This window comes from Musca autumnalis, unplaced genomic scaffold, assembly GCF_047663935.1.
Source record: "Musca autumnalis isolate F117 unplaced genomic scaffold, ASM4766393v1 scaffold_1, whole genome shotgun sequence".
Classification (NCBI taxonomy): Eukaryota; Metazoa; Arthropoda; class Insecta; order Diptera; family Muscidae; genus Musca; species Musca autumnalis.
In genome coordinates, this window is record NW_027411644.1 from 258,005,850 (window position 1) to 258,066,797 (window position 60,948).

General features: G+C 37.8%; 2 protein-coding genes across 2 annotated transcripts; both read left to right on the forward strand.

Annotated features, from left to right (window-relative positions):
• The first annotated feature begins 26,877 nt into the window (after positions 1-26,877).
• On the forward strand, positions 26,878-37,939 carry LOC141389428 (cytochrome P450 CYP12A2). The gene is made up of 5 exons (XM_073960889.1): positions 26,878-27,126; positions 27,202-27,575; positions 36,506-36,622; positions 36,688-37,138; positions 37,203-37,939. The coding sequence occupies exons 1-5, from the start codon at positions 27,055-27,057 to the stop codon at positions 37,803-37,805; spliced, it is 1,617 nt and encodes a 538-aa protein (XP_073816990.1). The 5' UTR covers positions 26,878-27,054; the 3' UTR covers positions 37,806-37,939.
• A 14,562-nt stretch (positions 37,940-52,501) lies between these two features.
• Positions 52,502-59,140, forward strand: LOC141389443 (cytochrome P450 CYP12A2-like). The gene is made up of 5 exons (XM_073960933.1): positions 52,502-52,704; positions 52,775-53,184; positions 57,640-57,756; positions 57,817-58,267; positions 58,323-59,140. The coding sequence occupies exons 1-5, from the start codon at positions 52,606-52,608 to the stop codon at positions 58,923-58,925; spliced, it is 1,680 nt and encodes a 559-aa protein (XP_073817034.1). The 5' UTR covers positions 52,502-52,605; the 3' UTR covers positions 58,926-59,140.
• Positions 59,141-60,948: the final 1,808 nt, after the last annotated feature.

The window sequence follows — 60,948 nt, forward strand, 5'->3', positions numbered from 1 at the left end:
TTTTAGGCAAACAATTTTGTATTTTTTTTCAAAATCAGCGAACCTAATGTGACGCACGCTACGTGATGCACGCTACATTTTTTCCAGTATATAGTAAATAAAAACCAGTGTATTTATTTTAACGAAACAATGTATATTTCTTGTAAATAAAGTTATTTAAGTCATATTTTATGTTCATAAATAAGTTTATCAATGCGTATATGTTTATAAATAAATTTTATGTCTTAAGGAATCTGAAGTTAGTGCGATTTCGAGCGCATTTTCGTTATATGACGAAAAATAATGTTTGATTTTAATTCCGGGAATCGTCTTAACGTTAGCCCATCTCTCCGAAAGAATTCCAGCTGATTTTTTTATAAAACTACTGCTTACATATAAAATGAAAATACCATTTATATTCATTTTTGCCAATTTAAAAAAATCATGGACATTATTAAGAACAATATTCTGAACTTTTACCATTTTCCAAATTTTTTTCTTTACGACAGCTCCGATTCCGTCTACTGCACCCTTTCCGTGAGCAGTTGCAAAAAATTCCACTCAAATTCTTCTTTGAAAAAGGGTATACTACTTAAAATGAACTTGTTTTTAAATCGACTTGCACATCCATCAGAAAATAAATATAACTTTGAAATATCATTTCATTTTTAAAGTTTCTTAACAATTAACTGAACTCAAATCGTGACGAAAACAGAATAAAACAAAAATAGAATACAATAGAAAGTGAAAACAGAATTAAAAGGCATTTTTTTTATTTTTTGGGAGAACTCTAATCGTGACGAACGCTACAGAAATTAATGCACTGTATTTTTTTTATTATTGCAGATTTTTTTTCTATTTCCTTAAAAGCAGGATATTAATTTAATTTAAATTTATAGATGAATTAAAAAAAAAAGAAATTTCTGAACACAGTATAAAAAAAACATAATTTTTCGTGACGAACGCTACACCACTTGGATCTGTCTTTTCATACCTAATTTCACTTTTTCCAAAATAGTAAAAGATTATATATTCTGTCAAAATCTAAGAGGATTGAGTGAATAACAGTATGGCTTTCGAGTTTACCACTTATGTTAACACTAAAGTAATAATATGAACATGTAAAAAATTTACAATTTTTGTATAAAATTAAAAAACCTGAGGTAGGTCCCAATTTACATTGGGCGAGTTTACTTGCGGCAATTGTCATTTTGTAGAAGAGAGAGGTGAGGCATATGGTAACCCTTTGCCTCTCAGCACCCTCTCTCACCTGACAATTGCCGCAAGTAAACTCGCCTAATGTAAATTGGGACAAAGGTAGAGTTTTGTAATAATTTTTGTGTTAATAATGATAGAAAAAAGTTTTTAATATATTTCTAAAATTAGATATCCAGTCTAATCTTCTGTGAGAAAATAAATTAATTTGGATAAAATAAAAAAAAAATTTGGCTGGTAGACTGTTTCTGGGATTAGCCCATATGCGAATTTTATAACCAACCATTTTGTTTTTCGACAACAAACTAAAATGTTGATTGTTAGATATATACAAAAGGTGGTTGTTGTGCGAAGCGAAATTTGTTTCCGACATATCGATCGGAATTCGTAAGGAAATCGGAAGAAAACATTAGCATATTCGAAGGAAAATTTACTTCCGACATTTTCTCCGAAATCGGAACGAAATCTGAACGAATTCCCCTACGAAAAATCGTATAGAAATCGAAACGAAATCTGAACGATTTTGCTTCCGAAATTGTTCCGATATGTCGGACATCCGACATTTGGTTTGCTGGGAAGCAACATTTTAGTTTGTTGTCGAAAAACAAAATGTTTGGTTATAAAATTTGCATATACAATTTTTAAATATTTTAAATATAAATGCAACATATAATAACACTGTGCAACATTTTTAAAGTAATCTTGTGCAAACACTTTGAACTGAGGATTTTTTGAAAGTACACACCCAGACGACAAAAACACCTAGTTGCGTTTTGATGTGTCAGATCCAGCTTAGATTTTATGGCCCCATCTAAACATGGTTTAATAATGACTTTTTGAAGCAACTCGGCGCTGTATCTCTGAAACTAATGCGAATCTTCATCTGACTTCTGAAGGAAATTTGTAGATAAGGACAAGAACAAAATATTTGTAGAAATAATGAACTCGCAAATCTACATTTGTTGCCTCAAATTTTATAAAATATCAAAAAATGTCCATAATTTCTATTTCGCTCTATATCTCGAAAACCGTTAATTTTTTCTTAATGTTTTCATTTAGAAAAATATTTGCTGGAATGTAATACACAACTCTTCGGAACATGTCATTGTTGTAAAATGCCTCTATGCCGTTGTTTTCAGTATATTTTTCAACGACGTTTTAATAAATATGTCAATAATGTGGTGAAATCTGAAATGCGAGAATAAACTCTTGGTGTGAACTGTGCTTGAAATACGTGCTGCAAAAGATATGATGCAAAATACCGCGGAAATATCATGAAATAAGCATTTTAGAGTTTCTGATTGTTCTGAAGAATTGCTGAGAACTTTATTTGGAAAATTTTTGCAAGGGTTTACTACGTACAACGCACAATAGTTTAGCTGATACTCACCTGAATCTCAGCAATTATATAAAAATGTCTATATTTTAAAGATTTTGATGCCCTAGATGGAGTTTTTCTTATGTGATATGCTTCAGAGATAAGTTCTACTAGTTTAGGGCTACAATATTGCCAAAGACAGAAAGGACAAATTCCTATTCGTTTTTGAGATAAAGGTCCGATAAATGCAAAAAACTGAAGTTTTAGCCGGGTTTTGATGAGGCTATAAAATCCGAACTGGATCTGACAGGACAAAACCCTACTAGGGTTTTTCTGGTCTTAATATGTACTTTCAAAAAATGCCTACTAGAAGTTGTTTGCATTTTCAGTGTTACATAGTGTAATTCAAGCTAGTGCTGATAGACTCAACATAATGATAACAATAGTGAAAATCATTAGATACGTTTGAAATTACAATCTTCCAATAAAAAACATAACAAAGAAAAATTGATCAATAAAAAAAGAGGCGCCAGAGAAAAATGTTTTCCTTCGATATTAATACGACATTATTCCAAAATCGTTCAGAAATCTTTACGAAGATTCGGAAGGTACCTCAGATTTTCGTTAAGATATCGTTAGGATTTCGGATCCGACATCGAACGTAGCGTCCGAATTTTGTTCCGATGTCGGTACGATTGGTTTGCTGGGTATAGACAAAACTATTTAACTTAGCTTGTTTTTTTAATTTAAAGCAACAATAATAAAACTAATACACATCTCAACAAAACTGCCAAAGTGAAAGTATATACAGTCAACCAAAAAAGTCTACATACATGCTATAAATCTCGGGTTTTAAGGGTAAGGAACAGAGTACGTAAAAATACTTTAAATAAAATTTCCAATCGTTTCGTTTCGTATTTTCCATAGGAACAATACGAAACATAACCCTCGTTGGCCGAGCTCGCTGTTTAGTTTCGTTTTGTTTACATTCGTGAGTACGAAAGCGAAAGTACTCAACTCCACAACAACAGATAGAAAACTAAATAGTACTTAACACATGTGAATAAATCAAAAACGTTTGGTGGTTGATAAAATTCACTGTGGTATGCTGATGCTAACTTATACTATGTTTACATTTACGAAATCCACTCGATTTCAACTGTCAATTCCATTGCTCAAACGTCAAATGAAATCCAATCGATTTCAGATGAGTTTTCATTTGACGTATACGCAAAGGAATTGACAGCTGAAATCGAGTGGATTTCGTAAATGTAAACATAGTATTATAGGGTTGTTAAGCAATCACATGTGTGTGTGTGTCTGAGTGTGTCATTGACCATAACGCACGGCAAACGTTTCCCAAAAATACTTGTCGTTTCGGTGGTGAATGAAAAAACTTGGCAAAGCATAGCCGAAGTTACACTTCACCAATCGTACGGTTTCCATCTTTTTACGTTGAAAAGTTTGTGTTTTTGTTTTGGTTGTGAGAATGAAACGATTCAGAGAAGCTGAAAAGTTTGTGGCGTTGTGTGATTGGTACGGGAATCGTTTTGTTTCTTTCCGTTCATTGGTAAGGAAGCATTTTTATGAAATCCAAGTACATAGTTCTATCTCATATCCCTACTAAACAATATTACATACAACAGAAATGTATTCCATAAAGCGAATAACGGTAAATTCTATAAAAAATTAAAAAAGTAATAGGGAAAAAGTGTACATACACCCAATGAAATATTAAGATTACCGTAAAATTTATGGAATAAGCAATACAAATGTTACATTTTATTGCTTTATCGAATGTCTCTGGTTGTCTATGATATATTTTAGACAAAATATGAACATAATTGTGGATTAATTGCGGTTATTTAATGTCAGACTTCGCGTATAGCTCGTTAAGGCGGACACTTGCAGATTTCTTTGAGTTTTTCAGTCTAGTAGTTTATGAAACCCCAGAAAATACAGTAGGACTAACAATTTTGTGATCCAAGAGCGCTATGAAGTTTTTCTTGTGGACAATATATGCTCCTGAGCTTCGCTAAATATACGAATTCCTGAGGTTTCTCATAAATTTTATAGTTTTCACAACATTACAAGGGGCAAATTACATGCAGAAGCCTTCGAATTACCTTGTAATAAGGTCTGGTATAATCCTCGAGCATCCATTGAATAAGCAATCATAATACGAGAGCATACTAGTTAACAGTGTAAATTTCATACAAATTGCATGCATTTTTTCGTGGTGCTTTTATTTCGATACTTTGGAAACTTTAGGCGCGGGTTTGTATAATAATGTTGTACATTTCTGATTGAGTTAAGGTCCAAAAATGTATTACAAGGTAATTCCAAGGTTCTTGCTTGTAATTTGACCCTTGGAATGCTGTGAAAACTATAAAATTTATGAAAAAACGCAGGAATTCGCATATTTAGCGAAGCTCAGGAGCATATATTATCCATAAGAACAACTTCAAAGCGCTCTAGGATCTCAAAATAATTAGTCCCACTGTATTTCCTGGGGTTTCATAAACTACCAGACTGAAAAACTCAAAGATATCTGCAAGGGTCCGCCTTAACGAGCTATACGCGAAGTCTGACCTTAAATAACGTCAATTAAAGCACAAATATGTTCCTATTTTGTCTAAAATATATCATAGACAACAGAGACATTCGATAAAGCAATAAAATGTAACATTTGTATTGCTTATTCCATAAATTTTACGGTAATCTTAATATTTCATTGGGTGTATGTACACTTTTTCCCTATTAATTTTTTAATTTTTTATAGAATTAACCGTTATTCGTATTATGGAATATATTTTTGTTGTATGTAATATTGTTTATTAGGGATATGAAATAGAACTATGTACTTGGATTTTCATAAAAATGGCTGACTGTACAAATTTTCTATGAAAAAAAATCTCCAACTAACGTTCCGACTTAGATAGCAAGATCTATAAAAAACACTTTTTCGTTAATAATTACGTGACAGAAGTATAGTGGTATATGTGGCACTGATTATATAATTTTCCTATTTTTTATTTATACAATAATTTCAGGTTTCCCCCACCTACATATTCATATTTTATTATAAAATTTTATATACATAGCTCTCAAAAAATATTGACCATTTTTTATTTTCAAAATTACTCAATGGTTCCACAGCTATAAATCAAATACATACATATTATGTATGTATACGTAGATATAACCATTTGTTGAAGTAATGTTGTTGTAAATTGTTGCAATTTTTTGTGTGCTAAATTAAAGATTTATAAAAAAAATATTCTGCAGTTATCATGAACTTGAATTTTTCAAAGTTTTTCACACCATAACCGGTCAACGTTCTTAATTTGATGAAATACCGTTGCAAGCACTTTCCGACTTAAAGAAATGCGTTTCTTGATGGTAATTCCAAATTCATTTTAGTTTAGTTTTCGGCAGACATTTGAAGTCTTCAGAAGTAAAAATATCAACTCAAGTAATAACGTGTTAAATTATTCGTTAAAGAGTATGGAGTATTTATTTAGAGGTAGTGTTCGTTTCTAGATGAGAACTACGTGCGTAGACAGAAAGTCTTAACTGTCTTGTGTAAAAACAATTAAAAATTGAAGCAAAAAAATTTTAAAATACAGCATGTGAAAAAAATCTTAAACAAATATGAATGAAATTTCAATGACATTTCATACTAAATTATGTGGAGGCGACAACTCGAATTAATATTTTATTGAAATATGTACTTTCAGACCCGGGCCCGGGTTGCTGGCCGGTTTATTTGGGTTCTTCGCATCAACTGTAGTAATTTGGAAATAAGAAGTAAATTGTCGACTGGAAATTAAAATAATCTTGTTTGGCGTTTGTGTGATTGTGGTCATATCTACTAAATATGAGGACGTTTAACAATTTCTGAGATTTCGTGTTTTCTTATAACCCGTTGTAAAGGAGGTCCCCGTTCTCTCAATTTCCCTTATTAACATATAAATAATATTAGTCGACAGGAAATATACACTCAGTCTGCGACATAATGAAAAAAAGCAAACCCAGTATGGACTGTTTTTCCAAAAAATACTGTTGATATATGGCGAATAACAAAATTCCTTTACAATTCCATTTGAAAAAAAAATTAAAACAATTTTTTGCGAGCACATCTACGACTTTTAGTATAGAGGTAAAGGAAAATAATCCGGTTTCAAATCTGTTCGCGTTCACGAAATTGGCCAATGCGCGCAAAAGTTATAGCGGTTGTTATTCTCATATAAAGAAAAAATATTCAAAAATATATTTTTTGTTGTTATGAGAAAATGTATGCATAAATCGTTAACAGCATTCCATATCTATTCGTAGATGTTTAAATAGTTATTAAATTTATTATTATTTTCGCGGAAAATCAACAAATAATAAAAACAAATTTGAAGTACATCCAAATTATCCTGTCCCAGAATCCGTACAAACCCTCAAAAAATAAATTAAAGAATATATGCGGAATCTAGACAATGCGTAGAAAAATATGATACCGAATTTATAGAGATGGGTTACATAAATTGCATATTATAGCAACAACAAATGAGAAAAACTTATTGTTGGAAAATATTGCTGCAAATATTTTTTTTTTGATTGATTCTAAAAATTAGAGATAGGAGTTCTCCAACTATTTTGCTAAAATCCCATAGAATAATGAATGTATACTGTTAAAACTTCATCAAAAAATATGGTTTACCATCGCGAGAGTTTAACTGATTACTGTGATAACTTATAAGGGTAGGAAATTAAGAGTAATATTGAAATTACAATCATTCAATTAATATTAAAATTAAAAAGCCTGTTATTCGCGAATTAGTTAAAGTCGGTTGATGCGCATCCGTTTTTGGATACAGCGAATCAATCTCTTTCAAAGTTCATGCATATTTCGATGTTTCACTCAGGTGCCATTGTGTGCCGCCAGTTGCATGATACACTGCAAAAAACCATAAAGTTGGTAAAAGTCGCGCAATGTGCATACGATTTTGATGCGCACCGGGTTTCATCAGCGCCTGTCAAAATTACGTCAAAATATACCAATTTTAATTGGATTCTTCAAGAACCGCGGATGTGCCTCCACATTCAATTTTTTGTGAAAGACCCATATTACTCGCGTATCTCTTTTCTTTTATGACACGCGTTTTCGCAAATATTATAATCGCCAGTAAAGGATTCCATTTATGTAAAAAATTTTAAAGAAAATCGCGGTTTAGTACGCGGATTTGTCAAAATATATTTTTGCTGATTTTCCGATTTTCAAGGTATCTATATCCGCGGTTTTAGTAGATGGATTCGATCGCGGAAGGCTTCATTAGAACCGTCGCGTAAAAAACTAAATTCACGCGGGTTCCAAAGGAAATGGAATGACAGTTGTAAATATTACACGCAAAAAATTGTTGGTTTTGTAAGAAAATTCACGCATCAAATTTTGGCCTTTCGACTCTAATTACTAGGATGCTGTAAGGAGCACACTCATGAGATATGCATCAAACGACGTAAAATCACGAGTTCTATAATCGTGTTAAAAGTTTGGAATATTATCTTCTTGCGCGTCCGGATTATTAAAAAAATTCAAAAAACCCCGAAATTCCGGCTTCAAAATGTCAGCATCAATTTTAGGTGGATGCAGTGGATATATTGAAAAGTAATATACTACAATCTTGTTGCCCATGGAGTATTCTGTGATTCTTTCTTTGGGGATAGGTCTATAAAATGTAAGGTTAAGCCAGAAATCGTATGGGAACATAAAAAAAACTTGTTGGCTTCAACCCATTTTTACTCATTTTTCTACATTGATGCCAACACAGCTTCCACGAAAATTAATTTTAATGGTCGACATTATGGGATCCCTCCTAAAACACTTCAGTTTAAAGAATTGTAGTCATACTTTATAGAATATGTTAACAGTTCGCGAATTCTGATAGGTTGAAACTCGGATTCATCGATTGCAAAACATTTTTGTTATTTACCATATGTGATGTAGTTGATAGTCGAATTCAGAGCTCCGATTTGCTCGTTTTTACTAGCGAGTGAAAAGTACCTGCGAGTGGGAGTACTCGAAAGCTACGAGTTTTAAAAGAAGTTTACTCTCCACTCGTTTGTTTTGTTTGGGAGCACTCGCGAGTAGTCAGGGTTTAAAAATAAGAGTGGGAGTGAAAATACTAGAAATAAAGTACGAGTTTACTCGAAGAGCAACATCAAAACCTGTTCGCTACCACACACACACGAACACACAAACAGTCGAAAAATATTTTTTTTTTCAACTCGATTTTGCTCTTCAAGTATACTCGTACTCTAGCCTTTTCCCTCCGACTCGTTTTTTCTTGCAAAACTCGTACTTTTCAAGTACTCGTACTCGCAAACACTTTCCACTCGCGAGTAAAATCGAGCAAGTCTGAAATATGCTTCGCGAGTGACGAGTAAAAATAGAGTATACTCGATTTATTTTTTCAACTCGCGCGAGTACTTCCACTCGAATTTCACTCGCGAATAGAATTCGAAGGAGAATTTCGGAGCTCTGGTCAAATTTGATTTATGTCTACCCAAGTATATTTGCGCGAACCCCGTTTTAGACAATTTGGAGTGGATTTAGCCATGTCTGTCTGGCTGGCTGGAGCGCACGAAAACTTTCGAACGGATCAACCGATTTGGTCCAAAATTTGGTTCTCGTATTATTTTGTCCAAACTTAGTTTAAGTGTGAATATGAAGATAAATAAAAACTTATCAAAATATGATACAGGGATACGAGGTTGTAAAATAGTCATAACCCTAGTATACACACTTTGATACTACCAAAAAAGTGCCTCATCCAAATAATGGTTTTAGACCCCAAGCCTGTTTGGACGAAATTAGTTTTTGACAATTTAGAGTCGATTTAGTTCTGTTCGTTCATCTGTCTGTCTGGCTGGCTGGTCCGCCCGATAACTCTCGTACTATTTTGTCCAAACTTTGTTTGAGTTCGAAAATGGGACATATGTATAAGTTGATTCCTTCGGGTACCTCCCCCACAAAAGTTTAAAGTTGTTCGATAAAATGGTTAGCACGATAACTCCCGAAGGTGGAACCCGACTTGGTCCAAACGTTGCGCATCGTAATATTTCTTGCGGATATAGATCATCTTCGAATATGGGCTACGCCGGTCCACTTCTTCGGGTACCTTCCACACAACATTTCAACATTTTTAGCACAAGTTAGTTTAGGCACTCTTCTCGGATCGTCAAGTTGTGCTCGTGGCTCTTTTTACAACGGTACAAATGCTGTTCCAAAAGCTCAAAATAACCCTGCCATTATCTCAGGAAGTATGGAGTTGCCCCCGGAAAAAATTGCACCGTCGTAAAGAGGTCGGAAGGACAACTAGCTGAACTTAAACTTCACCTTTTCCAATTTGTGTAGGAGGTACCCGAAGCAGTGGGCCTATATCGAACCATATTCGAAACCGGTCTATATCTAGAAGGATTAATACGATGTGCAAAGTTTCGACCAAATCGATTGCTCCCTTCGAGAGATATAGCTGCTCCCACCGTTTTACAGACAAAATTTGAACTTTTGTGGTGAAAGTAACCGAATGAGTGGACAGATATGCCCAATTTTCGAACTCAAACTAAGTTTGGACAATATATTACGAGAGTTTTCGGGCGCACCAGCCAGCCAGACAGACAGGTGGACGAACAGGACTAAATCGACAGAAACTAATTTCATCCAAACAGGCTTGGGGTCTAAAACCATTATTTCGATGAGGCATAGTTTTCGTCGTATCAAAGTGCGTATACTAGGGTTATGACTATTTTACAACCTCGTATCCCTGTATCATGTTTTGATGAGTTTTTACCTAAGAATAGATAATATCTTAATTATAAGGTGATCACGGTGCGCCTTAACTAACTTTAAATGAAAGGTGCTTACACCTTGGAAGTTTTTGCGGATTTTGACACTACAATGTTCATAGATGAAAAAAATCAAACAAATAAAAATGTATCAGTCGGCTTTGCCGACAGAGATATACCCCCAGCCTGTGTGGATTGAAATACTTTCTTCCCAAAAAAGCTTATGCATGTTGGGGGGTTTTCAAAATTTTGGGCGTATGAACCGACAAAAATATGGATTGGATTAAAGCTCAAAAATCTGCGGGGGAAATCGATAGATAGAGCTTTTGTACCATACTAGCCTACGAAAAACGTAAAATATAATGGGTCACTAGCAGTATTCGGTTCAAGACCCTACATATGGTGCCATAGGGCTTTTTTTACACCTTTCGGTGTAAAGTATGAACTTGCCCAGAAAAACTTTTACTGTCGTAATTGAGGCAGCGAATGTCAGTTGCTTCAACAAAAATCAAAGTGATTCAAGAGCAGGTCTTAAAGTGAATTTATCCAAAATTTTGTGTTTGAGGTACCCGAAGGAGTCGACAAATATAGTCCATATTCGAACCTGATCTATATCTGGTGGATATATGTATTAGGATGTGTAATGGACCAAATCGGTCACTCCCATCAAGAGTTATCGTGCGCACAAATTTTCCGAACAGTTTTGAAATTTGTGGGGGAGATACCTGAAGGAGTGGACCGATATGCCTTATCTTCAAACTTAAACTAAGTTTGCACAAATTATTACGTAGGCCACATTTTGGACCGGATCGGTAGATCCGTTCGAGAGTAATACTGCGCTCCAAACACTACACACGGTGTCATAGAAGTTTTTTGCACCTTTCAGGCTATTTTCTCAGGAAGTATGGACTTGTCCCTGATGAAACTCGTACCGTCGTATGGGGAGCAGTTAATACAAGTTACTACAACAAAAGTCAAAGCGATTCGAGAGCAGGTCCTAAACTGAACTTTTCCGAAATTTTGTGTGGGAGGTACGAGGAAGTACACCGATTGAGTCCATATTGGAACCTCATCTAAGTATAGTGGAAATTTCACGATGTGCAAAGTATGGACCAAATTGGTTACTCCCTTCAAAAATTATCGTGCGCACAAATTTTCCGAACATTTTCGAACTTTCGTGAGGGAGGTACCGGAAGGAATGGACCAATATGGCGCATCTTCGAACTTAAACTAAGTTTGAACAAAATATTACGAAGGCCACATTTTGGACCAAATCCGTTCATCCGTTCGAGAGTTATCGTGCACACTAGCCAGCCAGCCAGCCAGACGGACGGACATTGCTAAATCGGAGAACATTTTTGTCTTTGAAGCCATTCTTCTAAAAGGAAGCTTTGTATGACAATTTTGCCAAAACTCACATGAAGTACGCCCTTAACCCTAAAATGTGTTTATAATTTTGCATATTTCTGGAGTTTTGGTGTTTTCTAGGACCCATACTAAAAATTGATGGCGAACAAATTTATAGAATATTTTGATCTGATACGATCACATTTTATTGGAGAAGGGGCCAAAATGTCCCCTTTAATGACCCTCTGAGGATTAAAAAATATGAAAAATGAAACCAGCGACCCGAAAAACATAAGAACCAAAGGTTAGGTCTAAATCCATTCATTTTTAGAGTTTTGGCCAGGTTTTTCGTAAAATTGGCCACTGTGCGACGGTATAATCCGCAAGATAATTCTCGTAGGGAGTTTCTGATTGGTACAGACCTTGCATATCGTATTATTTCATCCAGTCATGTATCAGGTTGGAATATGGCCTATATCGGCACACTCCTTAAGAGCTCCTAACGGATCTTTTTGAAAAAAATTTTAAGTAGGTTGTCCTTGCGGTCCATACTTCCTGAGATAATGACCCAAAAGCTCCAAAACCTTGCAGGCATATACTATTATGCAAGATAACCCTAAAACTTTTTCAACAATTTCTTCGAAACTTAGTTTAACGTACTTTAATATTTCGAGTCCTTTATGAAGATGTTTAGAAACTAAAAATGTTTGGTATATGTCAATGATTTGGTACAGCCCCACATTACGACATTTTTTAAAGCAAACTCGTGATACAAAATCAATATATTTCATATACGGCATTATTATTGTGTTTGGTCGGGTTTTGTTGTTGTTTTTGTCAGTGGCTGAGGGTATATTTCCAGCTGCACAGATGACTGAAACTTTCTTACTTTTTTTGAAATAATAATTTTAGTTCTTTTCTAATTGGAATTTTGATCCGTCAAAAGCTTATGCACAGAGGTAGTGGTGTGTCGTAGCCACCGACGTAGTCAGGGGCCCCCGGGCCCCCCCCCCCGGAATGATTTTGGCTTGCATATGATATTGGCTTATGCTACACACTTTTTTCATTTTTTCTGTTTTATACTGTTTTAAATTTGTCGAGAAATATGAAAAATATTGGAGGAAGTATTACTGAGTATAATTTAACTACATCTGTATACTTTTTACCCAAAATATATGATTAATTTTCAGCACAGTTGATTTCAAGTTTAAAGTCGTTTTGATGGGTCTAATCGTAATTTGACTTCAGAACAATGTAATATTTATTGAACGTTCGTGGCATAAAACGTCTAATACTTTAGCTTATGAACAACATCATGGAACAACATCTAGAAAAACATTTCTTGTGATTTTTTCATTTTCCAATTTTTGATAACATGAATTCAACAATAAATGAACTCGTTTTTGTAGTGAGCTATTCTGATTCTCTCTCTTTATTATACGTAAAATTTGCAAAAAAAAAAAAAAAAATATATAAACCATTTTTCATGATACAACTTATGTTCCACCACAGTGATGCCCGTTAAGATTATGTTCAACGGGTCTCTTTGTTTAACTTCGAATAAGTTTCAGAGATACAGCGTACGTTAGAAAATAAGCCCTATTTTGAACTCTTATTAAATGTCTATTGAACGAAAAACGAATTTTCTGCTGAATATTTTTTTTAATAAAGGAAAAAGAGTTGATTTAAACCAACTGCCTCTAGAATAGAAAAATAGGACGCTATGGAATAAATAAGTACTTTCAATGGATGCATAATATTTCTAGGAATTTGCCTATGTCTTCTTCGACTTTGGGATGACAAAGGAAAAAAACTGATCTGATACCGATTCTTGTTCCTCATAATCTCAACAAGTAAAAAAGTAGCAGTCGGGTTTGCCAAGCCGCGTAAGGCTGTACCGCTCGAGCCAGGGAGTACCTTCTGTAAAAATTTTCCAAGGATCCTCGAACAGACTGCACTTAAACAAAGATGTTGAACTTTAGTAGGGGAGTTACCCTAAGGAGCGCCCCGATATGGCGAGCTTCAAATAATTTTTCACAAAATATTACTAAATCCAAAGCTTGGACCAAATCTGTTGCTCTGTTCAAGAAATATCGTGCCTACAATTTTAGCGAAAAATTTTGAACTTTTGTAGTGGAGGTGCCGAATGTATTGGGCCATCTGCGAACTTTATCCACGACTCGATGAAATATTACAAAGTTGGACCAACGCAGAACCCAGCTCGAAAGTTGTCGTGCACAACAGCCCCTCCACATTGTGGCAGTAGCTGTTTTTTAAAGCTTCTACGCAGTTTTCTCGGGAAACGTGGGCTTGCCCCTGAATAAAATATAATATCGTAACAGGGGCCTCGAACACAACCTGTTTTAAAAGCTTTGAGAACAGGTCCTAAACTGCACTTTTAGAAAAAAAAATTAAAATGTTGTGTAGATTGGGAAAATTGTGTTCATTGATTTTTGTGAAAAGAAGAATTCTTTACACGGCTTAAGAGTTTTTGTATATGTACATGTATAGATTTTGGAGTGGGCGCCAGAATTTAATTTTAGAAGAATTCAAGACTGGTTGTCAAAGTTTTGCTTGCTTCTAAACAATTTAGAAAATATCCACGATAGGAAAGCAGAATTTCTCTAAGAGAAGACATACGATTGGACGCCAAAATTGGTATACGGACAGATGCATTTAGGGAAATAACTACAATTGGTTTCTTTATGAAAACAACAACGATTGGAATATTAATACAAACAGAACCGTGATTAGGAGTCAGAAGTTGCCCATTAACATACAACGATTGGTCAATTAACCAACCCACGTCTTGATGCTAGAATTTGTATTTTAATAGGCCGTCGCACACTGGTCGAAACCACTGATCTAGCGGGGCGAAAGTCAAAAAATCGAACTATAAAATTGCGAAATATTTTCCATTGTATCGATTACAGACACTTTGCAGACAACGATTTTGTTTTATTCATTTTTGTTGTTGTAAATATTCACTCAGTTATTCACTATCAAATACAAGGGTTTTTGTTGCATCAGATTTTAAAAAATTGTAGCAAAAAAATTAACTTCATATTTGTTTAAATGTTAAATAAATTCGTAATGAAACTGGACAGGATTTATTTTTAATTAATAGCAGAGGGTGTGATTTAAATTATAAAAATTAGTTTTGGGTCTGGAGGTACTTCGTTGTACAGCAATAAATTTTCAAAAAATAAATTTTTTAGTGTTTTTATGGGTTGTACGCGCTTGTTCTATAGAATGCATCTTGTAAACTTGGCCGAACTTGGGTTCGATTATTTTTTGGGGAATGAAATTGGACTCTTTGGATACGGAATAACCACATTAGGGCTGCAAATATCTGCAAATCTATTGATGACTGCACTTTTAAAATAAGGGATTTTGCATGAAATTCATAAAAATGTAGCTGTGCATGTATGGGAGCTAAATCAAAATATGGACCTATCTTGAGAAATGTTTGCACAGAGCAGTTCTACCCCCGGAGACACTATAATACCATATTATAGCTAAATATATTATTAAATATTGGATAAAAAGTGGTGATTAAAAATGTGGTCATGATATTCAAAATACCTTAAATTGGGAGGTACGGTTACATGGGGGCTATATCAAAACATGCGCCTATGTCCATAATTTTTGGTGGAAATATTTTCTGACCACTAGAAACCCTAAGTACCAAATTACTGCTAATTTGCTACGATATTGTGTCTTAAATCCTCAAAATACCGAAAATCGGAAGGTACCGTGATATGGGGCCTATACCAAAACATTAGCCGATATTGTTCATATTTGGCCCATTATTACCGACGGGTACAAGCTGAGTTTGTGCAAAATTTCAGTGACGTATCTCAATTCGTTTGCAACTTATTAATTTCGCGCCCCTAGATCAGTGCTTTCGACCACCGTGCGTAGTGTGGAAAATATAATAACACTGTGCGTAATTTTTGGGTCATGGAAAATTGACCATATTCTGACACCGCAGCGTGATTGAAGACCAACAAAGAGGACATGCGTTTCGGCGTTTTTCCCATCACTTTCACAACTCCTGAATTCTATCTGTCCATACAAAATACAAGTGGATGACGCCATGATGTCCCAACGTTCCCTCTGCATGGATCAATTCTCTAATAAATTACTCATATAATAAATAACTCAAAAAATTAGAGTAAATAATTGAAGCTGTAATTTTAAACCTTTGTTCAAAGGAAAGGATCTAAAGACCTGGATACATAAGAAGCCTTTATTTATTTATTCTTTTATTTTTATTATGTCAGACGACGAGGCCTTAAACATTCCATGGACACATGTATTTAACGCAATTTTGGCCGTGGCGTCATAGTACATTATTTCAGGAAGATTGGATTTTCTAAGAAATTTTATAGTTATAGTATCCACAGCGCTACAACCGCTTTGGCTAAATTCTCTGTGCTCAAATAAATATGTATTTGTAAACAAAGAAAACATTATTCTTAAGATATTTTCTTATATTTTCTAAGATTTTCCGATTGTATTCGGTTTCTTTTGCCATTTAACTACATTGGTCTTACCGAAGTGATATCACTGAATTGAATGATACTTATATACTCTAGTTGTGATTATAAGCCTACTTCTGAAGTATTTTGACGAGGATCTCCAATTTATATGTTGAAAAACGCGAAAATTGGTCAAGAAGTCTTATGACATTTCAATGAAAAAATAGCAATGAAAATTATGTTACCAGTAATATAAGTCTAAAACAAGGTTTACATAGTAGGTAAATAAAAAGTTTTCGCTAACATGAACTTTCAAAATTTTGAAATCCTGGCTACGTCCCTGGTCGTAGCACATCGTCCGCCCCATTCCGACTGTAGCTTATAATCAATTGCATTATAATAACTTTTTATACCCTCCACCATAGGATGGGGGTATATTAAGTTTGTCACTACGTTTGTAACTACTCGAAATAATCATTGTAGACCCCACAAAGTATATATATTCTTGATCAGCGTGCAATTCTACATCGATATAGCCATGTCCGTCCGTCTGTCCGTCTGTCCGTCTGTGGAAATCACTCTAGCGTCCGAACGGATTGACGTAGGTTGATGAAACTTTGGGAAAATATATTATATGTACGTAGGACTTTTGGTATTGAAAGCGGGCTATATAGGTCCACGCTTTCGTATAGCCCCCATACAAAATGACGCGTGACGCGTCGTCGTTTTAAGGAATTTTTAAGATATTTGTCCCATTTTACCACCGAATTGGTTGTAATTTGGTACTTTGTGTCTCCAGAGGCCAAAAAACATTCCTACCAAAGTTGGGTTATATAGGTCCACGTTTTGGTATAGCCCCCATATAAGGCCCCATATAAAGTACGCGTCATTTTAATATATTTTGAATGTATTAGACCCATTTGACCACAGAATTGGTTGTAATTTGGTATTTTGTGTCTCCAGAGGCCAAAAAACATTCCTACCAAAGTTGGGTTATATAGGTCCACGTTTTGGTATAGCCCCCATATAAGGCCCCATATAAAGTATGCGTCATTTAATATATTTTGAATGTATCCGACCCATTTGACCAAAGAATCGGTTGTAACTTTGTATTTGTGTTTCCAGAGGCTAAGAAACATTTCTACCATAAAATGTTTATATAGGTCCACGTGTTGATATAGTCCCTTTAATACGATATCTCCCGATTTTCGATATTTTGAAGGTTTTAGCCTCAATATCACACCGAGATGGCTGAAATTTGGTATTTAGTCTTCTTTAGGCTTAAAAAACTTTCCCCCAGAAATAGGTCCATGCCATCATATAGCCCCCATAGAACATTACCTTCGGAATTTCGGTTTTTTGAAGGATGTGGTCACATTAATCCACCGAAATGGCTAGAATTTTTGGTGGAGGGTATAAAAAGTTCGGCCCGGCCGAACTTACGCTTTTCTTACTTGTTGTTTTTTATTCTTATAATATTTTTTTCTTTCTTCTAATTTAGGTTTATTTTCTAATGTTTTGGTGTTCTTAATATTCTGTATATTAACGACCATAGCAAGACCCATACCATACACATCTTACAACTCCTATGAGCCACCAATTGATGGATATATTGCCAGCTTTCGGCCGGTCTATGAAGATAAACTTCTGGATGCAGATTATTATGGGGAATTCTTTTATGATGAAGACTCTTTTGATTATTGTTAATTTATATATTTATTTTATTTAAAATCTTCAGTCAGAATAGTTTATAACAAAGTCATGCTGTATGATATAAAATCTATTTAAGCAATAATTTATTTAATGTAGTTTTAGGTTTATTTTTGTAGAAATAAATTGTTTATAAATATATTGTAATATTTCTTCCGCCTTTTCCAAAGGTATGTCTTTACGAGTTGAGAACTATTGTCAAAGCAGGACGAGTTAGCTTTATAGGGATATAAAATACATCGATAAATGTATGATGGTAAGCACACATTATCTGGAGAAGTTGAATATCAGAAAGTGGTCCCCAGAAATTAATCTATAGGAATTACTAGCAAAGCTTCTGGCCTAACAATGAAAACGCGAATATTTACCATCTAAAATAGTTTTATTGTTTTCTGAAGTAGCTTGATTTATACACTTTTTCATGCACTCAAACTAATTATTGAAGCACTTTTTCCACTCCGATTGAGACACCTCCAAAACATGTTATTTGAACGCTTCAACAGCATCTTCTGGTGACGAAAATTGACTTACCCTTTTTTCTTGATGTGCGAGACTCAAATGAAGTCATTGGGTCCAAGTCGGGGCTGTACGGCGGATGACCCATCAAGTCCACGTTTTAAAAGGCCAGTTTGCGGCCAGTTGATGCAATATCAAATGTTAGTTGGAGGAAAAATGCCTTAGGTTGACTATATCTCACGATATATAACATGGCGATCTTGCATTATACATTCACGCACGGCTTATTTTTTTATGGCACAACGCCCATTTTTGCCACTCTCGACGTAAAGAATGCATTCAACAGCCTAAGGTGGACAGACGTGCTACATGCCATGAAGACCATATTCCAAGTCCCTGCGTACATCCTGAAGAAAGTGAATAGTTATCTAAGGAAAGGGTACTGATGTATAATACAAGCCAAGGTACAAAGCAGAAACATATCACATCAGGTGCCGCACAGGGTTCCATGCTAGGTCCTGACCTCTGGAACATTAGCTACAATGAAATTCTGGAAATAGATATGCCCGTTAACACGTTCTTAGTGGGATACGCAGATGACGTAGCACCTGTAATTCAGGCCAGAAATACGGAAGATGCTCAGCGTAAACTGACACAAGTAATGCTCCGAACCAGAGCTTGGCTAGAGGCACATGGGTTGGAACTAGCTATACACAAAACCGAGCTGGTATTATTGTCCAGAAAGCATATCCCAGCAGAAATCGATATGCGGTTAAACAATTTCGTTATCCGCACGCAGAAATTTATTACCTATCTTGGGATACAACTCGATACAAAACTGACGTTCACGCCGCAGATAAATCGGGCATGTGAAAAAGCTTCTACAATCACAGGGCAGCTGAGTAGATTGGTGGCCAACATCGGAGGGCCACTCCCACACAAAAGGAAACTATTAATGGAAACCTGCAATAGCATTTTGCTTTATGGGTGTGAAGTCTGGGCTCCGAGCATTTCTACTAAATGCAGTGCGAAACAATGTTAGCAGTACGAAGAACGGCGGCAATGCGAGTTGCATCTGCTTACCGCACAGTTCGGAACCAGCTGTACAAATCATAGCAGGTATGATACCTATAGATTTAATGGCGGAAGAACGGATGAAATTATATGAAATGAAGCGTTCCCAACAAGAAACAGGAGCAGAAATTTCACAAATAAAAGATGAAACGTTTATAAAATGGCAAACAATGTGGAATAGAGAGACTTGCAGCAGATGGACGGCGATGCTCACCGGACATGGGTATTTCCGAAAGTACGAAGAAGAAAATACCGTAGATGGCGCGGAGGACACATTCCTCGCATGCAGCCGTTGGTCAAATGTCCGGGCAACAACAGAGCAAGAAACTGGCGCACTAACAGCCGAAAATGTTGTGCAAAAAATGCTGATTAGCAACGAAAACTGGATCGTCGTTGCAAGATACTGTGAGTTACTGCTGAAAACCAAAAAAATAGATCTGGACAACGCTAATACTACAAACTGAAGTGGGAAACACAGCTGAGCTTGGACGCAAGCAAATTGAAGAAGAAGGTCCTTACGTCCTGGGAGCCACCTCGAAGTAATGTGAACGCGGTGCCGAGGTGGATGCAACTCTCAGAGGTGAAAAGGTGGGATTTTAGTCGGTATGAAGACCGAGTCCGACATACCACGTGAATGCATAAAGCATTTCCCCATCTCTGCCGCAAAAAAAAATTATTATTATTATTATAATCATTATTATTATTTTATTTATTATTATTATTTTATTAATTATTATTATTATTTGGAAAGAATTGAGAAACGACATAAACCGAGATCCATTCGGAATGGGATACAAACTGTGATGAAGAAACTAGGTGCTCAATCCCCAATAGAAGAAATGGATGATGAAACAATGGGAAATATCGTGAACACACTGTTCCCTTCACACCCAATCAGAGTAGAAGACCCAATTGATGAGCGTATAATCACTCCACCAATCTTTACTACAGAAGATCTGAAAACGGCAGCTAGTAAATTGAAAAACAATAAAGCTCCTGGACCTGACGGAGTCCCAGCGGAAGTGCTCAAGGAGATAGCTGATGCACGTCCAAACATACTACTGGACATGTATAACCACTGTTAACTAGAAGGAATATTTCCAAAACGTGGAAAGAGCAACAACTCGTACTAATTAGTAAAGGCAAAGGAGATCCAACAGCCCCATCTTCATACAGACCATTATGTATGCTGAACACGGCTGGAAAACTTTATGAGAGGTTACTAAAACAGCGAATAGAAGATGCTATAAACCTGAAAGGCGGGCTCTCAGCCAGGCAACATGGTTTCAGACCTGAAAAATCCACCATTGGGGCAATAAAGGAAGTGGTTGAAGTGTTCGCCGCCGCCCAGCAGCGAAACAACTATAGTAGGCCTGTGGTTTTATTAGCCACCCTTGATGTTAAAAATGCATTTAACAGTCTTAGATGGAGAGACGTTATATACGCCATGGAGGCAAATTTTGATGTCCCAGTATACCTCATGAAAATAATCAGGAGCTATTTAAGCGAAAGAGTACTAATGTACAAAAGCAGCGCAGGTACACGAAATGTACAAATAACATCTGGCGCCGCACAGGGTTCTATCCTAGGCCCTGATCTTCGGAACATCAGCTATGATGCGATTCTCAAAATAGACATGCCTGAGAACACATTCCTAGTAGGGTACGCAGATGATATAGCCGCAGTTATCCAGGCCAGACGCACATATGAAGCTAGACGCAAACTCAGCCAAGTAATGATCCGAACCAGAGCGTGGCTGGAATCACACGGGCTGGAGCTGGCCATGCACAAAACCGAGCTGGTACTTCCGTCAAGGAGGCATATTCCAGCAGTTGTCGACATGAATGTAAATGACATAGTCATTCGCACACAGGAAGCTGTCACATACTTGGGAATACGACTGGACACTAAAATGTCATTCTCTGCGCAGATGAAATATGCAACTGAAAAAGCTACACATATCACAGCCCACCTCAGCAAATTGATGGCAAATGTCGGAGGACCTCTACCCAATAAAAGAAAACTACTGATGGAGGCGTGCAACAGCATTTTCCTACATGGATGCGAAATATGGGCCCGGAGTCTGTTAACTGCACAAAAAGCCAAGAAATTACTAGCAGTACAAAGAACAGCGGCATTGCGAGTTGCTTCTGCATATCGCACGGTATCAGCGGGCATGATACCCATCGACCCGGTAGCAGAAGAACGGTCGAAACTGTTTGAGGCAAAACTCTCACATAATGCATATGCGAACGCAGAACAAGTGCGAGAAGAGACATATGCAGAATGGCAAAGGCGCTGGGATGAAGAAACCTATGGACGATGGACTGCGAAGCTTATTCCGAACATAAGAAGATGGGTGAATAGAAGACACGGATATGTAAACTATTACATCACACAGATGCTCTCCGGTCATGGATATTTCCGAAAATATTTGTTTAAATGAAGAAAGTGCAGTTCCCCATTTTGCCTATACGAGGAAAAAGAAAGAATAGACGATCCGGAGCACACGTTCTTTTCGTGCAATCGATGGCTCGAACTCCGAGCAGAAATTGGCGATATATCTGTCGAAAATATAGTGGAGAAAATGGTAACAGATCGAGAACAGTGGAATGCTATCGCAAGATACTGCGAAGAGCTGTTGAGAAAGAAAAAGGTAGACCTTGATAACGCTTAGAGTAAGCAAACAGCGGTGCTTGGACGCAAGCAAACAAGGAGAAGAAGGCCACAAGGGCCTGGGAGCCACCTCGAAGTAATACGAAAGTGGTGCCGAGGTGGACGCACCTCCCAGAGGTGATCAGGTGGATTATTAGTCGGTATAAAGATCGAGCCCGACATGCCACGATGAGTGACGACTCGCCGTGAATGCGCAAAAGCATTTTCCCATCTGATCCGCAAAAAAAAAATTATTATTATTATCTTATCTGAGTTGTGACATTCTCAGCGAAAGCTGGAATTTACGCACCGGGTCTATGACCAAAGGTTGCGCTCAGTTGGGATATTGCATATCCATTATTCTTCCTCATCCAATAGTTTCTCTTATTATAGAAGTTGCTTTAATTAAAATACTTTTCTGCATTTCTGTGAGAGTTTTGTGGCTTAGATTCAGCTGTTCCAGGCTTTTTGTGGTTTCCTTGGGTATTGTTCCTAACGAGCTTATTACAATCGGTAGTACTTCTATTTTCTGCAAGGATAGTGAGTTTTTTAGGTATTGTGCTAGCGGTTGGTATTTCGATTTTTTGGTGTTGATTGTTTCCGTTATATTGATATCTAATGGGACAGCGAAGTCTATGATTTTTCCAGTATGTGCTTTTTTGTCTATTATGACCATGTCCGGTCTATTTGGTATAGTTATATCTGGTGGATTGTTTACCAGGATTGATCTATCCCAATATATTGTGTAGTATTCTGTCTCTATTACGGGTTTTGGGTGGAATTTATAGTAATATGATGTGTTTTCGTTAATTTTCAGTAATTTGATTACGTTTATATATATTATTTTTCCTATGTTGTTGTGTCTTGTTGTGTAGTGGTTGTTGGTCAGGGAGGTACAACTATTTAGCAAGTGTGCTATAGTTTCTGAGGCTCCTCCACATCTTCTGCATCTGTCATCGGCGATCGTGTTATCATGCATGATATATTTCCTGTAATTTCTTGTTTGTATTACACCGTCCTGTATTGCCATTATGAAGCCTTCGGTTTCGGCATATATGTTGCTGTACTTGAGCCAGTTAGTTGTGTTTTCTATGTCGACATATGTTTGATTTATTTGATTGGGATATTTCCCATTCAATGGTTTGGATTTCCATTTTTGCAGTAGCAGTTGTGTGGTTTCCGGGATTCTTTGACTATTATTTTTCAGGTTTAGTGGCGTTAGGTTATCGTCTGAATTTACAATCGCGTTGTAGAGTGTGGAGGTTGTTGCTTTTGCTTTGAAGTAGTCCGTTAGTGTTTTTATTTGTTTATCATGTAGGATCTGGATGTTGAGTAGTCCTCTACCTCCAAGTTTTCTTGGAATATATAGTCTCTCCATACATGACTTGGGGTGATGTTGGTTGTACTTGGTTAGTATTCTCCTGACCATTCTATCCAGGTCAGTAAGGTCTGTGGGAGACCATGATATTATGCCAAATGTATATGTTAGGAGGGGTATTGAGTATGTGTTTATTGCTTTGATTAGATTTTTTCCGTTAAGTTTGGTTTTACCAATATTTTGGACGCGATATATGAATTCTTGTTTTATCTTTGCTTTATGCACAGTATGGTCTATGGTTATGTTTTGTCGGATACCCAGATATTTGTATTGCTCCTCTCTTAAGAGTGGGGTTATTTGCTCTCCTGCGGACGTACAGAACAATTCTCCTTGATTGTATTTGCCCTTCGTTATGTTCTGTGTTTTACATTTGTCAATTCCAAATGCCATTTTTATATCATTGGAAAATACTTCGACGATTTTGAGTAATTGACTTAGATTGGGCTTGGTCCCTGCGTATATTTTTAGATCGTCCATATAAAAGCAATGTGAGATCCTGAGGTTGTCGGATGTTTTAAGTTTATATCCGTATTGGCTATTTTTTAGGAGTGTGGAGAGCGGGTTAAGAGATAAACAGAAAAGTAGTGGGCTTAGGGAATCGCCCTGGTATATACCCCTTAGTATTTTGATTGGGTTTGATGTGACACTGTCCTTTCCATTTCCTATGTGGAGAGTAGTTTTCCAGTGCGTCATTAGTTGACTTGTACACTTTATTAGCACAGGGTTAATTTTGTATAGTGTTAGTACTTCAATTATCCAGGAGTGGGGTACAGAGTCGAAGGCCTTTTGGTAATCTATGAAGGCAGCGTACATGTTTTTTTTATTCTTAATAGCTTGTCTTGTGATAGTGCTGTCAATGATAAGTTGGTCTTTGCATCCTTTTGTTCCTTTCCTACATCCCTTTTGTTCTTCGGCCATTATATCTTGTGACTCGCAGTGTTCGGAGATTTGTTGGCTTATACATGCCGTGAGTATTTTATATGCCGTATTTAGGCATGTTATTGGTCGGTATTGGGCCGGGGATTCTGGGCTGTCCGTTTTGGGCTTTAGGTATGTGATGCCAGCGCTCATACTAGGTGGTATGGTTTCTGGTTGTGTTATCATATTGTTAAATATGTTAATAATTATTGGGTGTAGTGTGGTGAGATATTTGTAGTAGAAATTTTGTATTTTATCTGGTCCTGGTTGTTTCCAGTTATGGAGTTTCCGTGTTATTTTCTTGAACATGGGCTCTGTTATTAAGTGGTTGGTCATACCGGGGTTTGTTGAGATATCCTCAAGTAGGGTGCTTATCCATGTTGATTGTGTATTGTGTTTGACCTCATGGCTCCATATTGCTTTCCAGAAGTATTCTATTTCATCAATATCAATGCTGTTTTGCGTGGTTGGATTACATGTTGAGGGTGCAGTTATGGAGTTATAGAATCGTTTTTGGTTTGTGTGAAACTGTTTATTTTGCGTAGATCTTTGGTAGCTTTTCATGTATGTTCGTAGTCGGTTTGTATATTTCAGAAGCCTTTGTTTAATGGTGTCGCGGATCTGTTCTATTGAATTATTTATTGGGTCGAATTGCGTGTGGGTAATATATTTACGTTTTATGTTGTTTAGCTTATTCTTGCATCTTTTTCCAGTTTTTCCATTGATGTGGCTTGTGATTACGCCTAATTCTTATTGTTATTATTATTGTTATTATTATTATTATTATTATTATTATTATTACTATTATTATCATTATTATTATTATTATTATTATCATTATTATTATTATTATTATTATTATTATTATTATTATTATTATTATTATTATTATTATTATTATCATTATCATTATTATTATTATTATTATTATTATTATTATTATTATTATTATTATTATTATTATTATTATTATTATTATTATTATTATTATTATTATTATTATTATTATTATTGTTATTATAATTATTATTATTATAATTATTATTATTATAATTATTATTATTATTTATTTATTTTATTTATTTATTTACTTATTTATTGTTATTATTTTTATTTTTTTGAAAAAGCTCGCAAAATATTATTATTATAATTATTATATTAGTATTGTTATTATAATTATAATTATTATTATTATTATTATTACAATTATTATTATTATTATTTTATTAATTATTATTATTAATATAATTATTATTATAATTATTATTTGTTTACTTTATTTATTTATTTACTTATTTATTATGATTATTTATTTATTTTTTAAAAAAAGCTCGCAAAATGACTTTTTCAGATCGATAAACAAATACTGATATGTATGTATGTATTTATTTAGTTGTCTAAACCATGAACGTTCGTGGGACTTGATTTGGTTACGAAGTTTTTCGGCAAATCACACACACGCGACCCGAACGCAAAGTAAGAGAGCAAATGTTTTGATTTTTTTACTTCAGTCTTGTACTGAATTTCATGCAAGCAGGTTGATGCCGCTTTATTTGTTTTTTTTTGGGTACACTGAAAAGATTTTGCAGTTGTACAGCAAATATGTGGAGGGAAGAATTTGAAAATGATTTTTTGTTTTGTATTAATATTTTTAATGACGCAGAATGCCTCGTCTGCAATGCAACAATAAAAAATGTATATCCATCTTACCTTAGGCGTCATTATAATACGCATACAAAATATCATTTAATGACGGGAAATGTTCGAAAAAAAATAATATGCCAGCTTAAAGATAATTTAACAAATAAAAATAATAGGTGTCTTAATATTATAAAAGACAAAGGCAATTATGATAATGCCACAATCAATTTTTATTTTTGTTATCTAAATTTATCCGAATTTCGTTAATTTTATTTTATTATATTTAAGTTAAGACCCTAATGTAAAAATATAAAAAAGAACGAAATCGCTATCATTAATTAACTCTTAGCAATCGCAGTTTTAATAACAGAAACTGAAGTGGATACTTTTGACTGTGATTCACTGTATATTATTTTTAATTTTAGTCATACAAAGCGAACGCGCCAGCAATATATTTTTTCTATTTGAAAATTTTGCCTTTTTAGGCGAAGATCATTTTTAGTATTAATTTTTTTTTTAATTTATTAATCGAGCTTTTTTATGATCTATAATGCAAATGAAAAAGGAAAGCCGACGATTCGAACCCACACACCCACCACTATGTTTGGCTCTGAACGCTAACACGCCGTGACAACTTTTTTCCTGTGTTTTTAATTTCATACTCAATATGAAAATCATCACCCTGTTCTGTCAGTGTAATTTTACCCACACATAAACAATTTAAGTGCTCGCTCTTCTTGGTCGGCTATGGTCTAAACGTATGTTTTCATTTAAAATTATTAATCACAAGCACACACGCTTGTTTCCTAGATAAATTTTGTTCGCTCTCTTAACATGCATATATTCTAAGCGAAAAGAAAGCTTTTGCTCGCTCAATAGAACGCTGCCGCCAAAAGGTAATTAGCGTGCCAAAAAACAAAATTCTCAACATTTCATCAGTCTCAAATAGTTTGCGGCATAGAGAATAACTAACGAAACTTTCGGCAAAACAAACAAAATCAAACAAATTTCTACAAAACATAAATTAAATATTCAATGCGAAAATGTTAAACACAAAAACCCAAATAATAACTTTGAACAGATTGCGAATATCTATTCCAGCTCTTCAGCAGCAAGTAAGTAAGATTTAAATCATAGCAAAAAAATAATTATTTTTACTTATGTACGTATTTTTTTTTTCAAACCAACAGTGGCGTAGTCAAACATCGTCATCATCAACAGCGACCGCTGCAGCAACAGAATGGGAACAAGCAAAGCCATTCACAGAAATGCCCACAATACATCCCCTCAAACTTTTGCTTAAATTTTTGCCTGGTGGAAAGTATGCCAACCTTGATTCTAACCAGATGATGATAGAATTTAAACGAGAATTTGGTCCCATTGTATTTTTAAAAGGCATCTTTGGAAAACCTGATTTTGTTATTACCAGTAATCCACACGATTTCGAAAAGGCATTTCATAATCAGGGCATTTGGCCCATGAGACCTGGTATGGAGTATTTAAGTTATCATCGTCAAGTTCATCGCAAAGATATCTTTAATGGCGTCGAGGGTCTATTGGGATCGTAAGTACACATTTTTACGTATATTATAGATTGAGAAAAAATATGGTTTTAAATCAAACAAATAATATTATAATCGGTATAGGATTTGACTAAACTATCCAAAAGGTTATTGTTTATAATACTTACTTTCCAAGTGAATGGTGCTGTTGGTCAAAACAAAATTTTTGTTTTTAAATGTTCATATCAATCAGATAAACTTTTTGAAATCAGTCTACATATGTAGATAAGTTTTATATTGATAACTTTTCAGAATGCTTATGGAATTTGATTATACTAACTTTTATTTTCAATGTCATACACAAATTGTTTAGAATTTTTGTATCAATTAATGTTTGCTAATAGGAAGAACAAATATAATTAACTATTTAACTACTAGCAGAACCGATTATGCGTTACTGGCCCGTCGTTTTGTTTTTTAATGGCAACTTTCTATGCATTTGAAAATTTTGCCTATTAGATCGAAAATCATTTAAATATTATTCTTAATTAATTTATCTTTGGAGTCGAGTTTAATGACCGAAGATATTTTGCAAGTGAAGAAGGAAAGCCGAAGATTCGAACCCACACAATCACCACTATGTGACCGGTTTCGCTGTTGGTAGCAGCCATCTATGTAGTCGAACTTATCATTTTTCAAATGCAAGTTGATTTTAAAATGAAGTTACGAGTTTGGCTCTGAACGCTAACATGCCATGATAACACTTTTTTCATATATTTTTTTAATATAATCTTCGCCCTAATAGGCAAAATGTTCAAATAAATAAAAATCAGCTTGAACCGGGCTGCGGTTTGAACCGACGCACAGTGGTTCAGAATCGTTTTTTCCTGGTCAAAATTCTGCAAAGACTTAACACCCCATATCACAGTGTGGTGTAGGGTATAACTAGGGCACACGTGAGGCACCACACCCCCTCCATTCATCAAAATATATTGTTACGGAATTAGATTTAACTAATCTCCGTGTAGACGTTGTTTTAAACTTTAAACTTTACGTTACAATTCAAATTTTTAAATTAACGGAAATTAAACTAAATTAACTTAAACCTATCAGTTACATTCATAACATTGCCTCCCGCTTAAGCCTGTTCGTCCCGAATAGGCACAGTTCCCTCTCGGTGGTATGGGCATTGGTAACACTGCCTCCCGCTTAAGGCTGTTCCTCATGACCTGGCACAGTTCTCGTTCCGTAGTTGTTGCAACCAATTTAGATGTACCCTCTACGCCGTCAGCTTTGGACTTTTGCTCTTCAGGACGACGTTGCTCTCTCTTCAGGAATCGCGCCGTTATACCTTCTTTCTTCGTGGTCACCATCCTAAGTGCCACCTGTTCTTCATCATCCTTCCTTGCTGGACGGCCGCTTTTCCATGGACCTTTCCTAGACGTACATCTTCGCTTTTTCGCCCTCGTTGCTGGATTTTTCCGCTTCCCTATGGACCAATTGTCGGCGGCTTCCACCTTCAGCGTACGGACATCGACAGCGATCTCGCTGGATTCTGCTTACGGGCGATGTTTGCTTTTCTCGTTGTAGCCCACACTTATCGGTATTTCCACATTGGACCAAGTCATCACACGGTGCTTTATGTCCAGGTTGATATCGAAGGCAATCATGAAGTCTACATCAAGTAGAACTTCGTCCACAATATCGGCCACTATAAAATCGAAATTTACAGATTTTCTACCCATGCTCAGCCTTTGGTACCCCTTCCCATGAACCGTGGTAGTCTCGCCTGTGGCCGTCCGCAATTTGACTCCATTTAACGACAATACCTTCCCTTTTACCAAATCCGGTCTAATAATGGACTCTGCTGCACCGGTGTCCAATGTCAAGTTACGCAAAACACCATTGATGAAGCCTTTAACCGTTAGGTTGTGATTCTCCTGCTGGACTATGGCTATAGAGATTGTGGGACCATCGTTTTCATCCTCTGCCAGCGGCGCCTCGTGATTGACGGAATTCATTTTATTTGATTCACCTGATGTCTCTCTTTCCAGATTCTTGGCCACCGGTTGGTCGTCGCTTTTTGAAGGCGGTGAGGTGGATCTGGGCCTTGGTCGTTGCAATCTGCATTCTCGTGCAATGTGTCCAGCTTTACGACAGTTGTAGCAAGTCTTTCTCGTGTTGCCAGCCCCTCGTTTCACACGCATTAGTGCATCCTTCAGCGGATCGACAACGGTCTGGGAATTGTTGTCCTCAACTTCCAGCCTCCTCACCTTGTAAGCTTTAGGTTTCACCAGCATCCTCGCGGTTTCTTGGGCCAGGGCAAATGACACGGTTTCTGCAAATGTTCCTATCGGTGCCGCATACGTCGCAAATTTTATCTCTGGATCACGAATACCACTTGCAAATGTCTCAATCTTTATGCGGTCCACCAATTGGTGTGTCTCTCCTGGATATGCCAACTGCGCCAACCGTTCTATATCAGCCGCAAAGTCTTGTGAGGTCTCATTTGGCTTCTGGACTCTTCCCCTCAGTTCCATTCGGTAGATCTCTTGCTTGTGTTCACTACCGTACTTACGTTCGAGAGCAGCCATTATATCCCCATAACTGTTTCTAGAAGCGGGGGGAATACTATGTAATACGTCAGCAGCATCACCCTTCAATGCCATAAGGAGTGATACCGCCTTTTCGTTGTCGTTCCAAGAATCTCTAGCAGCCACTGTCTCGAACTGTAATTTGAACACATTGAAGAAGGTAGAGCCGTCGAACACTGGAGGCTTAATTTTTAACGCGTTATGGATAGCTCTTACTGGACCGCCTTTAATTTCCAGTTCCGACATTTTCTTTTCTATGCCCAGAATCTTCTCATCTTGAGCCAGAAATTTCTCGTCAACAGACAAAATCTTTTTATACAACTCCTTAATTTGTACCTCCACGTTTTCTACTCTCTTTTCAATCACCATCGTGATGTTCTCGACTTTCTCGTTAATTGTTCTCGAATTTACCTCTAATTTCCTGGAATTTTCTTCACTCTTTCTGGATATCTCTTCCAACATTTTACTGGAATTTTCTTCCATCATTCTACAATTTTCTGCCTTCATTTCCATCATAAGTCTGGTAGTTTCTTCGCTTTTCTTATTCATTTCCATGGAGCTTCCTTCTATTTTCCTAATTTCCACCATCATCATAGCCAGCATTGATTTCAAATCGTCTCCACTGGCAGCTACCGACGAAACTTCCTCAACGCCGGATTCGCCCTTTGCCGATAACTCGACTTCCTCCTTACCGTCGAACTCATATTCATCGATGTTCAATCCACGCCGCTCGAACTCTTCCAACAAGCGTTTTTGTAGCCTTGTTGCCAGTAGAACACAACTCCAACTTACTTAGCTCCTTCTTCAAGTCTTCCACTCGTAGATCCTTAAACTTCATTGTAGGATGATCGTAATCTCACTGCTGACACCAATTGTTACGGAATTAGATTTAACTAATCTCCGTGTAGACATTGTTTTATTCCCCAGTACGATTTGTACCAAATAAAACAGGGTTCGTTTTAGATTACGTTTCTACAATGCTTTATTTACTTTATTACACTTATTCGTAACCGACTTTAATTACTCAGCACGCAGCTTGTCTCTAGTTAGCACGCAGCTATTCTTTTACCGATCTGTTCAATTCAACGCTTAAAACACCACTACTACAATGTTGCCGTTCCTATCGCTATTTATACCCAAAATCTCCTGGGTCTAGAATTATCTACAAAATCTGGCAACATCTCGAATCTGTGCAGCGAACACACAGACGCACATTCGCACTAAGCGAACAACCATACTCACATACATACAAATAGACAAGCGCAGTAATGACGTAATTACAACAACAAACAAATGCAAGAAATAAAGAAGTAACAAACTAAACAATAATTACATGATTATGGCAAAACAAAACAAAAGCACATTAATGAAAGGTAAAGAACTAGAATGATGAAGAGATTTGTACATGGTAGTTGTTGTTGTTGCTTAAATAAAGTAACTGCGTAATAAAACTTTACGTTACAATTCAAATTTTTAAATTAACGGAAATTAAACTAAATCAACTTAAACCTATCAGTTACATTCGTAACAATATTCTCTATTTTCACCATGGAACGACTTTGAACAATGTCTTCCTTGAGGATATAAAACTTTCGACCTGAAATTTGTCGGTATAGGTCCACGTCTTCATATAGCCCGCATACGACGGTAACTCCCGATTTCTGCTATTTTGATGGTTGTGGCCTCACTATCCCTCCGAAATGGCTGAAATTTGGTATTAAGTCTTCCTTGAGGGTATAAAACAATCGATCTGAAATTTGCCGGTATAGGTCAACGTCTTCATATAGCCCCTATACAACGGTACCTCCCGATTTCCGGTATATTTATTGTTGTGGCAACAATATCCCACCGAAATGAACGAAATTTGGTATTTAGTCTTCCTTGAGGGTATAAAACTTTCGACCTGAAATTTGTCGGTATAGGTCCGCGTCTTCATATAGCCCCCATACGACGGTACCTGCCGATTTCCGGTATTTTGATGGTTGTGGCCTCACTATCCCTCCGAAATGGCTGAAATTTGGTATTAAGTCTTCCTTGGGAGTGTTTTATACCCCAACTGAAATTTGTCGCTATAGGTCCACGTCTTCATATAGCCCCCATAGAAGGGTACCCTCCGATTTTCGGTATTTTGAAGGTTGAGGCCTCAATATCACTGAAATTTGGTATTAAGTCTTCCTTGAGGGTATAAAACAATCCATCTGAACTGGGTGACGTAGGGGATGGAAGATACCAAGGAACGGTCCTGGCCGGTTTTAACATGGCAAAGCCCAGGATTTATCTTGGTCCCTCTTTCATCTCAAGTGGACACTGACCTCCCCGTGGTGTCACCTGGGGAACTGCCTTTAACACCCGTTAAAGGTAGTGAGCTAACATGTGCCGCGCGTTCACCCATAAGAACGTTAAAAACTTGGGTTTGGGCGTCGGGTTAGTAACCCTCCCCTAGAAAAAAAACAGCCTACTATGAAAAAACGAAAGAAAAGAAAAACAAACCCCTCTAAAGTTGACGAACCCCGCAAACGTTTTAAGGACCATGATCTGCGAATCAGCACCTGGAATGTTCGCACTCTTTATAGAGAAGGTGCAGTCTTCGCATTGGCAGACGTACTTGAAAAGTACAAGGCCGATATTACTGCCATACAGGAAATACGATGGATTGGGAAAGGCGTCACAACAACACCTAAAGGTGACGCACTGTATTATAGCTGCCATGACGTAAAGCATGAGTTTGGTTGCGGATTCGTAGTTAGTCGGAGACTAAAACATCTAGTATCCAGCTTCACCCCAGTGAATGAAAGACTTGCTTCAATTCGAATAAAAGCTAAATTCTTCAACATCAGCTTTATTTGCGCTCATGCTCCCACTGAAGAAAAGGACGAACAGACCAAAGATATATTTTACGAGCGCTTAGAAGAAACATATGACCGTTGCCCTGCCCATGACATTAAAATCATTCTAGGCGATTTTAATGCCAAAATTGGAAAGGAGAATATCTTTGGCCCAACAGTCGGAAAGTCTCCACAGTGAAACATCTGACAATGGTATGAGGCTGATAGACTTTGCAGCTGCAAAAAACATGGTAGTTAGCAGTACCAGATTTAATCATCTCGATATTCATAAGGGCACCTGGCTGTCCCCAGATCAAAGAAAGTTTTGCGGCTACAGTTCGCAAATTGCGATCAATTTGGGGTCACAATAATGCTCCAAAAGAGTCAACTGTAAAGAGATTAAAAGATAAATTTTCCGAAACTAGGTCTGTTAGTGATGTAAAGACAACAACGCGCCTCCGACCAGTTCGATCGAACATCCATCGAACATCGACACTGAGCTCAGCAACTTGGTGTCTCCAAATCCACTATGCAACGAATTTTGACGAAAGATTTGCATCTTCATGCATACAATTGAATCAGGAACTGAAGCCAGCTGACCATGGACAGCGAGGGGAGTTCGTTAATTGGGTATTGGAGAAACAACATGAAAATGCTGATTTTGCCGATAGAATCATCTTCAGTGACGAGACCCATTTCCATCTTGATGGCTTCGTCAATAGGCAGAATTGTCGCATTTGGGGTGAGGAAAATCTTCGAGTGATTCAAGAGAAGCAAATACATCCTCAACGTGTCATTGTGTGGTGGTTTTTGGGCTGGAGGAATCATTGGACCTTTTTTTAGGAAAATGAGGCAGGTCAAGCGCAAACTGTCAATGGTGTTCGGTATCGTGAAGTGATAACCAGTTTTTTCTTGCCTTGAATTGAAGAAATGAATGTGGAGGGCATGGGGTTTCAACAAGACGGCCCCACATGTCATACAGGGTTTTTTGAAGTCGATGGTTTACGCTAATAAGCCGACGAAGACTCAAGCCTTAGAAGAGGAAATTGGACGCAGCATTAATGAAATACCGCAGCATTTATGCAAAACGGTCATTGAAAATTTCATTAAAAGATCGCGTGTGTGTTCAAGTAAAGCCGCGGCGGTCATCTGCACGATATCTTGTTTCATACATAATCTCATTCTGTCTACTTTACGATATAATAAAGTTTCACGATTTTTTTGAAATATCTGTGTTTTATTTAAAATTTAAAAATTGCGTTCTAGTTGGGACACCCTTTATATTTGTTGACGAATTTCGTAGGCCTATAGTTTTATAACCGCTATATTTGCCAAAATTATGAGTGCATCGGCTTGCAAAATAATTTTCGAGACAACGGTGGTTGCGCCTCTAATCAAATGATCATTTATGGTGCCCGAATTCCCGACCACTTTTTAAGTATATCTCGAAAACTAACCAACCGATTTTCATGAAATTTTGTGGAATGTGCCGTGGTACATGTAGGCATGAATTTCGGAGGTGGCATGTCATCTCCCCTATTAAGAAAAACGATATATTTACAAATTTCCTTTAATGGGGAGCTACAATGGTCCATCAGCCATGATAAACAAAAGAACTATAAGTCTCAATAAACGGAAGAATTCGACTTTACCATTTTTTAACTTTTACAATTAAATCGCTTTAGGATAAAGGTCATGGACGATAATAAATCCCAAACAGCATCAATGGGCGAAAAAATCGGTCAAAGTGAGTAAGAACATGTAAAAAAGTATCAGTCGGCTTTGCCTACAGAGATATACCCTCAGCCTATGTGATTTCAAATATTAATCTACGGACAGATCGAATATATTTCGGGTCTTTTCAGAATTTTGTGGCCATTTTGTACCTTTGAGCTTGCTGACGATAATGTGAATTAGGATTAAAGTTTTGCGGAGGGGCTACTTAAAGGAATAGACGACATAGGAAGTGGATCTGATTTTGATCTAGTCATTTCAGTGGGTCATCTTATAACTTTTGGAACAGTATGCCAGGAAGCATGGACTTGTCCACGGAAAACATAATATGACTGTTAACAGTAGGACCACAATGAACAGCGCCGGCATTCATTTCCAAAGCATCTTCGAAGAGACCCTAAACTGCATATCGACACGAATGTTGAACTTTTGTGGGGGAGGTACCCTAAGGGGAAGAAGAAGTTCTCGTGCTCTGCAGCAACTACATATAGGGGTTTTTACACCTTTCGGGCTGTTTCCTCAGGAAGTACGGACATGCCCCTGAAAAACATTCATCGTCGTAATTGAGGTAGCGAATGAAAGTTGCTTCAATAGAAATCAAAGTGTCTCGAGAGCAGGTCTTAAAGTGAACCTATCCAAAATTTTGTGTGGGAGGTACCCGAGGGAGTGGACAAATATATTCCATATTTAAACCTGATCTGTATCTGGTAGATGTATTAAGATGTGTAAAGTATGGACCAAATCGTTCACTCAATTCAAAAGTTATCGTGCGCACAATTTTTCAGAACATTTTTGAACTTTTGTGGGGGAGGTACCTGAAGGAGTGGACCGATATGGATTATCTTCGAACTTAAACTATGTTTGGACAAAATATTACTAAGACCAAATTTTTGACCGAATCGGCTGATCCGTTCGAGAGTTATCTTGCGCTCCAACCACCTCACACGGTGTCACAGGGATTTTTTGCAACTTTGGGGCTATTTTCTCAGGATCTTGCCCCTGATGAAACTTGTATCGTCGTATAGGTGGCAGTGAATACAAGTTGCTAAAACAAAAATCAAACCGATTCGAGAGCAGGTGCTAAACTGAACTTATCCCAAATTTTGTGTGGAAGGTACCCGAAGGAGTGGACCGATTGAGTTCATATTGGAAACTCATCTAAGTCTGGTAAACATTTCACGATTTGCAAAATATGGACAAAATCGGTTGCTCCCTTCAAGAGTTATCGTACGTATAAATTTTCTGAACATTTTCGAACATTTGTGGGGGAGGTACCGGAAGGAGTGGACCGATATAACCCATCTTCAAACTTAAACTAACAAAATATCACGAAAGCCAAATTTTAGATCGAATCGATTGATCCGTTCGAGAGTTATCGTGCGCTCCAGTCAGCCAGACAGACAGACAGACGGACATTGCTCAATCGACTCCAAATTGTCTGAAACACATTTCGTCCAAACATACTTGGGGTCTAAAACCATTATTTCGATGAGGCACATTTTGCCCGTATAAAAGTGTATATACCCTCGTTAGCATAAATGCTGAGGGTATAAAAAGAAAGATTACAGACAAAATCTGTTGATGAATTTAAAATCTTCAATGAATAACTCGTTTTGACAATGGACCCAAAGAAATGAGGTAGAAAATACCCTTTTTTGAATTGTTAAGCATAAAGTCCATACAAAGTTGTCATGAGAACTCAATACGACGGGCCAGCAATGCGGACCCGGGTCTACTAGTGTTTAAATAAATATGACGACTCCAAAGATTAAGTTTTAATATTTACCAACTTCACAGACAAATCCTAAATTATTTTTATTTACCTTTGTTTTGTTGCAGACAAGGAGAGGCATGGGGCTCATTTAGATCAGTTGTAAATCCAGTTTTAATGCAACCCAAAAACGTCCACTTGTATTTCAATAAGATGTCTCAGGTCAATAAAGAATTTATGGAAAGGTAAGAAAAATACTCTCACAAAATAGTAGCCCCTTGTCAAGATAAAAAGTTTACATTTTCAATAGAATTCGCCAAATTCGTGATCCTCAAACCCTCGAAGTTCCCGATAATTTCGAAGAAGAAATAAATCGTTGGACCTTGGAATCTGTTTCTGTGGTTGCACTCGACAAACAATTGGGTCTGATTAATAAAAATCGTGATGATCCAACACCAAAACGTTTGTTTAAAGCTTTAACGGAATTCTTTGAAGCATCGGCGGCATTGGAATTTCAACCATCCATATGGAAGTACATCAAAACACCAACATTCAAGAAAGCCATTAGAAGTTTAGACGAAATAACCGAAATCACCAAAATGTATGTTGATGAGGCCTTTGAGCGCATAGAGGCGGAGGACAAAAGTCGAAGTGAGGAAAAGCCTGAAAGTGAAAAGAGTGTTTTAGAGAAGCTTGTCAAAGTTGATAAGCAAATTGCCTTGGTTATGGCCATGGATATGTTAATGGCCGGTGTGGATACGGTAAGTGGGATCTAGAAAATATTTATTTGTGCCCATAACATAATTGGTAAAATTTTACTTATAGACTTCTTCGACATTTACCGGTCTCCTTTTGTGTTTGGCTAAAAATCCCGAAAAGCAAGAAAAATTACGGGAAGAAGTAAAGCGGTTGTTACCGCAAAAAGATTCTGAATTCAATGAAAGTGTTTTCAAAAATATGCCCTATCTACGGGCTTGCATCAAGGAGTCATTGCGTGTTTATCCCTTAACCGTGGGCAATGCTCGTAAGCAGGCCAATGATGTGGTTATCAGCGGTTATCGTGTACCCAAGGGTACTTTGGTGTCTATGAATTCTGTGCCCCTACTAAAAGATGATGCTCATTATCCTCGTGCTACAGAATATTTGCCCGAACGTTGGTTAAGACCCTCAAAGGAGACTGAGGGTTCCGCGGAATGTCCACATGCCTTAAAGGCCAGTACACCCTTCAATTATTTACCCTTCGGTTTTGGTTCACGAAGCTGTATTGGTCGCCGTATTGCCGAAATGGAAATGGAATTGGGCATCGCACGTTTGATTCGTAATTTCCATGTGGAATTTAACCATCCCACTGAGAAGGCTTTCAAGAGTTTGATAATAAGTGTTCCAAATATTCCATTGAAATTTAAATTTACCGATGTTACCAATTAAAGAAGAAGCCACCATTCGAAAGATTGGAATGTTTGTATCGAAATGTGTATGAAAATATGTATTGTACAGTATTTTTAGATTTATAAAAACCAATGTTGTAAATAAACAAATGATAACGTAAAACAAGTAAAAAAGTATCAGTCGGCTTTGCCGACAGAGATATACCCTCAGCCTGTGTATATTGAAACAATTTTTTCCCAAAATACGTATGTGTTTAGGGGGTTTTAAAAATGTTTGGTGGTTTGAACAGACAAAAATGTTGATTAGGATTAAAGATCAAAAGTTTTGCGGAGGAAAAACAAAAAGAATGGATCGACATTGACCGTTATGGATGTGGATCTAAAGCCACAACATATGGTGCCATAGGGGGTTTTTACACTCATCGGGCTGTTTGCTCAAGAAGTATGGACTTGCCCCTAAAAAACTGTTACCATCGTAAATGAGGCAGCGAATGCAAGTTGCTTCAAAAAAATTGAAAGTGATTCGATATCAGGTCTTAAAGTGAACTTATCCGAAAATTTTGTGTGGGAGGTACCGGATGGAGTGGACAAATATAGTCCATATTTGAACCTGATCTATATCTGGTAGATATATTAGGATGTGTAAAGTATAGACCAATTCGGCCACTCCCTTCAAGAGTTACCGTACGAACAATTTTTCCGAACATTTTTGAACTTTTGTGGGGAAGGTACCTGAAGGAGTGGACCGATATGACTTATCTTCAAACTTAAACTATGCTTGGACAAAATATTACTAAGGCCATATTTTGGACCGAATCGGCAGATCCGTTCGAGAGTTATCTTGCGCTCCAACCACCGCACACGGTGTCATAGGGTTTTTTTTTGCAACTTTCATGCTATTTTCTCAGGAAGTATGGACTTGCCCCTGATGAAACTTGTACCGTCGTATGAAGGGCAGTGAATACAAGTTGCTAAAACAAAAATCAAAGCGATTCGAGAGATGGCCCTAAACTGAACTTTTCCGAAATTATGTGTGGGAGGTACCCGAAGGAGTAGACCTATTGAGACCATATTGGAACCTCATATTACTCTGGTTGAAAGTTTACGCTATACAAAGTATGGACCAAATCGGTCACTCCCTTCAAGAGTTATCGTGCGCACAAACTTTCCGAACATTTTCGAACTTTTGTGGGGGAGGTATCGGAAGGAGTCGACCGATGTAACTCATCTTCGAACTTAAACTAAGTTTGGGCAAAATATTACGAAAGCCAAAATTTGAACCGAATCGGTTCATCCGTTCAAGAGTTATCGTGCGCTCCAGCCAGCAGGACAGACAGACAGACGGACGGACATGGCTAGATCGACTCCAAATTGTCTGAAACACATTTCGTCCAAACATACTTGGGGTCTAAAACCATTATTTCGATGAGGCACATTTTCATCGTATCAAAGTGTATATACCCTCCTTAGCCTAAAGGCTGAGGGTATAACAAACAAGTTTACGTGAGCTTTCCGCAATCAATGTTACGCTAAGCAAGAACTCAAATTTATTTCTTTTGTATTTTTGTATCCTGGCTGATTTGGTCAAGTGATTCAGAATTCGATTTTCCAAAAACCCATTTCGTTCGATTTGGTTCAAATTTTGCACATCGTAATGCTTTGTCCAAATTCGGATCAACTTCAAGTTCCTTCGGTTGCCTCCCCCACAAAATATACAAATTTTTTCTCTAAAGTGGAGCGCGCCATTACTCTCGATGGGAGCAACAGATTTGGTCCAAACATTGCACATCAGGTTCGAATATGGTCTATATCGGTCGCTTTCCCAGTTACCTACTAGACAAAATTTCAAAAATTTTCGCAAGAATACAATTTCAGAACATGCCTCGGATCGTTTAAAAATGTTGTGCTACAGCAACATTTAAAGACGACGTTACAATTCTTTCGAGTGTAAGTCCCAGCTCAAAAAACTCTGCCGGTACCAAATAGAATAACTGATAACTAAACACGGTGCGCCTTGCCATCTTTAAAGAAAGGTGCTTATACAGGGGAAGTTTTTGCGGATTCTGAAACAACAATGTTCATAGACGAGAAAAACAAAACAAAAAATCGCCTTGGGGATTTTGAAATAAATCGCGGTCAAAGTTCACACTTTTACGGTTTTTAGGGTTTCACGATTTAGCTTGGAAACGGCAAGTCCTATCGAAATGAGACAAAAGAAAATGTTGACCTTTACGATATTTTCGGAGGTTTTACCATTTTGAGATATAGAAATTCAAATTGGGACAATGCGCTGACTGTATCGCCTGGGAAGTTTTTGGGGATTCTGAAACAGCAATGTTTATAGATGAGGAAAATCTGAAAACAAGAAAAAATCGCCGGAGATATTTTTAAAAAATCTCCGAAGGGTTTTTCAAAGAAATCGAGGTCAAAGTTCACACTTTTAGAGTTTTTTTAGATTTTCACGATTTTTTTTTGGAAACGGCAAGTCCTATCGAAATGGGACTAAAGAAATAATTGCTACAACATTTCCTTCAGTCACATTTCGATAGAACTTGCGGTTTCCAAGCAAAATCATGGAAATCTAAAAAACCTAAAAATGTGAATTTTGACCGCGATTTATTTAAAAAGCGCTCCGGCGATTTTTTTGATTTTTCTCATCTATGAACATTGTAGTTTCAGAATCCGCAAACCGCCCCGTGAGTGGACTTCTATGATCATCATGAGCTTTATCATTACGTCCTAGGAAATAACCTGGCTGACTGCTCCACATTTTGCACCGTGAAACCACCAGGATTAGAGGAGACTGAACTGGTTCGCTTGATATATCCACCGTCTCACCTGTTCTAACGAATGAGCTGACCCGGCAAACCTGTCGTTTTCCTTGGAACGGACCATCTACCTTCTCTTCATCAAATGTGCAGAGCGGACTGCTAATCAGGAATATGATAGATATTACCACTGCTGCAGCCGCTGCCCATATTCCTGTTGGTCGAATACCTGAAATAAGACTTAATTTACCAGAAGAGGTGACCTGATTGTGATTGAGTGTGATTAGCTTCGGTTACCAGAGAGGAATTTGCGAAAACTTATCACTGGTCGAATGCTTCAAATAGGACCTAATTTCTCATTAGAGCCTTCGCCGTACGAACCCTGGCGACCCCAGTTAATAGAATAGCCGTTGAGGACGAAATATAAAAATGACTACAGCATGTGAAGTGGGTTATCGAATCCTGGGAAAATTATGATCGGACATGTGTTATGTGTCATACGAAGAGGTGAATGAGGTATTTCCGATATCCGATAATTAATTGAGTGCCACTATAGCAACTCGGCGAAGAAAATTGTTTTGCCGAGAAACTACCACAGTTTCGGAAGCAGCATAGTACCACAACAGCACTGCACGCAATTTCGACACAGTTTATGAGAGTTCTCAACCAGAACAGATGAGATAATTGACACAATCCATATAAAAAAAAAACAAAGTTCTTTAACATCAGTCTCATCTGCGCTCAAGCCCCACCGAAGGGAAAAGTGAATGAGACCAAGGATATATTCTATGATCACAAAGAGAGAGAGAGAGAGAGAGAGAGAGAGAGAGAGACCTGGCCATGACATTAAAATCGTTCCAGGAGACATTAATGTTGACATTTGGAGGGATAATATCTTGGGTGCCACCGTGGTGCAATGGTATGCACACCCGCCTTGCACGCTAAAGGTCATAGGTTCGATTCCCATGTCAGGCAACATCAAATTTTCAACGGTGGCAAAATACCACTCAGAGTGGTGTCTTGGGACACGGCAATAAACAGTAGGTCCCATATCATTGAGCTAATATGAATCGGGGTGCACTCATTGATATAAGAGAAGTCTCCCTTGTACCATCTGGCATGTTTGTGGAACAATTATAATATCGTTGGTCCCGTTGGGATAATATATTTTACAGCGGAAAACATGGTACTGAGCAGGTTCCAACAACTCGGCATATACAAGACAACGAAAATGTCCCCAGATAAAAAAGAAACCAAGTCGATCCTGTTGTGATAGCCGGAAGGCACACTTTCGGTGTGTTAGTTGTATGATCGAATTGAGTATCGAACATTGATTCGCGCCATTTTCTTGTAGCGGCTTAACGGTACACACTTAACTTACAGGGCAACCCTAAACATCGGGAGAGAAGAGAAAAGAAGAAGAGCATTTTCGGTATTATCGAATACCGGCTACAAAACCAAAATCCTTTTGCCAAAAATTATTTATGGAGGAGGGTTTCAGAATTTTGTGGCCTTTTTTTAGGATTTTGGCCTTAGGACTAGGATTAGTGCTCAAAATTGTTGCGAAGGAGGTACCTGAATACCGTATAACTTAGAGCTTTTGGATCACTGTGTCAGGAAGCATGGACTTGAACACGAAAAACATAATATCGCTGTAAATAGGGCCTAAACGAGTAGCATCGGTATATCACTTAAAGAAAAATGTTGAACTTTTATGGGGGAGGTACGCTAAGGAGGAGACCTATATGGGCAATTTTAAAATTTGGACAAAATATTAGGAGATCCAAAGTTTGGACCAAACCACTTTAGTGAATTTTTTAATTTTTTTTGTTTGGGGGGGGGGGGGGGTGGGTTACCCGGACTAAGTTTGGACAAAATAATACCAATGCCAAATTTTGAACCAAATCAGTTGATCAGTTCGAGAGTAATAGTGCACTCCAGCCACTACACATGGTGCCAAAACATTTTTTCTGCAACTTTCGTTCTACTTTCTCAGGAAGTATGAACTTGTACCGTCGTAATGGGGACAGCGAATGCAAGTTGTTACAACAAAAATCAAAGCGAACTTAAATCAAAGTAAACAAAAATCATCTTCGAACTTTAACTAAGTTTGCACAAAATATTACGAAGGCCAAACTTTGGACAAAAACGGTTCATCTGTTCGAGAGTCTCCAGCCAGACGGACGAACATTGATAAATCGACTCCAAATTTTCTGAAACAGATTTCGTGCAAACATACTTGGGGTCTAAAACCATTATTTCGATGAGGAACATTTTGCTCGTATGAAAGTGTATATACCCTCAATATTTTTTAATATTTTAGCTAAATTTATAGACCAAATTTGCTGAATTGACTTAATTTTTGTATTAAGGGTTCCCAGTGGACACAAACAATTTTATGATAAAAATGATGATCATAGGTCCACGTTTTGATATAGCCTCCTTTGAAAGGTACCTCCCGATTTTCGGTATTTTGAAGGTTGTAGTCACATTATCCAACCGAAGTAGCTGATAGTTGGTATTTAGTCTTTGCAAGGGCTGCGAAATATTCCTACAGAGAATGGTGGCCATCGATTTAGGGGCGGATATCTGCATATTCCTCGCGTGGAAAAAGGTGGTAAGATCGGTTAAATAGGAGTTCAGTCTCTCACACATGTCATCAAGGTAGGTACCTGACGCCAGGATCGTACAATCATCCGCATACGTTACGATCTCAATGCCGTCTGGAGGGGGCGGAATACTGGAAAGGTAGAGGTTAAACAGTTACGGAGATATCACCCCTCCTTGGGGAACTCCGTGCTTCACTCTACGGGGCTTGGATTTCTTGTTCCTGAATTTCACATACAACTGGCGACCGCACATATAGTTCATTATCCAAAGTTTCAGACTTGGCCAGAGGGTTGTCTGCTCGATGTCCTCGAATAGCGTGGAGTGCTTTTGATAAGTCAAGCGCCACCATCACTGTTCTATCACACGGACGCTCCTGGTTGAGTCCTCGACAAATATGTGTGGAGATGGCGTGCAGCGCTGTTGTCGTGCTGTGCTGCTTACGGAATCCATGTTGATGATCGGCAACTTGACAGCTATTTCTAATTCTGGGGAGGACTAAGGCCTCAAGGGTCTTCGCTGCAGGTGACAAAAGCGTAATCGGCCTGTACGATTCACCTTTGCTAGCATCCTTGCCCATTTTCCAGACTTCGACAATTAGGGTGGCTAGTGACAGGTAGAAAACTTTAGTGAGATACTCCACTCCCGGCTCATCCAGCTGTTTCAAGATTACCATGGAAACTCCGTCAGGGCCCAACGCTTTGGATGATTTAGCGTTTTTTGATGGCATTCGCAACATCATCCATTGTAAACTGTGATGGTTCATCCTCGGCAGGAAGAAATCTAATGCCACGTAACACTCTTCTCTTCGCCCTGTCACTCTCGGGGTGCTCGACAAACTGTCGATTGAAGTAACTTGCACACCTCTTCGGGTCAGTCAACGTAACGTGACTGAGGTCCTGTCATCCCTCCTTCCGGGGTTCGAGATTGACTTTACCGTTGCCCACAATTTACTTATACCGGCTCCAATGTTGCAACTCTTCAGATGATTTAACCACTTGTTCCGCTTATGCTCGCCGACCAGTCTGTTAACTTCCAGTGTCAGCTCCCTGACTCTGGGGTCGTCAGGGTTGGTTCGACGAAGCTCATCACGCTCATTTGCTAATCCCGTCGCCTCTGCTGGGAAATTTGGTCTTACTTCGAGTATTCGACCAGCAGGTATATGGCGAGCGGCTGCAGCATTGATGATGTCTGAACGTCCTTTCCGCTACCCGAACATCAGAAGGATTGGACAATTCTCTGAAGCGGTGATTGGTGAACTCTCTGAAACTCCAATCAGCTTTCAGAGGTGATAAAATCGGGTGGTCTGCTGATGGAGACAATTCTGGGGAGATGGTCTGATCCAAGGGAAATACCGTGTTGCCAGGTAACGTCATTTGTCAGACGAACTGTGATGGTTATGTCTGGCGAACAGTGACACGCTCCTCTAATTCTGGTCGTCCTCATTGACGGAGCAAATCGTAGAGCCAATCCCACGGCAGCGGGTTCTCTGTACCGGATTGACCCGGGACCATACAACATCAGCGTTCCGGCCAACGGCTGCCACATGTACATGTGTTTGTATTTGTTTCGTTTTTCTGTGCTGGGAGCAGCATACCCCGGAATGTCTGCTCCGGATTCTTTTGGTCCGTGCCGGGACGGAGGAAAACCCAGGACCAATATATTTGTGCTCGGTTTGTCACATCCGCCAACAATTGTCGGATTTGAACCCTCATGTAGACAAAACTACTTGAAGTAACAAAAATTCAAAAAACGGTTAAAATGGAATGTTTTCTATCTACTCTCGTCAATAAATTTGTACTCCGAGGTACTTGGTTTCGACCATTTTTGGCCACTGTCGTGACACTGTGCGTCGTATGAGCCACTAGTTGTACCAGCCGGCCGAGACCTCGATATTGTAAAACGTACGATTGTCAATAGAATGCCTTCACCAGAAAGGTATATATATAGGAGTCATTTGACGGCATACGTTCCAAAGGAAAAGCCAAAACTCCCATGGAAAGATGTAATTAAAAATGATATCACAATACAGTTCATCCAAAACTGGAGAAGTAAAGTAGAAGATCGGTGGCTTTGGAAATATATTCTAAATCAATTCTACTCGGGTTATGAAACAAAACGTTCTGTTTAGAACAAAAAACCATCGAAGTAATTAAAAACTATTCTGAATCACTGTGCTATGATACGATACCCCCAACCAATCAGATGGTAAGTCCCGACAATATAGCATTTGCTCGCTTGTTTCTGTTTTATATTTCATGTTCTTAGCCACTATAAATTAATCAACAATTTACATTTTGCGATATTTTTAGCGCTTTTTTGTTTTCATTCACATATTCGTAATAAAAAAAAACATTTGAGGAAAGAGAATAAAAAAGCTTTGAGTATTGTTATCAGCGTATCTGCAAGCAAAGCAAGTTCATTACCATTAGAACGATTAAGTGGGATTATAAAATTGTATGTTAACAGCGTAGTACTGCTTTCTATCTATGAGATATAATGACAATGTTTGCCTATTTATACCCTACACCACTATGTGGTAAGGGGTATTATGTGTTAGTGCATTTGTATGTAACATACAAAAGGAAGCGAGATAGACCCATAGTTCCTTCTAGGGATATACATAGAATCACTTTCTGAGTCGATTTATGCATGTCCGTCCGTCCGTCCGTCCGTTCGCAACATACAGGTCGCATTTGTTGACCGATTTCGCTGAAAATTGGGGAATACCATTTTTTTAGCCGTCGGAAGATCAAGTTCGAAGATGGGATATATCGGTCCACGTTTTGGTATAGCCCCCATATAATGGTACCCCCGATTTACGGTATTTTGACGTTTTCAGCTACATTTTCAGACCGATTTGGCTATAATTTGACATTTAGGGTTCTTAAGTATCAATAAACTTATATAACAAAAGTTGTGGACATAGGTCCACGTTTTGGTATAGCCCCCATATAACGGTACCCCCCAATTTACGGTATTTTGACGTTTTTAGCTACATTTTCAGACCGATGTAGCTATAATTTAACATTTAGGGTTCTTAAGTTTCAATAAACTTATATAACAAAAGTTGTGGACATAGGTCCCCGTTTTGGTATAGCCCCCATATAACGGTTCCCCCCGATTTACGGTGTTTTGATGTTTTTAGCTACATTTTCAGACCGATTTAGCTATATTTTGACACTTAGGGTTCTTAAGTGTCAATAAACTTATATAACAAAAGTTGTGGACATAGGTCCACGTTTTGGTATAGCCCCCATATAACGGTACCCTCCGATTTGCGGTATTTTGACGTTTTTAGCTACATTTTCAGACCGATGTAGCTATAATTTGACATTTAGGGTTCTTATATAACAAAAGTTGTGGACATAGGTCCACGTTTCGGTATAGCCCCCATATAACGGTACCCCCCGATTTACGGTATTTTGACAGTTTTATCTACATTTTCAGACCGATTTAGCTATATTTTGACACTTAGGGTTCTTAAGTGTCAATAAACTTATATAACCAAACTTGTGGACATAGGTCCACGTTTTGGTATAGCCCCCATATAACGGTACCCCCGATTTGCGGTGTTTTGACGTTTGTAGCTACATTTTCAGACCGATGTAGCTATAATTTGACATTTAAATTTATTAGGTCTATAAATAAATGTACCAAATTATATCGAAATCGGTTCAGATTTGGATATAGCTCCCATATATTTTTCCGCCGATTTGGCGTATTTGCTGCACCAAACACGCTATATACGTCCGATTTTGATGAAATTTTGAATGTGTAACTGAATTCTGTCTCAAAATAAATGTCCCAAACTACATCGAAATCGGTTCATATTTCGATATAGCTCTCAAATATATTTTCGGCCGATTTGACGTATTTGCTGAAAACACGCTATTTACGTGCAATTTTGATGAAATTTGGAATGTGTGACTGAATTTAGTCTAGAAATAAGTGTAACAACTTATATCGAAATCGGTTCAGATTTGGATATAGCTCCTATGTATATTTTCGCCCGCTCTGTCTAATTTTGATGAAATGTGGGATGTGTATATATATGTATATAAATCAGTTCAAATTGATACATATCTCCTATATTTTACATATTCACAGTGGTGTAGGGTATCCTTACTGGTTTTTTTTAGATATATGCGAGGGTGGTGTATAAATTATGTGAAAGAGAAACAGAACAGATAATTATGTTAAATATGAAAGAATTATTCCGTTAACGGATGTTCACTAGGGTTATGACTTTTTATGAGTTTCTATATAAGATTACATAAAATCTTAATTATAAGGTGATTCGGTTAAAAACTCTCAGGCACAAAATGATTTTAAAATTTGTATTTCTCTGAATTATGGGTGATTTTTTGTAGTCACTGTAAGGATATATACATATAATTGAAAATAAACTTAAGAGCCACACGCGATAAATAAACTGTCAACATGTGTTTCTCACTAATTTTGTTTAATTCTGAGAATTATAAAAAAATAAAAATAAAATTTTTTATAAAGTGGTTTGTGCGTGACCTTTTTATATACTTTCATGTGTGCAACAGGAAATAATGTTAGAATTTTCTTATTTGCATTTCAAACATTTTTCAAAGAAAAAAAAGAAGATTTTTCAAAATAGTCTGTCTTAATCCCCTTGTTGTTGTTTTAATATTTAAAACAACTAATTTATTAGGTTTGGCATTGTTCGCCAAGGGGTAAGGCAGGGAAGACTAGTTTTGATCCTCGCCAGTTTAACTTCTAAAATGGCTGATATCGATCTTCTCTTTATTTTACCTCCCCCACAAAAGTTCAACAATTGTGTCGATCCGCCCGTAGATGAAAGTTTTAATTCCCATAGGCTGAGGGTATATCTCTGTCGGCAAAACCGACTGATACTTTTTTACTTGTTTAATACTTAAATAGTATAAACGTTATTTTAGTATTATGAGTTCATTCACTCCCGCTACGGGAAATCATTTTTGAGAAAAATGTTCAAAAAGGCATAACCCTAATGTACATAGGTTTCTTAACTACTTCATACCTACATTTATTTCATGGAAGACAAACAACCCCCACATTTGTTTATGGCTATTTTACACCATATGTTTTTCAGCTAGTCTGTATATTAGTATACCCAAAGTGACAAGGGCGTAGCCAGGATCAAATCTAGGCGGGGAGGCAACTTCATTTTTTTTGGAGGTTTAAAACCTTTATTTAGGTACTTACCTAATGAAAAACAAGTGAGAAAAGGCTATAGTCGGTACGGGGCCGACTATGTGATACCCTACACCACTACCTTTGTGCATTATCTTTTCACTCGAAAACATTTCTTTTAGGGAGATACGAAAGTTTTCACCTATCTGGCTTTTATACCAAATGACTTAAGGCGAACTGAACCAAAATAATTAATATTTAATTTTATATTTGACTACTATCGACATCACCAACATCAATATGCTTCTATCTCTGTGAGAAAGTTTCGTGATGATCCAATCAAAATTCCGACCTGTAGTGTGATTGCACAAAAAGTGGAAAAAAGGGATGTATTACCGACTATTGCGATATCTCTATTATTTTACCACATACACCAACCTACTTTGCATAATTTTAAAGATGGGATTTTCTACTTTATCAGCTAAGCTTTGCTTTTAGATGGTCCCCAACCAAAGGTGTGATATCCGTCATTATTATTAAAATCGCAAAAATTAAAAGTTGGGTTTTATTTGCGACTATTGTGATATCTTCGTTGTGTGATCAGTTAAGAGAATCTGTTTAACATCATTAGAAAGGTGATATTTTCTACTTTCATTGTCAGGTTCTGTTTTTGGTATACCCCTTATAGAAGCTGAGATATTCGCTTTGGTAAAAAACGTTGTCTTTTTATCCAAATAAGTTTTTTGCCCATTCCTGCCCTAAATGTTGTCCGACCATCACCAAAATCAATAGGCTTCTTCCCCTCCGGGACCCCCATCAACATCCAAAATTTCGTGACGATCCGATCAAAATTGCGACCTGTAGCGTGATTACAAGGTTTAGATGGACAGACGGACAAACGGACAGACGGACGGACACACATAGCCAGATCGACTCAGCTCGTCGAGACATTCATTTTGGTATATATAAGTATGGGTCTACGACCATTATTTCGATGCGTTACAAACTTTTTGGCCAAAACCAACTTATAATACCCTCCCCACATAGTGGTGTAGGGTATAACAAGTAAAAACGTACACCATGAAATATTCTGAACTTGTATGGAATAATTAGTTTTCTTTCTGTTACGGAAGTAACATTGCCCACAATTTTAGGTGAATTTTCTTGACCATTGCGTAAACCAATTACCAATCACCTAACCAAATACGGTCAGCTAAAATTTTGAACAATACTTGAAATTGGGCGGTATCGTTGTTTAAGGACTATACCAAAACGTGGACCTATGTCCACAACTATTGTCGGAGAAGTCTTTTCGTAACTACGAACCCTTAATGCTAAATTTCACCCAATTTAAACTGAAAATTTAAATAAAAATAGGAAAGTCAGTCAGCTGTGCTGACGGAGGGTATATCTCCTCAATACCATATAGCCTCTGAAAAAGAAGCAAAATCAATAATTATGCCATATACAAAATATTTTGATCACGAGCTTGTTTCAATATATGTGGAATCGGTACTGTTGAGGTATACTAAATCATTGACATATAGTCTAAAAATGTTTAATAAGCAATGTCCTGATTCACAGAGAACTTGAAATATTAAATTAAGTTGAACTAAGTATATTGAGAGTTATCTTGTATTCTAGCTAATTTAGAATGTTTCTGCAGGGTTTTTTTGGTGCTTTTGGGTCATTATCTCAAGAAGTATGGGCGTAATCCGGAAAAAAATTTACCATTGTAAAAGGGACCCTGAAAACAACCTTCTGGAAAAATCAAATATATCCCTGACGAATCCTCAAACTTCCCTTTTTCCACAATTTTAAATGGGAGGTACCCGAAGGACGGGATTGATATTGTCCATTTTCCAACTTGATACATGACTGGATGAAATAATACGGCAAAATTTGGACCAAATCGATTGCTTCTTTCGAGAGTTATCGTTCACACCATTTTAGAGAATACATATATTCCGAAAAAGCGAACTAAACAGCTAATCACATTGGAAGCACATCCTCTTGTTGTTCGAGCATAGTAATTTCTTAACAGATCACGGTGCACCTTAACTAATTTTAAATGAAAGGTACATACACCTGGAAAGTTTTTGCGGATTTTGCAACTACAATGTTCATAGATGAGAAAAATTAAGAACAAAAAAATTGCCAGGGGTTCAAAGTTCACAATTTTAGGTTTATCTTAGGTTTTCAGGATTTTGTACGGAAGTGGCAAATTCTATCGAAATAGGACTAAAGAAAATTTTATAGAGGACTTTTACTGCTACAACATTTTCTTTAGTGCCATTTCGATAGGACTTTAAGCGTCCAAACAAAATCCTGAAAACCTAGGATAAACCTAAAACTGTGAACTTTGACCGCGATTTTTTTCTTGTTATAGGATTTTTCTCATCTATGAACATTGCTGTTTTAGAATCCGCAAAAACTTCCTAGGTGTAAGCGGTTTTCATTCAAAGTTAGTTAAGGGGCACCGTACTTGACATTGTTTCATATGGAGGCGATACAATCAGTGCATTTCCCAAATTTGCATTTCTATATATCAAAATTTTCACTGCTACATCATTTTCTTTAGTCCGTTTACGATAATCGTGAAAACCTAAAAAATCCTAAAAATGTGAACTTTGACCTCGATTTATTTGAAAATCCCTATGGCGAATTTTTTTGTTTTTTTTTTTTATTTTTCTCGTCATGAACATTGTAGTTTCAAAATCCGCAAAAACTTCCCAGGTGTACGTACCTTTCATTTAAAATTAGTTAAAGCGCACCGTGAGATGATTTTAGTTATTTTCAAGATATTTTATACATCTATATTTGCTTTAATTTTGAATTTAGGGTTAAGGTATTTGGAAGTTATTACATACACTTACACAAATTTGCTGAAATTTGGCATTCTAAGTTCAAGGTGGTCAAAAAATTTATCCACCGAATTTTAGACAATAGCCCCCTCAAAATTGCGAACATAGGTCCACGTTTTGGTATGGCATTTTTATACCCTCAGCTTTTAGGCTAACGAGGTTATATACACTTTCATACGATCAAAATGTCTTTATCGACATAATTATTTTATACCCCAATTAAGTTTGGACGAAATCTGTTTCAGACAATTTGGAGTCGTTTTAGCCATATACTTCCGTCTGGCTGGCTGGACGCACAAGAACTCTCGAACGGATCAGCCGATTCAGTCAAAAATTTTGCTTTCGTAATATTTTGTCTAAACTTAGTTTAAGTTCGCAGATAAACCATATCGCTTAGAAGACTCGCACCTCAACTCTGGTCCATGTGGTACAACACATGTTGACATCACAAATAATTAAGCGGTGGACCGACATGGTCCTCTTCGAACATAAACTAAGTTTGGACCGATATAATAAAACTTCTATATCAAATTATAAAGCTCTATCTTAAAAATTTAAAGCTGTATCTTGGTTTCGACAGACTGACTGACATGACTATATGTATACTATGTATACTTTATAGGGTTGCAAATAAGGATTTCAAGGCGTTACAAACGGAAAACCAAACTCAATATACCCTCCATACTATGGTGGCGGGTATAAAACTTGGATATCTCACCTATTTTTCAACCGAATTCATTGGTTTTTCTAATTTTTGACAGCTTACTTACAAATAATAAATCAAATATTTTAAAAGAAGAAATAAATTTTACTGTTTGGTATCTTCTAAGCAGCCTTGTCCTGTTTTTAATGCTCTTTTACACTTCAACCACTATAACCTATCCATTTGTTAACCGTTTTTGAAAAAAACTATAGCTTTTTCGAAAGATATTAGTCGCCCATTTGCCGTTATAAAATAAAAAATAGTACATCAGAACGCCTGCAACATTTTTCAAATTTTGTATCACATTATTATTTTCCAAAACTTTTTTGAAGGCTCTAGGGGGGGGGGGGGGGGGCAGCTGCCCCTCCCTGCCCATAGCTGGCTACGCCCATGCAAAGTGACTCCTTACATGTGAAAAAGCATATGGTGTAATATAGCCATTAGTTGTTTTTTAGGGCTTAAAATCGTCTACTTTATTTTATTTAAAAACTAACTTGAAACCCCAATATTTCTTTGCGTTGGACATGAGATCCAGCAGGTAGAAGCCAATATTAAAAGATGCATTAAAAATCTTAATTAATTTTAACTTGTCGAGTGTACCTCGTAAATGTAAACAAAACATTAAAAGCTCTTGTCGACTATCAAGCATGACACCCTTGAAAATAGTTTTCTGACAATCAGTCGCAAAATTGTCGCGATAGAAGTGAAGTGATATTGATAAATATACGAATCATTAAAATAAATAAAAACATAATGTTGAAAACAAAAATTTGTCAACTTATCACAAACAATTTAAATATTCGAAATTGTGTTCTTTTAAATTCATCTCCAATTCTGCACCAACGACAACAAGTGAGATAGATATTTATAAAAAAATACATAAATTATTTTTAATTAAATTAATAAAAACTAATAATTTTAGTGGCGTTGTCGCTCAACACCAGCAGCAGTAAGAAGTAACAATGACAACAATGTAAACGATGCTGTAGCTAACAACAACCAAACCGAATGGGACCAAGCTAAACCATTTGAAGAAATGCCCACAATGAGCACTTTCCAATTTCTAATGAATTTTCTTCCCGGTGGAAAATATGCTAAATTGGATTCGGCACAATTGATGTTGGCCTTTAAAGAAGATATGGGACCAATTAGCCGCATCAAGGTATTTCCCGGTAAACCCTATACGGTATTTACCCACAATCCTCAAGATTTTGAAATGACTTTACGCAATGAAGGCATTTGGCCTGTACGCCCTGGTTCGGAAGCATTATTCTATCATCGTAGTGTACATCGTGCGGATGTCTTTCAGGGTGTAGAGGGCCTACTTGGAACGTAAGTGTTTATCAGTGTATTGGGCTGTTCCAAAACCAGCAAGAATCTACAAATTTTTACTACGATTATAGTTTTTTTCTTTTATGATATCAAAAAAAAAAAAACTGGTATAAATTAGTAGTTTCTTGCAGTTCTGGAACAGCCCATATGTGTTTGTATAAATAACACGATGCGCATGAACTAACATTAAATAGAAGGTGCTTACACCCGGGAAATTTTTGCGGATTCAGAATCTACAATGTTCATAGATGAGCAAAAAAACAAACAAGTAAGAATGGCATTAAGTTCGGCCGCGCCGAACTTGTTATACCCTCCTCCACTAGGTGTATTGAAGTAAAATGGATCGATTAATTTCCATCGTGTATGAAGAATTTAAATAACCTTTCAAATACCGTTCTATGGGAGCTATATCAAAACGTCGATCTATACCGACAAATTCCTGGCGGAAATTTTTAGGCTCAAAGAAGGCTAAATACCTATTTTCCGATATTTCGGTTGTTGTTGTTGTAACAGTGTTTGTTATTATGTTTGTATGTTCGTTCTTCAGTTCAATCTGGCTCTGGGTCTATCTCCAGTTCCAGGAAAGTGGTTGCTTCAATGGGATGTAACCACAGATCCACTGGAGTTAGATGAGTAGGTTTGGCTGGGCAGTTGAAAAGGTGTTTTGTGTAGTGCGGGCCCATGCCACATACTGGGCACATGTCTTGTACGGCGCGGTCGATTTCCACCCAATAAGAATTTAGGCGACTGCAATATTCCGAGCGTAGTTGAGCCAAAACTACTCTAGTTTGTCGTGGCAGCTGACGCTCCTCAGCTGCAATAGATGGGGGATGTATTTCGACGACTTTATTCACACTATAATTGCTTAAGGCCTTGGCAACAGAATCCGTGTGAATACTATTTAAACCTGCATGATACGCTTGTTGATCTAGGGGTTCTCTCCTGTATCGTTGGACCTCTCCCTCTAGAGCATGGATACCCTTCCTGATCTGCCTGTATGTGTCGGGCCTATCCACAAGATGGTGATTGGGATGGCTCACACGGTAACATCCAAGCAGGTACTGCAACGAAAGCATCTCATTGTGTTGCTTTACTGGAAGAATCTTTGCCTCCTCATGTAGATGGTCCACTGAAGATTTGAGGAGGCACCCTGTTGCTGTTCTCAGGGTGGCATTCTGGCAAGTTTGAATCTTTTTCCAATTCTTATCACATAATCGCGGGGACCAGACTGGCGCCGCATAGCTTACCACAGACCGACCTATCGCTTTATACGTGGTCAACAAGGTTTCTTTATCTGCACCTCACGAGCTTCCGGCTAGAGACTTGAGGACCTTGTTCCTACTTTTCAGTTTGTCGCAGATAGCTGTGGCGTGCGCGCAATACGTGAAAATAGTGTCGAATGTGACCCCTACAATTTTTGGGGCAGTTTGTGGTCGGAATTGTGTTACCTTCGACCAAGACATTCAATTCTCTTCCAAACTGCGCTGTCCATGTGGTGAACAGAGTGGCTGTTGATTTTGTGGCGGAAATCTGCATATTCCTCGAATGGAAAAAGTTGGTATGATCGGTTAAATAGTTGTCCAGTCTCTCACAGATGTCATCACTATAGGTACCCGACGCCAGGATCGTGCAATCATCCGCATACGTTACGATCTCGATGCCGTCTGGAGGGGGCGGAATACAGGAGAGGTAGAGGTTATACAGTTCCGGAGATATCACCCCACCTTGGGGAACTCCCTGTTTCACTCTACGGGGTTTGGACTTCTTGTTCCTGAATTCCACGTACGACTGGCGTCCACACATATTATTGACTATCCAACGTTTCAAGCGTGGTCGGAGGGTTGTCTGCTCAATGTCCTCAAACAGCGTGGAGTGCATGACTGTATTAAAGGCTTTTGATAAGTCAAGCGCCACCATCACTGTTCTATCGCACGACCGTCTCTGGTTGAGTCCTTGACAAATATGTGTGGTAATGGCGTGCAGCGCAGTTATCGTGCTGTGCTGTTATCGGCATGCTGATGATCGGCAACTTGATAGCTGTTTCTGATACTGGGGAAGACTAAGGCCTCAAGGGTCTTTGCTACGGGTGACAAAATCGAAATCGGCCTGTACGATTTACTTTTGCTGGCATCCTTGCCGGGCTTCCGTAGTGGGACCACCCTGTCCATTTTCCAGACTTCGGGAACAATGATGGTGGATAGCGACAAGTTGAGAACTTTAGTGAGATACTCCACTCCCGGCTCATCCAGCTGCTTCAGCATTACCAGCATTTAGCGTTCCTGATGGCATTGGCAACATCATCCATTGTAAACTGTGGTGGTTCCTCCTCGGCAGGAAGAGATCTGATGCGACGTAATACTCATCTCTCCCACCTGTCACTCTCGGGGTGCTCGACAAACTGTCGATTAAAATAACTTGCGCACCTCTTCGGGTCAGTCAACGTGACGTCGCCAAACGTGACCGAGGTCCTATCTTCCATTCTTCCAGGGTTCGAGAGTGACTTAACCGTTGCCCACAATTCACCTATACCGGCTCCAATGTTGCAACTCTTCAGATGATTTAACTACTTGTTCCGCTTATATTCGCCGACCAGACTGTTAACTTCCAGTGTCAGCTCCCTGACTCTGTGGTCGTCGGGGTTGGTTCGACGAAGCTCATCACGCTCATTTGCTAATCCCGTCGCCTCTACTGGGAAATTTGGTCTTACTTCGGGATTTGACCAGCAGGTATATGGCGAGCGGCTGCAGCATTGATGATGTCTCGGAACGTCCTTTCCGCTACCCGAACATCAGAAGGATTGGGCAATTCTCTGAAGCGGTGATTGGTGAACTCTCTGAAACCCGGCCAATCAGCTTTCCCATGATTGACGAATGTGCGGCGTTCAGAAGTGATGAAATCGGGTGGTCTGCTGATGGAGGCAATTATGGGGACGGGCCAGGTGACGTCATTTGTCAGACCAGGTGACACGATGGCTATGTCTGGCGAACTGTGACACGCTCCTCTAATTCTGGTAGGGGCATCCTCATTGACCGAACAAAACGTAGAGCTATCAATCTTCTCAGCCAGCGCTATACCTCTCTGGTCGTTTCCGAGGGCCGAATGCCACATCTCATGATGCGCATTAAAGTCCTCCAGGACCAGACAATTATGACCTTCCAAAGCGAGATACAGCTATTTCTCGGCGGGATGTATACGTTCAGCAATTCTATCTCGGCAGTTCCACACCTGACTGCTACCCCCATACATTCCATGTACGGGTCATTAGAGGCAGGCTCAAGCGAGATAGGTCTGTATTGAACAGACTAGTGCAAAAGGAAAGCTAATCCCCCACCTCCACATCTGGTGCGATCCTTCCTTATTACGTTGTAACCATCACAACGTACTGAGCTGTGGTCGTTCAACATGGTTTCCTGCACCGCCGCGACCTTAATATTCTTCCGATTCATAAAGTCCACTATTTCATCGATCTTACCTCGGAGCCCATGGCAATTAAATTGCAAAAAGGATGCATTTTCTGTGACTGGAACAACAACGGCTGGTGTTAAATGCTGCGCGTGCGGCTGCTGTTGGGGGACTGGGGGGGGAGTTTCGTAATCCGACGACGAAGGAGTTTCATAATCTGACGACGACTCACTGGGGGCTGTGTTCGCGCAGCATGCAGGGACTATCGTAGTCCCTCGCGTGGGCAAGTCCAGAGCAACCCCTTAAATGCACCCACTCCTGACATCTATTGCATCTCACCGAAGATTGGATATAGGTGAAGATGCGGATTTGACAAACCGAGCCCAAATATATTGGTCCTGGGTTTTCCTCCGTCCCGGCACGGACCAAAAGAATCCGGAGCAGACATTCCGGGATATGCCACTCCCAGCATAGCAAAACGAAACAAATACAAACAAATACACTGAGGTGACAGCCGCTGGCCGGAACGCTGATGTTGTGTGGTCCCGGGTCAATCCGGTACAGAGGACCCGCTGCCGTGGGTACTTTCTTGCAGTTCTGGAACAGTTTTTGTATAAATAACACGATGCGCCTGAACTAACATTAAATGGAAGGTGCTTACATCTGGGAAATCTTTGCGGATTCAGAATCTACAATGTTCATGGATGAGAACAACAAAAAAAAAACAAAATAAAAATCGCCGGAGAGGTTTTTTAAATAAATTGCAATCAAAGTTTACATTTTTAGGGTTTTTTAGGTTCTCACAATTTTGCTTGGAAACCGCAAGTCCTATCGAAATGGAATTAGAAAAAATGTTGTAGCTGTGAATATTCTCTACAAGATTGACCTTTATGATATTTTCGTAGGTTTTACCATTTTTGAGATATTGACTGTATCGCCTCCTTATAAAACTAACTTTAAATGAAATAGGTGTGATGCCTTTCCCAATTCATGGTATTTTGATTACCCACAGTATAATTCAATTGAATCACGGGGTCCTTTTTATTTTTACAGGAATGGCGAAAAGTGGGGGACATTTCGATCAGCTGTCAATCCCGTTTTAATGCAGCCAAAGAATGTGCGTTTGTACTTTCAAAAAATGTCTCAAGTCAATAGGGAATTAATGGATAGGTGAGTCGAATCTGAAATCCGCATATCAAAACATTACAATCAAATCACTTCCTTTAATAGAATTCGTCAAATACGTGATCCCCAAACACTGGAAGTCCCCAACACTTTCGAAGAAGAAATTAATCGTTGGACTTTAGAATCAGTCTCAGTAGTAGCATTGGACAAACAATTGGGTTTGATTAGCACAAATCGTGATAATCCCACTGCGAAACGTATGTTCCAGGCATTAACGGATTTCTTTACCTATTCATTGGAAATTGAATTCAAGCCATCCATATGGAAATATTATAAGACGAAAACATTTGAAAAGTTGATGCAAAGTTTAGATGAGATTACAGACATAACAAAGGGTTATGTTGAAGAGGCCATTACCCGTTTGGAAGAAGAACGACTAAATGGAGTAGCCGAAAAATCGGACAATGAGAAAAGTGTTTTAGAGAAACTCATTAAAATTGATAAGAAAATTGCCATGGTCATGGCCATGGATATGCTAATGGCGGGAGTGGATACGGTAAGTGTGGTAGAGGTTCCACAAAGAAGTATCTAAAATTATAATTTATTTACAGACCTCAACAACATTTACTGGCCTCTTGCTATGTTTGGCCAAAAATCCCGAAAAACAAGAAAAGCTACGCGAAGAAGTAAGGCGCCTGCTACCCCACAAAGATTCTGAGTTCAATGAAGCTGTATTCAAAAATATGCCCTACCTAAAAGCATGCATCAAGGAAGCTCTACGTGTTTATCCTTTGGCAATTGGTAATGCCCGAGAACCTGCTAATGATGTTGTTTTGAGTGGTTATCGTGTACCCAAAGGAACCCAAATCTCAATGATATCCACATCATTATTAAAAGATGATAATCATTATCCCAGAGCTAATGAATATTTACCGGAACGTTGGCTAAGACCCTCCAAGGATACGGAAGGCAACGCTGAATGCCCTCTTGCATTGAAAGCTAGCAGTCCATTTATTTATTTACCATTTGGATTCGGTTCGAGAAGTTGCATTGGTCGCCGTATTGTTGAAATGGAATTGGAATTGGGCATTGCCCGTTTGATACGCAACTTTAAGGTGGAATTTAATTATTCCACCGAAAATGCATTTAAGAGTCTCTTGATTAATATACCAAATATTCCATTGAAATTCAAATTTTCCGATGTTAGTGATTAGAAACGAGTTTTACCAGAGATATGTTTTCGTGCTTCCATGGCATGTTAGAATAAGGTATCTGTTAGTTGTAGTAGTGTATGTGAGATGTGCATAAATATAATGTAAATTGTTGACTTTATTTATTTATGATCATTTTAATAAATTACTGTGTAATAACGTCAATATGAAAATAAAATTACACCTTTGTAATAGAACACGAGCTTCATTCAAATAAATGTCTATCATGGTCGCCATTGAAGGTTAAGTTCTCTCTGCCATTATTTTTTAAGAAATATGAACTAATGATTCTGCCAGCGGACAAATCACACAAAACCGTTGTTTTTTCTGGATGAAGTGACACCTCTTGAAGCTTTTTATATAGCTCTTATCGTAAAAGCGGCTACTTTCCTTGTTTACGTACCCATTAAGACAGTAATGGGTCTCATCGATGAACAAAATTTGGCTCGAAACACATTTCCCAATGAACGTAAATGTTCGTAATAAAGTTGAAGGATTTGTAAACATTGTATAGTAGGCCGGGGCGATTTGTGTGGAAGGAAAAAACCTTAATGGTCCCTTCGCGTTTCTGATTCCTGGGATTGGACTGAGCAAAAAGGTCCACCGGACCATATGTCTACGTCGAAAATCGAGCTTCCCGATTTTGACTTGAAGTTTTTTATTTAGTACAAAGTATTTGTATTGGCATGAATCAACCCACTATAACTTAGCCATTTATTAAGCGATTTGAACAAATAATAGCTTATTCGCTAACTCCTTCTATTTTTGACCACCATTTATATGAACTCGCGACATATTGTGGAGGTTAAAATTTTCAAAATAAGCTTAATATTTTCTTAACTTTTGTGCCGTAGGCCTCAGAAGGAGTGGCTTTAAACGTACATCACAAAGGCATTGGAACGCTTATTCAGGCAGTTTGGGTCTTGTGAAAGTGCAAATGTTGGTAATTTATTAAAATTTTTACAAACAAGTAAAAAAGTATCAGTCGTCTTTCCGACAGAGATATACCCTCAGCCTGTGCAAATTGAAACACTTTTTTCAAAAAAAAAAAAACTTATGTATTTAGGGGGTTTCAAAATTTTGGTCGTATGAACCGACAAAAATGTTGAACAGGATGGAAGTTCAAAAATTTTGCGGAAAAGGTACTTAAAGGAATGGACCGACATAGAGCATGGTGGTGCCATAGGGGGTTTCTACACCCTTCGGGCGGTTTTCTCAAAAAGTATGGACTTGCCCCTGAAACAACTTTTACCATCGAAATTGAGGCAGCGAATGTAAGTTGCTTCAACAAAAATCAAAGTGATTCAATAGCAGGTCTTAAAGTGAACTTATCCAAAATTTTGTGTGGGAGGTACCGGATGGAGTGGACAAATATAGTCCATATTCGAACCTGATCTATATCTGGTAGATATTATGAGAATGTGTAAAGTATGGACCAAATCGGTCACTCCCATCAATATATTTTTGAACTTTTGTGGGTTAGGTACCTGAAGGAGTGGACCGATATGGCTTATCTACGAACTTAAAGTAAGTTTGGAAACAATATTACGAAGGCCAAATTTTGGCCGAAATCGGCATTTCCGTTCGAGAATTATCTTGCACTTCCACCCATAAACATGCTGTCATAAGGCTTGTTTTTCAACTTTCAGGCTATTTTTGCAGGAAGTATGGACTCGCCCTTGAGGAAACTTGTACCTACGTATATGGGACAGTGAATACAAGATGTTAGAACAAAAACCAATGCGATTCGAGAGCAGGTCCTAAACTGAACTTTTCCGAAATTTTGTGTGGGAGGTACTCGAAGGAGTTTACCGATTGAGTCCATATTGGAACCTCATCTAAGTCTGGTAGAAATTCCATAATGTGCAAAGTATGGACCAAATCGGTTACTCCCTTCAAGAGTTATCGTACGCACAAATTTTCTGAACATTTTCGAACTTTTGTGGGGGAGGTACCGGAAGGAGTGGACCGATATAATCCGTCTTGGAACTTGAGCTAAGTTTGAACAAAATATTACGAAAGCCAA

Excerpts from the sequence above, each read along its gene's own strand:
- LOC141389443 (XM_073960933.1), top strand. The coding sequence starts at position 52,606 with ATGTTGAAAACAAAAATTTGTCAACTTATCACAAACAATTTAAATATT. Across the intron at positions 52,705-52,774 it reads TTCTGCACCAACGACAACAA|TGGCGTTGTCGCTCAACACC; the intron begins GTGAGATAGATA and ends TAATAATTTTAG. Across the intron at positions 58,268-58,322 it reads TAATGGCGGGAGTGGATACG|ACCTCAACAACATTTACTGG; the intron begins GTAAGTGTGGTA and ends ATTTATTTACAG.
- LOC141389428 (XM_073960889.1), top strand. The coding sequence starts at position 27,055 with ATGTTAAACACAAAAACCCAAATAATAACTTTGAACAGATTGCGAATA. Across the intron at positions 36,623-36,687 it reads AATAAAGAATTTATGGAAAG|AATTCGCCAAATTCGTGATC; the intron begins GTAAGAAAAATA and ends CATTTTCAATAG. Across the intron at positions 37,139-37,202 it reads TAATGGCCGGTGTGGATACG|ACTTCTTCGACATTTACCGG; the intron begins GTAAGTGGGATC and ends TTTTACTTATAG.